General features: G+C 42.5%; 3 protein-coding genes across 3 annotated transcripts in view; 2 read left to right on the forward strand and 1 right to left on the reverse strand.

The window, feature by feature from the left end:
- Positions 1-26,177: 26,177 nt before the first annotated feature.
- Positions 26,178-31,390, forward strand: dmrt2b (doublesex and mab-3 related transcription factor 2b). Its single transcript, XM_030432480.1, has 3 exons — positions 26,178-27,188; positions 28,420-28,522; positions 30,057-31,390. The coding sequence occupies exons 1-3, from the start codon at positions 26,823-26,825 to the stop codon at positions 30,905-30,907; spliced, it is 1,320 nt and encodes a 439-aa protein (XP_030288340.1). The 5' UTR covers positions 26,178-26,822; the 3' UTR covers positions 30,908-31,390.
- Positions 31,391-68,896: 37,506 nt separating this feature from the next.
- On the forward strand, positions 68,897-70,880 carry cfap144 (cilia and flagella associated protein 144). Its single transcript, XM_030434433.1, has 4 exons — positions 68,897-69,125; positions 70,005-70,061; positions 70,258-70,361; positions 70,751-70,880. Exons 1-4 carry the CDS (start codon positions 68,996-68,998, stop codon positions 70,877-70,879), a joined length of 420 nt encoding a protein of 139 aa, XP_030290293.1. The 5' UTR covers positions 68,897-68,995; the 3' UTR covers position 70,880.
- Positions 70,881-70,884: 4 nt separating this feature from the next.
- The window catches only part of ebna1bp2 (EBNA1 binding protein 2), a 3,875-nt gene continuing 2,670 nt past the window's right edge, over positions 70,885-72,089 (reverse strand). The window contains exons 7-9 of the mRNA XM_030434432.1: positions 72,068-72,089; positions 71,783-71,954; positions 70,885-71,639 (exon numbers count right to left, since the gene is read on the reverse strand). The exon at positions 72,068-72,089 is cut by the window's right edge and continues 69 nt beyond it. Coding sequence (XP_030290292.1) covers positions 71,592-71,639; positions 71,783-71,954; positions 72,068-72,089 — 242 coding nt within the window. The 3' untranslated portion in view covers positions 70,885-71,591. The remainder of the gene's footprint in view (positions 71,640-71,782; positions 71,955-72,067) is intronic.

Below are 72,089 nucleotides of genomic sequence, written 5' to 3' on the forward strand. Positions count from 1 at the left end.
TGGTATTTGGTAATCGTGGCCGTTTAACCATAAAGACATCAACTCCCATGACCCTGTGCTACTTTTGTCTTTTGTTTTGTTGTTTTTTTCAGAAGTTACATATTGTGCATTTACACAGTTCACGTCTTTCTTTCTCACGATTACATTTTCTTCCCTACTGACTTGTTTTGTGTTTGATTTCTTTACATAACAAGGCCGAACACATCTCTCAGCACCACGACAGGATCATTTACATGGAGCGATAGTCTCCGGCTTTTCGTCCAAGTCAGTGTGACACCGAAATTATACAGCGCCTTAAATGATAGGGTGTAAGCTCAGATACAGGGAAGTGGGCCTTGAACCGCATATAAACCCAGATGTTTGCTCATGCCATGAGGGGATTTGACGCCAGAGGAGATCCAGCAGATTTGATTAAAGAGGGAGTTTAAACACACACACTTCACGCTTCTCATCCCCCAGAAGGGAAATGCAGACCAAAAATTCAAGCTTAGGCCACTGCAAAGGTGTTATGCATTATTGTTGTGCAACTGAGAGAAACATGAAGGATTTTCAGAGAGACAGAGAGTGAAATGACGACGTTTGGCAGAATAAAACAAATCCAAGAGTGAAAAAGGGTCTTTTCATTAAGATGCCTTTTAAATGATGCATGAAATGCGTTTATTCAGTGGTTTTTACATTCGCTTGTAAAGTGAACAGTTGATCATGCAGATAAACTGTATTCTCGGTATATGATGAGACAATTTACACGTCAAGCACACCATATCCTAATAATCATGCACTGGTCTCTTTCTGTAGTCTCATATGAGAGGTGCTTCGCTTCCACTGGATGTGATTTTCATCCAGATTAATACTAATTATGATAATTCAGATTGTCTACTTGAGGGAGTGTGCTGCAGTTCACCCTGTGGCAGCGGCTGTGTGGAATTTGCTCCTTCGTCATAAGGACAGACGAGGATGACCGCGGCTGGATGATCGTGTTGCTCATCTGATTGAGACGTTCTCTCTCAGCAGCTCACTTCCACCAAACAAGCACAGCTACAGCAATCAATGAACCCTCGCACCCCGTGAATTAATAGGCTTGCTTGCTTAAAGCGGCATTTGGACTCGTTAGATGGCATTGATGAAATCCAGTCTTCCGTAGGTAGGGACTAATCCGCGATGATATGTTCATTGCTGAGCAGCCAACACATGTGAGGGGTCTTAAAGCGACACATTGCTTTCTTCGCGTCTCCTCGCGCACTCTTTTCCTGCTCGTTTCCTCACACTCCTCTCTCCGTCCCCCTTTCCCTCCCGACCATTTTTTTTTACAAGCAGATAAGTCCGCTGTGCACTTGTCCATGCTGTGATGAATAATTTATCAACGTATATGATATCAAACCATAGGAATGCTACAAGGGAACATCACTTATGCAGTTTGTATTATGCAACACAAACTTCGACTGAGTCAAAGCGCTTAATTATTCTGATTTTAGCCTGTGGTTGACATGTTGAGGGATTTACATTATCTCTCATCTCTCAAATAAACATTAAAATCATTGTAGCCTTCATGCGTCTCTTTAGGTCCATTACTAAAGACTTTACTTAGCCAATAATTAACATCTTTTGTATAATAATTCATACTCTCAGTACGTTTACATCACAGCTTAGTCAGATTACATCTATAGTTCGACTATGCTACTCAATTGTCCGAGTATACATGCCTGTGAGAAAATCAAATTATTGGCCGAAGCATGTCATACCTGGTACAATAGGTGGCGCTGTACCCATATCAACTAGTGGTAACAGAGCCACCTCCGGCTGACCTCTTTATGTCACCAGCAACAACAAACTTGGCCTCGGCATTCGAGAAAGATGGCGTACGAAGAGCGAGACGAAGCTACAGCTTTGTACATTTCGGATACTAGTGCAGTGCCCGTAAGAAAAGTGTATTCCTATAAAAAAGTGGGAGGTTAAGCAGCTTTTTCATGGATGGCCAAATGAGGCTGTGTTTGAAGGCGTCAGGGATATTTAGGTTTGTTGTGACATCCGATATTCCAGGGTATAATTGGCTGTTTTTGACTATTTTTGATTTTGCCATTATATTTCACCTTAAAAACTATTTACTTGGTGTCAATATTTTCAGCACAACCTCACATGTGTGACTGTACAGTTATTTTTTCATTTTGACATACTGTATTAACACAATGGACCTAAAATCACAAAAAAAACATAAAATCTGAGTAGAAAAAGTTAGATTTTTTTACTGTGAAAACCACAAATATGTTTAACAAACCATTTTTTTTTTACTGATAATGCAAATATACATTGTTGTTTGCTAAATTTGTGCATACATTTAAAAAATGTACAAAGTTATATGTAACTATTTACATTTAAATGCAGGCAATGCTCAGGTCTGCCTGTGCTCCTTCCAGCTGAATGAAGAGCTGCACTGCCTGCTCCACATTCAGCTTCTCCTCATTCTGACTCATTAAACAAAAAACCGACTCCACTACTCACTAAACACACTACACCAAACACTACATAACACACTAACTACACACTCCAAACACGCTAAATGTCACAAATCTCTCAACTCTCAATATCGCTGTCTACACACCGACCGTCGTTGCATGTCAATCATCCGCCTAGGTCCCTCCCACAACTTCCTGTTCCTCAACAACCAAACTTGCTGCTTCGACACTTTCGTGACAAAAGCCTGTTTTTACCGTTTCTTCCTGCACCAGAAACAAAGAGAAACGTGACGGCAACGTTCGCGAAAAAGCGTGGCGGACATTATTTACCCAAGGTCCGGTTTTGGACGTGCCGATGCGTCCGGTCCATCGCATCGGGAGGTGGGCCGTGTAGCTAGCCGCTAGCGAACATCCACAGATTCCGATTCCACTTTGTTGTCCGCGCGTCTAAACTGAATAAAATAGAATAAAAACTGTATGAATAAAAACAATATCGAACGTTCCCAAAGGCGTCGTAAGGAAAAAGGTTTTAAGAAAATATAAAATCCAGCTGAGAATAAATATAAGCGCAAATGGTTGGGAGGATTGTAGATTATCGAGCAAACAAAAAGTCACAGAAACCCTTTCCCCGTCTGTAAGCCAACAGCACGTCAAAAGTTGAGCAAAAGTCTCCACAAGAGAAAAGTTTATTTTTTGTTTTCGCCTCGTAGTGTTTAATCAAGGCGTAAATTATGATTTATATGGTGGAGGAAATCTTCCCTAATCCAGACCTTTGAGAAGTAACCAGATGAATGCCAGTTAATATATGCAAACATTCAGGTCAGTTTGAAGATTACTGGTCAGCCTTCATGTCTCCTGTGGCTCTGAACGAGCACAGGATCACAGAAAAGCTTTGAAAGTTTTGAAAAACATTTACCAGGAAGGGGAATGTAAGAATTCTTAATTTAAAATGCATCCTGTGAATCGCCTAAATGTATGAAAGTGCACCACTCAATCAGCACTATTAAACACCATATATTTAATTTATGACTACATTACATTTTTGAGCTTTTACCCCCGAAGGAAAACTTAATTTGTTTGGCCTGTTTTCAGCTCTTTTGCGAAGGAGCTGAAAAAAAACCCGGATGGACAAATAGTGACACAGCCGTGGAAGACTGAGGAAGTGGAGAAAGACTGAAAAGGGAGAGAGGGGGGAGACAAACACACACAGAGGGGGACAGAGACAAACAGAGAGATGTGATTAAATGGCTGAGAGCCAGGAGGGTATATCCATTTCACTTGTCACCAGACAGTCACAGCTCTGGCCAATGAGAGACCAACACATGCTAATTGCCAGTTAGGGAGCCTGTCAGTCATCTGGAAATACAGCCGGAAACTAATTTGCATAATTTCTCATATCTCCTGCCAGCGGCCTCTTTAATACGGCTCGACGGCCAAAGCAGAGGTTGACTTTTTGTTGTCACATTTGACTCCGTGGGACAGCGATTACTCTCCCTTCCCAATTTCCCCGCTTGAAATATTCTCATCTTCTTGTGTCTCGTTTGCATTTGTGCCCGCATGAGTGAATATGCATGCGCGTGTGTGTGTGTGTGTGTGTGTGTGTGAATGTGCGTCCGTGTGTGTCAAAGTGTGCACACCCCACTGACTAGTGGCTGGTAATTGAGAGGAGGGGGCTAATAACAATGCTGTCAGACAGGCCTGAGTGGACTCCATTATTAGCTATACACTGGCTAAATGCCGGGCAAAACACACACACCCTCATACACACCCCAAGCGTGTTGTTGTTGTAGAAGGTTGCGAGGGAAAACAGGACGGTGGAGGAAGCAGAGGAGGAAGTGAAGCAACTTGACTCTGGGCATGAAATGTGTGTGTGTGTGTGTGTGTGTGTGTGTGTGTGTGTATGTCTGTGTGCTCGTTTGAACAAGCCTAGCTGTGTGTGCACTTGCATATGTTTTTGAATTATGAGTCTCCTGTCACCGGAGTGTGTGGCAGATGCCAGCAGATGCAAATGTGCCCTATGCTTTTTTTTTTTTATTTGACAACTGCAACAAAAGCGTCCGCCCCCACAGTCCCCCGTCTGCCTATCCAATAATGTCACCTCATTCTTCCTGCGTGACCTACAAACTGCACAATCACTGCTGCCCCGACCATAACAAATGTTTATGTAGACATCCGACAACGGCTAGCTGCGATGAGACGCACCCTCACGGCGTAAAGTAGAGTGAACCAATTTAAAAATAAATGTACGATGGGGTGAGGCAGAGCCATAACCGAGGCATAAACACATTCACAGCTGGTTGGATGAAGATGTTCTTCTTCTGCCGCTTGCCTCCAGTCAAATTAGCTGTGGAAACAGGGCGCAGAGGAGGGGCGAGAAATTTAAATGAGGTGTACGACCAGTGTCTCGGTTACAGTTCATATGTGGTGGTGGTGTGTGTGTGGTGGTCAGCCATTGAGGGGTGGCTTTGGCTCAGGTAGAGCGGGTCGTCCAGTAATCAAAAGGTCGCCTGTTCGTGTCCTGCGATAGGACACTGAACCCCAAATTGCTCCTGATGAGCAGTTGGCACCTTGCATGGCAGCCTTTGCCATCAGTGCATGAATGTGTGTGTGAATGGGTAAATGTCACTGTTGTAAAGCGCTTTCAGCGGTCAGCAGACTGGAAAAGTGGGATAGAAATGTCCAGAAGCATCTTGCATTGTAGAGTTTGCTTAATAAACAGATTTGCTGAACTCCCAGTATTTATTCCTCCAGAAGCTCCCGGCACTGCCACGGCTGGCTTTCTCTAGAGCTTGCTGTCTCCAGCAGCTTTCTGCCTGTCGACAGTGAAAGGGTTGCGAGTTAATCCAAAATACCAGTGTCTGTCCCTCTGCTCCAGTGTTTTAGTCCAATGAATTACACAGCAAACCTTATTAATCGTCCAATATTTGCATGAAAAATTCTCTGAGGGGCATTGATGCCACAAAGACGAGACAAAAGGTCAAGATCACTGTTAGCTGAACAAATGAGCTGAAGTGAGGCATAGCAGTCAGGTTGTGTTTAACTGTCACTGTTTATGCCTAATCATATTAGATAGTCTTAATATAATTTAAACAAGCGATTCTTATAAAACATCACAGACACCAAGAAAATAATTTCTGTACCAGGCTGCAAACTTGTTTGCTTCAGTTCTAAAACCCAACTAGCTTAAACAGGGGTTGAGGCTTTCCCAGGTCTCATATGCCAGTGCTTACACAAGCGCTGGGCAATTTACCAGATTTTGAGAGTTTTTGGATGACATTTTTTTCCAACTTCAAAACTCTTCTGGTTGCTTGAAACACTGCTTGTTGTTTAACAACATGACTTGGTGAAAAGAAAATGAGGGTTGTGATCCACCAGGTCAGCTAAATCTGACATTTCAGTGTGAAGCAACACTTAGACAAATTTGTGGCTAATCATATGTGTAGGGTACTTAATTTTTTTTGTTTTCAATTTTTAAACTGCATATTATACATGATAGTTAAACTGTACTTTAATATATATCTTTCCTGACACAGTCTCCAAAACTCAGCCTCTCCAAAAAAAAACTCCAAGTTTTTGATTTACTTTCACCTGACATGGTTCTCCATCTATTGGCCTCTTTGCATTTGCTAGCTTGACTGGATGTGTGTTTTTCCAGAATTCTGACTTGTCTCTATTACCATCGTGATCAACATCGTCATAAACTTAATAAATCATTTGCACTATGCTTTTGGCAGCAGTGGAAAACGGCATCAGCTGAAGAGATAGAGAGGGAGCCTGAACTCACAGGCCTTCACCACCGAAGATATATAGATATGTAAAATACGGAGATAGAAATACGACCACACCAGAGGCTCCTGTTTGCTCTGGAGCCATTACAAGGTAACAACTGATGTAATATACGAGTGACAGCACGCCGGTCATAAATGTCCCGGGGGATATCACATCTCAAAGTAAGAGAGTTGGGACGTTGTCTCATAGATCACAGTCAGAGGCAATCTCACGCTCAGCGCTGAAATAATAGCTTTCTCGGAAACGACTCATTTTTCTCTCCTTCCCCAGTAACTCAGCTTTTCTTTTTTTTTTGCGTCAGTCAAACTTGTTTGAGAGTTTTCACAGTACAGTGTGTGTTTGCTTGTGTGTGTTAGATAATGTCTGCAGGGGTGCTGTGTTGAACATGACCCACCACTGAAGTGGAAAATGAGTCACCGCGTCCAAACATGCCGCCCGCTACACAGAGTCATCGACGTCCCTGCAACTTGCATGATTGAGTCTTTTATGCATTGCCTTCCCGCGCCCTCTTATTTAGACAAACACAAACAGAGAGACAGAAATACAGTTTTCTCCTCCTCACTTTTTCCCCATCCCGCCTTCTTTTTCCTTCTATTTCCTTCCTAGCGCCCGTTCCATAAACTGTCCTCCCTCTATCCATTGTGATAATAATGGAATATCTTGTCAATATTTTAATACTTTCATCACTCTATGTTATGGCAAATATGCATACCTTGAAATATAGCAAGTAATTTAAAAGGCACATTTGATTTTGTACATTTATTTAATAAAAACAAAAACAGGATAATGTCCAATTATTACGATGCGGTCAATAATGTTGGTATTATTTCATCAGTACATGAAAGCATGTTCTTGACAGTTAAAGGGGTTTTCCAGCAGTTTGGTTTGACATTACCACTAAGTTTGGGAGCTCATGAGAGACAGATTTCTCTGCAGTAAAGATATTGTGACTTTATTTCGTCTCGACTTTGGAGCCAGCTCCTGTCACACTCGATCCTACGCCTCCAATATGCACCATAATAACATCTCTTTGTTTTTTGGGCATACCCTTTCTGCAGTCCTTGTCACAGCTGAATGAAGCGCCCCTCGAACTTCCCCCTTTCCGTTGGAAACATGTGCGGCCCACATCGCAAGGAACCAATCAAAGTAGGAAGGATCATTACGGCATCATTCCAACATTCTTGTTGTCAGCTGTACAGATGAGTTGCATGGACATGCAGACTAAAAGCAAATACATCGACGTCATGTAAGCTTTAACAAATAAAACCTCTACAAAATGAAACAGCACTCTTTGTAGAACAGGCTAATGACTGGACTTTATTTGGAGACCAGCAACAAATGAGCCAATGAAAAATCAAACATTACCCAAGACACATGCCTTAGGTGAGTCAAATTAAAATGCTCACCGTGAAAATTTGTGTCCCCGATGTTACGAAATCAGTATTCATCATTTCTTCTCCCTTCCTTTTATGTTGATTGGAGGCTGTTTCACTATGACTGATGAAACTCAAATTACACTTTTACAAACCTCCTCTGATCATTAGTTTTGCTATAAACTTACCTTTAGCTATAAAATAAGTGTTTTATATTATGGCATTCAAAAAAATGTTGAATGTTTTTAATGATTCCTTGTAAATACAACACTTAAAACAAGACAAGAGAATCACACGGAACATTTACATGGAGCATTTTCCCCAAACACAACACAGCGTTGCTCTTGGTCAGCAAGTCAGCATCGTGTAGGCAAGCTGTGGGAGGGAAAGGCTTATGTCTGATAGCCTTTGATATAAATTTAGCTAAATCCTGATTAGTGCATGTGACATTTGTGTATATGACATTACCCTTTCCCAAGCTGAGCCCCAACCTGTTCAAACCAGCAAGAAAAGCTCAGACCACAACACAAACCCAAGTCTGTCCCTAGAAATAACCAAAGCTGTTCTAATTTTGACAGAAAACATCACATTGCTCATATAAAACCATGCTGCTCATAGCAAAAATGGGATTAAGAAAATGGGATTAATACGATTTCGGGCACTTTTAACCCTTTCATGCATGAATTATGATAACCTCAGTCTGGATTTTTTTACTAAGTGTTTTTATCAATCTTTAGGCATGAAAAATAAGGTTTGAAATTTATTTATTTTCAATTCATGTTTTATAAAGATATAATTACATGTCCACTCAGGTGTACATCATGCGTTTTTGTAAAAATATGTATTTAACAAATAAATTAATAAACCTACATAATAAAGTGGGTTGAAATGTCAAATGTGATGTGAACTATAAAATAATATAATGGCTAGCTATATTACAAGGAATCCTACCCTAAACTTTGCAAGCACATCAAAATCAGAACTAAAATCTGTTTTATCCAGGTCAAAACAGACCACTGGCATAAAAATGGACCTGGTATATTCTCTGAAGTGATGATAGTATGACACTAATAACAAGTCTCTGAACTAAATATGGATCCTACAGTATCTTGAGTAGAGGTGGCATGCATCATAGATTTCTTGTTAAAGCATGCTAGTTGCTCCTTGCGTAGAGACTATTTTCAGTGATAATTGGCAAAGCACCCAGGGCACAAAGCCACAAGACACTGCATGCAGATGCACTTGGTTGTTCATCCACACACAGCATTATGGCATCTGCTAGCATTTTTTGCTTCGGTGAGCTGGGGCCAATGGTTTCCAGGGCCAAATCGGATCTCAGGAGGTGCCTTGGACACATGTCTGCGCTTCACTGGAGGTGGGGTGGCATTGATGGATTCTGCATTTATAAGTGCACAAGCTGTACATGCCTTGAAGTGCAGAAGATCCTTCTGTTCCAACCCAGACATTCTGTAGAGGTGCCTGGCATTCACAGTGGTCACGTCAAGGAAGTGAAAGAACACCTGGATGTACCATTGTATGTTTTTGCATCTGTGGGGATACATAGCAACGCACTGATCCATTAGATCTATTCCTCCCATATGCTGATTGTACAGCTTCACGGAAAATGGCCTTGGAATGTTGAGCATATTCTTTTCTCTCTTGCTCCATCCCTGGTCAACGTCAGATGGAGACTGTCCAATGCAGGAAGGGGCCATGTGGACCACTGGGCGATCTAGTAAATGTGTGACATGCATCCTCAGCTCCCTCAGCCTCATCGCCCTCAGCATCCTTCTTCAGACTCAGTGTCCTCAGCTCCACTGTCACTACTGCTAGCATTTGCTAGTCCTTCCTGTTACTGCTACTAGCATCCTCATCCTCACTTGACTGTAGTAATTCTTCCACTATCTTGTAGGCCTGTCTATTATGCTCTGCCCCTAAGCTCTACAAAGTAAGATACACAAAAACTTCTAAGTTACATTCTAAAAACATAAACATGTTGATTTACAGCCAAAAAAGTTACTGCAGATGAAGTATTTTCAAGAACAGCAGTGGTAATATACTAATCGTAGCCTATGGATTGTAGTTGAAATATAGCCTGTGATGCATGACGTACAATTTAGTGGACATGTGATTAATCATAATTTCTTCCCAAAATAAAATCAATACTTGGAAAATTTAGCAATTGCATGACTCCTTTGATGTTACTTGATGTCACCATATTTTTCTTACCTGCAAGGGTCTCTTTTTATAGAAGCTTTGATCAGAAACAAATGAGCAACTTGGTGTTGCTGACTGTCTGTCGGCCATCTTGGTTTCACTTTCACTTTTTTTTCACTTGCAATGGCTTTGCAATGGATGGCAGTGTCTTAGATGATGCAATAGTGTCCACTGAAGTGGTTGATGTGCAACTATGCCATCAAAACTTATGCAAATACAAGAAAACAGCTTTTAAAATAGCTGTACACTGTAGTGACCTCTATGCATGAAAGGGTTAAATGTTTATTTTTACTCTATAACTCTGTGGTTATTTTTCTCAGATTCAGAAAGCTTCCTTCAGAGAACTTATACAGATATAAATGTATACATTGTCATTAGTAAACTGATCATGATGTGTTACATTTACCTTTCATATGACATTCTATATAAACTGAAAAGCAACTGAGGGCTATATAGTGACTTTATGTTTTTTTTTTCGATGTTCCTTTATCAACATCAGGAGCTGCTATATCACCTTAGTCTTATCCTCATCCGATCCATTTTTCCTCCCTTGCTCCAATTCCTCCGACATCCCTGCTCTGTGCATCTGTTTTACTCCCTCTTTCCCTTCCTCTCACTGTGTATTCACAGTAATTACCCTCCACTCTATCCTTCGCCATTCCTCATATCATCCCGATCCTGTTGTTCCCTCCTCCCCAAGTCTTTCTAATGGTATTTATGAGTGCGCCTCAGTTCTTGTCTTATCCATATTTCAACAGCGCCAACTTGTCCAAGTTATTAGGAGGCCATTACAGCCTCCTCCTTGAGCAGTTCAACCATCAGCCTCAGCCTCAAACCCCTTCATCTCTCGATTCTTATCATTTTCTGTCTGTGGATTACTCTTGCTCTGCTTCTCTCTCAATTTTATAGCTCTCGCCTTATATTCACGGCTTCTTGCTCTTTTTTCCCCCCTTTGCACTTTAAAGATGAAAAGAGCTCTAGACTCGAATTATCAGTTGATCCAACCTCATTCCTGAGGCAATATTAGCGCATGAATACTTTATTACATATACATGCATCACCAACAGACTGTAAGCTTGTTTGTGTCTGCACAGTTTAACAGACACAAACATTGTGTTAAACATTTGAATGTTGTATTTCCACCCACTGAAACTAAAAACTAAAAATGCGTAATTTTTGGGCTGTGTAAATAATTGATGAATTGTTTATAGCACATTATAGAGACGTTGTAAGCAGATATGAGACCATATGTATTTAAGTATTAATGAATCTACTTGTCAACAACTATAACACCGCCTGTATAACATCTGTATCTGCTACATGAATAGTAAATTAATGTATTACTACTATATAATACAAGATTGTAGACAATGTTATGTTTTATATGAATACAAAACATTATGTGTTTGTTAATTATATTCATAAATATATAGAATTCATGGATGTAATTGTATCTATAAGTAAACAACAACAAGTAAGTGACCCTTGATTCAAGAAAACCATCATTTGACTATTTCTGAGGTCAAGAATGAATAGTATGTATTTGTCTTATGAACTCACTGATACTGTGACATCTTACATTAGTTTTTTTGTGAGGATATGTGTGTGCAGACCAAGACCTTCCGCACATACAACAACAATAAACCCTGTTTTACACCTAAAGTCGGGCGACAGGGCAGTGTACAAGCAGGAAACTCACTGACGGAGGAGATCAGGGTAGCTAAGAGGAGCAACACTGAGGAGCTAAGAAATAGCTACTCAGCCAACAACATTGTCAGTTTGGAAAGGCCTGCAGAAAATTACGGACTACAGGAGACCATCCCCCCACCCTGTGGAACACCGGCTGGAAAACGACCTTCTACACCAGGTTTGAAAGGAACTCTTTCACACCCCTCACCCAGGTCGAGGTCCAGGGACAGTGCTACAGGTAGCATCACCTCAACTCCCCAGGTACCTACGCAAGGATCCTGTCTGTGGACTTCGGTATGGCGTATAACACCATTATCCCCGAGATCCTCCACCAGAAGCTCACCCAGCTCACTGTGTCAGCCTCCACCTGTCAGTGGATCACCAGCTTCCAGACCCAGCACTGACGGCCCCAAGAGTGTATCCTTTCTACACTGCTCTTCTCCCTCTACACTCATGGAACCCTTCTGTGAAATTCTTGAAGTTTGGAGACAACACCACAGTCAGTGGTCTCATCCGGGACGTTGACGGGAGGCGGAGCAGCCGGCCCCTCTGGTGTGGTCAGAACCATCTGGAGCTGAACCCACTCGTAGACTGTAAAGATGACAGCAGACTTCAGGAGAAACAGCCCTTCCCCTAATTCTGCACTTCTTACAATTGCAAAATCTGGAAAATAATAGTCTACATTTTTAATTTCATTTCATTATTTATTTTCTTTTTAACTAAACTAAAAACTATTCCCTGTACACTACAGAGCAAACTTGACTGGAGTCAAACTCCTTGTTTGTGTACTCATACTTGAAGCTGATTATGATTCCAATGTGTTTTGAAAACATGCACCAGCCTGCAAATGATTTGTAAGTGTGTGTGAACAGTTACTAAATGTTTCATAACCCACTATAAGAATTTGTAAATAAATCATCGAATGTACTGCAAGTAGTTCTGAACTGGATAAGGAACTGTCTCAATGTGATACTGATGCCTCCGTGACCTACATAAAAAAAATAAACAATAATAATCAGACCATTAGCGAGACAGTTTCAATAGAGTTATTATATATAATACTGTCACCAGGTTGGACTCTGACTTATTTTTTCTGATTGGATAGGGTGGTGCTCATACCGACTTCATCCACAGGGGCCGCCAGAATCAGCAAAACATGACGGCTCCTCATGGCAGCTTTAAATCTGATTATAGCTTTTGTTGTTAGTGATTCATACACAAGTTGTGGTTGCTTAGAACAGTTGCATTGAGACAAACACATTTTGAAATGTGGTAGGTAGATTTAGGCCATTTTTTAGTGTTATAAACCATCTATTAAGTGTTGATATACTGCGTTTTGATGATAAATAGAAGTTAAAGGAGAAATGTGTGAGTGCGAACAATCAGCAGTGTTGACGTCTTGTCGTCTCCAAAGTTATAGTCTGGGTCAGAGCCATTGGAGATGGATTGTATTCCCTGCTGTAAAAGTAAACTCAATTTGGTCTTGGAGGTTGATCTCAGTTCAACTTTGCGGTGACTCATGGTCACTCTGTTGTCCCAGGACCCAGTCCAGACAAACCAAAGGGCAACTGCTCCACGAACGAATTAGCTAACAGTGGATAGCAACAGCTGAGGATACCTAGCAGAAAACAGCAGTTGTTGTTGTCGGCCATATTCTACAAATGATAACTTTAAAGTAAAGCCTTACCCACAGCAATCTGTAAAAAGCACTTTCCCTCTCCACAGGCAACGTCTTTATGACGAAGGAGTGTTGAACAGCCGACATCACCAGGATGCATCATAATGGATTACACTCCTTTACACACACACACACACACACACACACACAAACTGTCACACACTGTAACTAATAATAGCTGCCCATGTCTCTCCTGATGAGGGGTGGCCCACCGTTCCTGCTGTGCTCCTGATAATAATAAGCCACATCTATCATCAATAATGTCTTCCTCAACAGAGCTGTAGAACTTTATTTAAATGCTAATGTCCGTTTGACATATTATGGATGTACACAGGTGCAATATATTTTCTACTGTTTGATTTGGTTCACAGCAGGGATGTTTCAATCAGAAAGGATTCACTCTACAGCTGCAGCTCGGCTGTCTGAGTATTCATTTTAATCAAATGACTAAATTTATGGCGTGTGATGATGATTTACTGCTTGTAGGAGCATTTCATTCAACAGATTCCACCTTTGAGGAGGTCAGGCTCACATACAAAATTGAAGGAGTTCAGTGTCTCAGATGCCTGTGTTAAAGTCTATTTTCTACATTAATGCACCTGCACGCTTCTGTTGACACTTAATTCTCCTCAAAAGCCCGAAATTTGAGCCACTATGCTTGACAGATGACTCTGTATGATACATTTTAAAAAAAAATTAGTATATGATGAATTAGTGTTGAACTTGTCTGTCCTGGTTTGAACAGTTGATGCGGACGTGCAAGTGTAGTACAGGCATCCTAATGATCTCTCTAAGTGTGGGTGAAGCAACTGTTGAACAACTTCTGAATATAAATTTAGCATCAAATACTGATGATGAATAAAGAGTGTTTGATCTCTGCTCAAGGTTGAAGTATTCACTTCTAAGGCAGATTAAGAGTCTAGAAGGGTCAATAAAGCTCACCTCAACTACATCATATATTATGAAATTGTGATGAAATAATTATTTTCTCTTTATTTGCCTGAATTGGGATCATCTCACATAAGCCTGCGCTTAGCAGGAGATTTTCCACCAAAGGCCCCCACCTGCCAAGGTGTGGCAGGGCAGAGGTGAGGGGAATGAAAGCGGGTAGCAGGTTCAATACCATTCCTCCAATAGTACTTTTATCTGATGTGGTTATCATGTTGCTTCTGTATGATTGCATCTAATTTACAGTCTTATTTGAATTAACTTCCAAAGTTAATTTTACTGGATCAAATATCTCTAGTCTCCTAATACACTGTAAGACCATGAGAGGGTTTTCTTATTTGTCTAATTGTTGATTTTTACCACTCGGTAAGACTATTCTATCTTCCATCTTTTTTTCTCCCTGTTAAAAGTTTTTTTTTTTTTCTCAATATAGCAAGTTTTACCTCACTCACAACCGGGGTTTAAGGAAAGAGGGTGTCATTTACTGTAGATTGTAAAGCCCGCTGAGGCAATGTGATTATGATTTTGGGTTATTTAAGTAAAATTTATTTGAGCATTGAGAACGTTGTTTGTGTACGCAGAGTTTACTAAAAAGAAGGTTTTTGGACAACTCACGTTAGCAGTAGCACCTCTGTCGCGCCGCCGTCATGGCAGACAAAAAGTGTCGATCCCCGAGTGCAACCTAACAGGTAGGGGGTCCACCATTACTCTCCTGCCTGTTAGGTCACACTCGGGGATCAACATTTTTTGTCTGCTTTGACGGCGGCGCGCCGGAGATCCAGCTCCAATGCTGAGTAGTTCAAAACCTTCTTTTAAGTAAACTCTGCATACACAAACAATGTTCTCAATGCTTGTGTTCATGTGTAGAGACCCTGTTGATACTATGAGCAAAGTTTCATGTTGTGTCGAGCCTTCTTCGTGTTTTAAAAAAAGCGATTTTGATGCTAGCGTCAGAATGCCCCTGCACCCCATTGAAAATTAGCTTGCCAGAAAACGAAACCACGGTAAATCTTAAAAGTGCCTCTTTCGTCGTAATTATGCATTTACACAATGGTTTGACTCATATTTAATCACAAATAAAGCCTTGGTTGCTTTTTGGCGAGAGTTTCACTTTAAACTATGACCATGATCATTTCCAAACCTTAACCAAGTGGACAAAAGTCTCCAAACAGCTACTTTAACCTAAAGGACTATGTTTTTGTTTTTGGCACATGATGATACGGTGGCTGGTAGCTCCTCCAAAATATGCTACATTTTTGTTTTTTTGACCATCTTTTTTTTCCCCCGGCTTTATTGCTGAAACACATACTGCCCATTAGAGAAATATCTGATACGAAGACGCCGACCACATTTTTATGACCGTCTTGTTGCTGCTGCTTAGATACACACTGACGCAGATTCAAAAGACATGTTATTTAAGCCTTAATTTTAGTGCAGTTGCAAATTATGTATTTTGTCATTCTCCTACCATTCTTGAAAAATGTATGTAAATGATGAGATAATCAAAGTACATTCAAAGCTGTCGTTGAGCCATTTGGAGTACAGGCATGGTTTGGGGCTCTTTTGAAAGGTTACAGAAGCTCTGTAAGTGCTTCTGGCAATGATCTATAAAAGTTTGAACACACTGAAATATTTGTGGCATATATTAATATTTGTAGGTGAGAGGCCTTATGAGATAATGACCCTGTTGCTGGTATGTGCTGGGAGGGCAGCTGCGGCATTGAAGCTCCAGCTGCTAACTCACCTTCATATTGTATATTAGTTGCAGAAACACCACAAATTGTGACAAACAAAAACTAATACACATGACTACAGCAGCCCTTTTAGTGACAGTGAGCTAGCTATGTGCCTTTAAAAAAAAAAACAGTAACCAAACCTGAAGTCATTCTTCCTCCAGCCACACTGCAATATAAATACAATTCCCTCCATCTGAGTCATTAATGCAGAAAAGATGCAAATAAGATATTTTGTTAATTTGATGCATGAGCTGCTGAAGCGACACAGAGCGGAGAAATTACACAGACTAATATGTTGCCGACATGAAAAAAAGGCATTACATTAGGTTTATTTAGTCCCACTTAAACATCGGACGCAACATCCTTTGACTAAGGCAGGGACTGGAGATGTGATGTCAAGAGCATCCTTAGACTGAAACGCATAAAAGATACATTAAAGCCGCAGTGGCTCTCTTTATAGTGGGAGTGCAGGCGGTGTTGTTTTGGTTCAGTTGACACCTATCACATATTTATTACTTTCTTTTTTTTTGAAGTCGGCAGAATTCTCGCTGCTCCGGATGAGCCCCGTCTGTAGTCGTCTTCAAAGAAAGAGACCTGTGATGTCCAATCCTCTGTCTTACACCATATTTATTCAATTTCCCCTCTCCTGCTCACACGCAGGAGCCAGGATACACTTTGTTTTTCAACTGTCAAAAGAAAGATGGCGGAGGAAGAGGTGTAAATGAATGGCTCATAGCTTTCATTTCCTCAGTTTCTTCCCTCTTTCCCTTCATCTCTGGCTGACTCTCCCCATATGGAGGATGGTATGGCATCATTATCCGAGGGGAGGCAGCCATCCAGTCAGAGAAATCAACAATTAGGACCCAATAAAGTGGAAAAAGCATATTTCTGTATGCTAATGAGTTTCCCAGCAGCCACAGTAGAGGCTGATTAGTCTGCATTACCCACCCCCCCCACGAAAAAAAAAAAATTACTATTATTACTTATTCCATTTCTCCATTTATTCATTCCTTCACAGCACTTTATCAGGGCCACAATACGGAGCCGGGCGCCTTTGGTGGGCTTTGAAAAAAAAAAAAAACACATGAGGAAAGAAAGCTAATTTGATTCTTGAGTAGATTTAATGGAAGAAACAGTGAAGCGTGAGAACATCTATAATGTACCCCCAGCGACTGCTCTCCATACATCCTCCCAAGCTGTCACAGGCAGTCAGCAGAGAGCGGTGACGAGAAGATACTTTTCAAGCTGAAAAAAAAAAAAAAAAAAAAAGCGGCAAAGGCAGGCGCTAAAGTAGTGCAGAGAAACCCGACCTCTGGCAGCCTCCAATGCACGTGTCATGATCAAACACATGTATTCCGGAGCGCAGGCTCACAATTAGCATCGACTCATCCGCACAGCCTTTCTCTTCCCACTACCTGCTTTCCTGCTTGTCAAAAGCAATTTAAAGCCGATGTCAATTAATGTCCTTTAATTAGCATCTGAAGACACTTTCCAAAAGAGATACATCAAGGCCATCTGTTTTGTGAATAACTTTGATGTTTTCTGAGTGTGTTTTTCGGGTTATTTTAAAAGCCTGCCGAGCTGTGATTATCTTTATTCGATTTTGTGTATCTGTGTTGTCTGCGCGCCCCACCAGAATAAAATGACATTAGAAGCCGTTTAATACAGCTCCCCGGTGCCAGCCGACATCCAAGAATAATCTCACATTTTGTCATAATGATGTGATTTGCATTGCAAAGCATCTGTCAGAGGCCTCTGCTGAATCTGCCAGGGACCTCGTCACCTCCACCGTAAGCAAAATCCACTGAGTTCCTGACTAACAAATAACTTATAACGAGTACTGAGGAATTCAGGTCTGCCTCTCGCTATTTTAAGCAAAAGCGGAGTATATTTCTTTTCGAGTTCTTCGGTCCTTGTCATACATAGATTTAAGTAATATTTTGAATATTTATCTCACCGGCACCGCATCTCTTGCAGGAAAAAGTGCAAGGTAAGCGAGAGAAATGGAACGTTTGTGATTATTTCTAATTAGTCAAGCTGCATTTCCGCTTGCGCTCTGCAGAACTGTGTGTTGTGAAAATGCAGTTTCACGGAGAGCTTATTCATCTGGAGGCTCATTACGCTACAGTAATTACACAATAGAGAGCGCTTTGCTTTGTGTCTGAGGGGATATTGCTTACTATTCATAAAACCACACCTTCGGCGAGATAGCCCGGGACAAGCTGAAAGACAAAAGAGCCAATAAACCTGTGGAAACAGATCCAATCTGATACGGGAGGAAGAGGGAGCGACTAAATTGGGAGGCTCTTGTTCTTCTGTTATTGCAGTGCGGGTATCTCATCTCTGGGAGTAAGGAGTGCCTTTGAATCTCTTTGAAGACAATGGATCAGAGGTGGCGAGATTGGAAGGTAGAGGAGTGCGGCGGGGCTACCCTTCCTCACCTGTACGGATACAGATGCTGTCTGGGATGAGGAAAGGAGGGAATGATAATGAGAACGGGAGGGAGGTGAGCAAAGACGAAAAGAGGGGAAAAAAGTGAGAAGACTGGGGCGAGTGTGAGATGCTCCGCGTGTACGGCGCTGCTCTGTCTGCATTATTTAAAAGCTCTCATTAACCTGAGCCTGGAACAGACTAAATCAATAGTCAACGCAGAGACACAAAAGCATTTCAGGGTGCCCCGTGCAGACCTCCGGATCACGGCGAGATATCAGTGCAAAGGGGGGTTAAATTCATTCAGGAGAGATAAAAAAAACAGCTGCGCATAGGTCAGGGATTACCTGTCTTGCTTCGATTTGGCCTGAAACCAGACGTGTTGAATAGAGCATTGATCAGGGTCTGGGTGTTTGTGTGATGCGGCACGTCCCCCGATCATTGATGGTCCACAGGGAGCTTTGTTTGTGCTCGGAAAGTCACCTTAGAGAAGACCTCTGCTCTGAGGCTGAACGGGAAATGCAGTTTTAGTTCCGAATTGAAGGATTTAGTGGCATCTAGTGTTGAGGTTGCATATTGCAACCAGCTGAATACCCCTCACCTCACTTTCTCCCATGGTGGCGGATCAAAACACAACAAACCTAAGTTTAGGTGATTAATGATAAAAAAAAACATAATATTCCATTTATGCCAACGATTCCCCCTGAATCCTACACACTTTACATTTAAACCAAGAATGCAAGAAAGAAAGAAAGAAAGAAAGAAAGAAAGAAAGAAGAAAATAAAGGTTTAAAAATAAAATCGGGATGTAAGAAGAAAAGGACAGGGTGGTCTTACGGGCAGAAGGAGATGTTGAAGCCAACAGCACGGAGTGTTGGCTCAAATGGACCGTGAGGGGGCAACTTCTGGCTCCTGGAGGATTTTCTTCAGGTCATCAAGCATCACATCATGGAGACTCATGTAGCTATGGCCACAGAAACCACAAACCCACCCAGATACACAGATGCCGTCCAAACCCCGCTCTGTTCTTTCCTCACACATGACTCACTCTAAACCCAACGTCTAGTCTTCACCCGGTCTCCTCCCATCCTCTCTTTCTCTTCTTTGCCTAGAAAACCCCTAAACAAGCCGACACATCCCCATCACCATGGCTGCACTGAATGCCCTCATTAACACTAACACAAAAGAGCTCATCTTTAATGGAAAACCACGCAGAAGCCTGTCTTTACTCACATCAAATCTTCATCACATTGTTTAAAAATCTGAATATCTCTGCCATGATATACTTTCTGTGGTGCTATCTGCTTAAATCTGGCTGTACCCAACACTCCTCACCAGCTCTGATGTTGTGTTTCAGTTGAGATACCCAGACATCACAGATTTTTTACTATAAAACTGAAACTCCCAACGACTCTGCTAGTAAAGTCCCTGAAACAAATGCATTGCAGTGACTGATGCAACAGTGAAATGTGCACGAAGCAAGTGGAGGATTTAGGGAGTCATGCTACACAGGGTCCAGGTAAAGTCTGGACAAATGAGTCTTGAGTCTTTTGCAGAGGATTGTGAGTGATTCCGCTGTCCTGACACTGGTCGGAAGTTCGTTCCACCACTGAGGTGCTAAAACAGAGAAGAGTTGCGCTGAGCAGGCTTTGTTTGCTCTCAGCGATGGCGGTACCAGCCGGCCAGCTGTGTTTGTGGCAAGAAAACAAGTATTTTAATGCAAAACGTGATCTTTTCCTAATCCCAACCAACTAAGCCACAAGCACAACATTGTCACAATATACATTTGAAAATTGAATCTAACTGTGGCCTCAAGAAATGTAAAGTAACAACATATAGAAATGTAAATTTCACCATATCCACGGTTTTCAGAACTGTACATTGCCAACATGTGTTGCTGATTGGGCTGGAAGAGAAGACGAGGAAGAAGGCAAATAACAGCACCAAGAATATTTACTTCAACACATAATGAGTAATGATTATGTGTAAAAAGCATCATCAGTGCTCAAAAAGCTTATCACCATATCACCATGTCCGATGGTGATATGAGGTCTCACTGAGGTATCATGAACTGCAGGCATAATACGGCTGATCTCTTTGAGGGAAATGAAAAACCACAGATATTCCCTCAGTATTACTCAGGTTAGATATTTTTGCAGCTCTGAGGCCTGAAGCACAGAATACATCCTCCTCATTTGCTGCCAAAGTTTAATACTTTTTTTTCCAAAACCTAACTGGGATGAGTTAAAGTTAAAGTGATTTCAGGGTATCAGCAGAGACACCTCGCTCCGGTTCATGTCCTCAGACTGTTTGTGTTGTTGTATACGGCAACACTTTTAATGCTGTGCACAGCATATTAAGAAGATTCCCAAAAAAGAACCCGATTGTGTCTCATGTGACGGGGTTAGAAGTGCATTTATTTCAGCACACGTTCCGTCTTAACAGGCTTGACAAACTCAAATGCTCTCTGGGGTGCAGGTTAAACCTCCCTTGAAAAAAGCTGTCAGCTTAATGGCCCCTGCCATACGCTGATAACTGCCAAGGTGTCTCCTGCTCTTTGGAAGTAGGTGGATAAAGGTGCTAAAGCCTTTGTGTAAAGACGCTGTGAAACATAGCCCAGTGTCTTTTTATTTCTCTCTTTGAAGTGAATTGACATTCAGCTCAGGATTGTGTTTGAAAAACTCCCCCCTGCCTCCCAGCTACTCTGTTTTCCTTCTCTAAACTTCAGCATATTATATGAAGTTGGAGCGTGGGCTCTTGTCCTTGAGTGTAACTTACAGGTTGTTTGTGTTTTGTTCGAGTTCCCTCACAAGTCAGTCGAGGGCATCAGTCGTAGAGGGAGAGACAGATGGAGGAGGACACGCTGGCAGGTTGAATGGCGGGAGCCGAGAAGTCTGTCAAACTCCATCTCGGCTATGGAAATGGAAGTGGATGGGCTCGACTCTCAGTACAACCGCAGGATGTAGACGAAGAGAGTGCAGGGACGAGGTGGAGGTGTGACGGGAATGGCAGAGCACCATGTCACTGCTGATGACAGTCAATTTGTCTGTGAGTCGAGGGGCTTTGAGAGGTGCACTCCATAGCAAGCAGCTGTGCTGATGGTATTAATGAGGGGGGTACTTACCTGGTTTCCATGGACACACTGTACAACATGCATATCCGGCCGATTATGTACCCAGCAACAGAAAGCCCTTCACCATCTGCAGACTGTTCTCAACCGAAAATTGAGAGCATTTGTGGTTTGCTTTAAACACCTTAACCCTCTGAACCCAGAGCAGCTTCTGGGTGCTTTTTTTATTTTTTCATTTTTTCATTTTTTACTCCCTGCTGGCTCTTTTTTTATGACAATATACACGTCCTGCTCCTCTATGGAAACCGCATAATCATGGCCAGAGCAGAGAATTCAAAGATGTCTCGTGCAAGCAGCTTTAACTCCATAGAATATAAAAGGAAAACAATGCAAGTTGAATTTCTTTGATTCTTTATTTAAATAAAAAAGTAATCCATGTTCACACGTGTGTTACCAATATTCAAAAAAAAAAGGGAGGGCGACACATGTTATAGTTATCGAACTATTTGTTCGTTTTTTTTTCAACCTCTTCTCTTTGTTCAAGCAGCCTGCAGTTTACTCCAAGTTTCCCTGATGTTTTTTGTCAAGAGATTTTCGGTCCCATCCTCATCGATCAAAGATGTAGTTTTGGAGAAATTCTGAAGCACAGAAGTTTAATATGTGAAAAGATTTTAATAGTATGTAATCGGTTCCAGTTGTTCAGTATCATTTTGATAGGGGTTGAAAAGAATTCTTCACTGGTTTTTTGGGCCTTTCGTGGCTTTATTTGACAGGAAATGGGATGAGAGAAATAGGCAAAGGGCCAGAGGTCGGTTTTGAACCTTGAGCCACTGCAGCAAGGACACGGTCTCTGTACCAAGGACACATTTACTACCAACTGAGCTACCCTAAAAATTTTAAGAATATAAATGATCAAACATAACGATTTTGCAGTAATTGATTGCAATGTTCAGGCGACTCTTTTTTTATTGTATTAGATATAATAATGAGTGCAAAATAAGTCCAAACCCTGTAATGTGCAGCTTTTACACATTTTTGGTGTAAATTCAAGTGCAGTGTATTCATCTCCTACTTGGTGAATTGCGCAATATCCATTATCATATTATTGATCAGATGCTGCCATATGTCCATATGTCTTTTTCTTTTCTCCAGAAGAGCCTGGACGTGGTGGGAAGGGTCTTTGGTCCTTACCAGTTCCCCTGAGGGCTGAACTCCTCGGGGAAAGCTCTGTTTGATGTGGCCGTTCTTTCTTCCTTTGAGTGCATCCTTTGATACATATGAGGTCACCATGGCTGCCGCTCTTCACCTGACAGGGAGAGATTTCACCACCGCTTTGTGTGTATACTGCAAAATGACAACACGCATTGTTCTCCTGTATCTGGCTGGGAAAACATATATTCCGTTCACATTAATTCAGATGTTTGATGATAGTCTAAATGCTATTATAACACTGCAAATATTAAATCTACTAACATTACAAATATTAGATGTACTACTTTGCTACCCATCCTTTATGCCTTTTACTCCTGTCAGCAGTACCCATCTCTGGCAGACCTCCAGATTGCAATTGTGCTGCAAAATGATAGCAAGAGGACCAAGTATCAAATCATCCCAATACAGCTACACTGGTTGTTTGTTTGAGAAATGTTTGTATCACTTTGGTGATTGTGTTTTGGGGCTCAGCTGGATCTGGTTTGTACTTACATCTTTGATCGGGTTGTTTAACCCTTTATGAGCTGACAACATCCTTAGATATCCTAGCAGGGCACTTCTGGCCTTGGTGTAGTCGAGGATCAAGACCTAAAGCAACTCGGCCTTTGCCATCTGAGCCTCAGAATGTGAGATGCTGTGCGAAAAGAATAATATACACATATGAAATAGATAATAATTAATCCCCCACTTGGCCTGCGGCCAGTCTTCTGTTCTTCCTCCCTCATCCAAGCTCAGGTCCTCTACCAGAGGCCTGGGAGCTTGAGGGTTCTGCCCAGTACCTTAGCTGTTCTCAGGACTGCAGTCTTCTGGATGTTGTTCCTAGGATCTGCAGGAGCCATGCTCCCAGTTTGGGGGTCACAGTCCCAAGTGCTCCTATTACCACGGGGACCACTGTTGCCTTGACTCTCCACATCATCAGCAGCTCTTCTTTCAGCCCATGGTATTTTTCATGCTTCTTGTGTTCCTTCTTTCAGATGTTGTTGTCTCTTGGGATTGCTACATCCTAAAACACTGCCTTCACCTGATGTTGACTATGACTTTGTCCGGTTGGTTAGCCATCACCAGTTTGTTGCTCTGTATCTGGGAGTCCCAGGGGACTGGCTTGGCTTGTCCTGGTAATTATCCACCATCTTCTGAGGTGTCTCCCATTTTGAGCTAGGGGCGTACAGCCCATACTCATCACAGCTGTTACCTGTACACTGTGCTCGGTGGTTGTTCTTACCATTCACTCAATTGCCTATGAAGGTACTTGACTGTTGTTGTTTTCGGGACCCCAAGGTGCTTGCAGCTTTCTACATCTGCTATGTTGCCCTCTGGTAGGCCCGATGACACGCCTGTAGGCTGCTTATCGCTGAATGGGTCATCTTTTCTAAAGGAATACATTTGTTCCCCTCATTAATCCACTGGGTAATATTAGGGGAAGCTATTCCATCACTGTTGTAAATTGTTATTAACAATATTGTAGGCCATGGCCCTGACCTACACCTATAACTGTTTTTTTCATTTTCATCAGGCAGGTATCATTTAATTTTACGGATAAGCTCGCAGTAACTAGGCCTCAAAATAACTGAATCTGAATCACTAAAATATTCAAAGCAACAGGGATTTGTGGGGAACAATTTTAGAAATGTTTTTTTCCAAATTATTCAGCGCATTTTGCATTCAGATCAAAATGTGCTGAATCATTTCTGGATGTAAAAAAAATGCACTGAATGGCACACAGTAGAGCACACAGCTCAGTCAGTGTTGACCATTCCTCTTTGATTCAATCAAGCCTATGCCTATATATAAACAAACACACTGAAATCCACTAGATCCTGATTTTGAAATTTGGTATGCATCCAAATCTACTCGCTTATAGATATCAGTCACCTAAACATGTCAGAGCTTTCATCAGGATCCACACATAGTTATCTGAGAAATCCTAATATATATATGTATATAGCCACAATAGAAAAAGAAAATAAAAAAATTCCATGATCCATCCCTTCATCCAGATCTGCACCAAATGTTAATCTGTTAAATATATCTATTCTCCAGACACCATACAAGCTCTGTGGGATTTGTTCAGTAGATATTGTGTAGTCCTGCTGACAAACCAGCCAACAAATGGACAAAGGTGAAAAAAGAACATCCTACATCGTCGGATGTAAACATGTCGCATTAACTTTCAGGCATTTTAAAATAATTTCTCTCCTGTGTATACACAATACACTGTGCAGAAATGTAAACACATTTGAGCTGTTTTAATATAGTTGTATACATGATGCTTTAACGATTGTTAGCCTGAAGCATGGAGCAGATACTGATCATTAGCTATCATGAGCTGAACTAGTTGGAGCTGCAGTGGAGAAGCACCTGAGTTAGCCCTGTCAGAATCTCCAGTGATGACCTGGAGTGTCCTCTGGAGGAGAACGAGACGAGGGGCTCTTTTAGGTTGCTCAGTGTTGCATCACATTGCAGACATATTAATATGAAATAAACTGGCAATGAGACAAGTGCGCTTGAGCCCTCCTGACAGAACTACCCTGGGTGTGATGACAGAATTGAACCAGTAGGGAGCGCACTGTTCATACCCATCTCAGCGCGGGCCGTGGTGCAGCCTGTTTCCTGGTGATGGGGTCAAGGAAACAGCTTTTTTTTTTTTTTTTCATACACGACACTACAGTGCACTGCATTAGCATTAAGTGTACGCCACTGAGGAAGCTGAGTGCAGCAGTCCTCCACTGAACCTCACTGAACGCATAATCCACTCTACACATGACAATCCAAGGGCAAGTCCAGCCTGCATTAAAAATACACATAATTAGCTTCAGAAACAGTTAGTACCAGATTTGAGTCACATAATAAATCACATGACAGCATTATTCTTTTTTTTTTTTTTTTAAAGGTGAGAATCAGAATAAGTCACTCTTGGTAAACCGGTGCCAAAAACACTTACCTAAACAAGCCCGACTAAGTGGGAGTATTTATGTATTTCAATGGTTCTGATTATTCTGTTTCAGGCCCCTGGAATGGTGACACCGGAAATAAGAAGAGAGCCATTAAATCACTGAATTATTTAACAGCAGTATGAATAAACGAGTGTGAAGATTACTCCGAGGTAATGTGAAAATGTGATTCCCCCCCGCCCCCCGTCTCTGACTCCCCCATTTCACCCCGAGCGTGCTCTCCGCGCCTGCGTAATTAGTCCAGATTGTATCAATCAGGTAAAACACACATATGCACCCTCGCGGCATATGACCTAATATGTTTTATAGGTAGCCTGATTAGCTCGTCTGGTCCCTCTGTATATGTCATCACATCACTGTTAGAATGAACCTCCCATTGCTATGGTTTGTAAATTGTTGAAATTCCAATAATTCAGTAAAATGCATCTGGCCTTTTTGTGTGTGCTTTTTTAAAATTTATTTTTATTTTCACTTTTTAAAAATTTTTTTTTATAACTGATCTCCCGCCTGGAGTCATTTGGAGATGTGGGTCTGGCCAGATACAGATCTTCGTTGAAAGATGAGAACGGCTCCCAAGGTGGGCAGGACAGGGCAGGTCCAGGTACGGCACTTTATAGGGAGAGGGGAGTCGCTTTAGCTGCAAACGGGTTTCCCCCTTCGAAATCTTTGCTGCACGGTTTCCCGCGCCAGGAGTTCGGCATCGTGGCCCGGTCTGCCATCCGCGTGTTCTTGGAAACAGCGTCAGAGAGCAGCTGAGAGAGGCTTAACATTTCAAACGTCTGGCGGTAGGCTGCAAAGTTTCCACCCTGACAACACCGTCATGTAGCAGCGGCTGCGGCAGGCTGAAGCAGGCTGGAGGAGTCAGCTCGTTGTTCAGTTGCGGCGCACGGCCTTTCCGAACCCGGAGTCACACTCTTAACGCGTCGTTTTAGTTTCTGTCTGATGGACGTTGATGTATTTCAATCAGGAGAGTCTGTTGCAGTCAGTGCGTGTTGTGTTACAGGTGCAGCGGTGTTGGAATCAAGTCCTGTTTTTCTGTGTTTCACATGCGTAAAACACAACCAACTTTGTTCCTGATCAGCTCTCCTCATTTTTTTTTTTTTTAATTTAACTATTAGCAGACAATAAAATACATGGTAGAGTAACTCTACTTTGATAAATAACCACCGCAATCACGTTTATTTTGTTGTATTTTGAGTCAAAATAATCTTTAGTCTTATGCGTAAAAGTCACAGTGCATCACGGATTAAAAGTGGGATTCCGGTGGTTTTAGTCATAGATGTCCTCCCAGCTGGAAGGAGGCCTGCAGCTGGAGACCACAGCAAAACTTGATGTACTAAAACCGGAGAAAGTCGTTGACGTGACGGGTCCTGACGGATGCGCCGGGCAGCGCGGCTGCCGCGGGGACGGAGGAGAGAATAAAGCGGCCCTGCCTCCAGAGCGCCATCAGCAGCAGAAACCTCGCAAGATGACCCGGAGCCCCAAATGTGCCCGCTGTCGGAACCACGGCGTCGTCTCGTGTTTGAAAGGCCACAAACGCTTCTGCCGCTGGAGGGACTGTCGCTGTGCCTGCTGCCTGCTGGTGGTGGAGCGGCAGCGCGTCATGGCAGCGCAGGTCGCGCTGAGGCGGCAGCAAGCTGCGGAGGTGAGGAGGGAGGAAGGGCAGGTCAGTGATAGAGCACAGATGGAGGATGAAGGGATTAATAAAGCACGGCCTTCAGTAGATGATTATAAGGAAATAAATCAGCTTTAACGGACGAACATCAGGGTAATCATATGTGGTGTGTGAGTGTAGAGGGGGAAAAAAACTATCGAGACAATATGTGTTACTACTAATATATGACGGGAAAGTGTAAATAGGATTAAAACGCTATTTATTATATGATACCATGATCTTCTTGATCTGTCTATGCATTTTAATTTTGTGACAGAAGATTTTGACATTTTACCGAAGTTGAAATGTTCGGCCACTGTACACTAATTATTCAGATATTATGGGCCAGACCTGCACCAGCTGGAAAGTGCCGTGTATGTGATTTTGTTGTGAATTAGTGCAAATTAATTAAAATAGACTTGACTTAACAATGAAGTTGCAGACCTCAAATTGCACAATTAATACTATAATTTCTGAAGTAATGTGTGTTGCAGAGGTCTGACCTCCTCATGGCCTGTGGCATTAGCTGAAGTCTCACCTGAAGCTTTTTTTTTTTTCCTGTATAAATTAGATTAGATTTGGAACATTTTAATAAGACATGAATGCAATACTTTACCAGTCCAGTTTGCTGTGGGGCTCCTAGGTGTTGTTCTAAGATTGAGCTGAGCTGTTGGGTAAGTTTATCGATCTTAAGTCTCCTCAAGATCAAAATATATTTTCCCTTCTTTCTTATATTTGTGTGTGGACCTGCAATTTGGTCACACAAAGCCGCCATGAGACACACAAATAAAAAGACTCGCAAATATTATCAGTTTGTCGAACTTTAAACACCCCTCAGAGAAAGACTGGCTCTCATTTAAGCTTATTTTTCAGATTTATGTCAGTAATAAGGTTTACTGAAACAGAAATCTACAGTCTGATTGTATAATACAAATAAATGTTTACAAATAATTTTTTTTTTTAAATGTGATAATGTACAAACTGAAATAGCAAGTATAGAATAGTACAGCACATTTAAGCGCTTCTACAAAATGACTCATATTCCTCTGATGTTACCACAATAAGAAGCTAAACGTGTCTCTTTTTTCCATCTCAGGAACACAAAGAGCTCTGCCTCCCTCTTACATAATGTATTATTTCCCTTTAATTACCCTCGGGGCAAGGTCTCGCTATAATATGACTATGTCCAAATGTCTAATTCCTGTTCCCATGTTTCTCCCAGGGCAAGAGGGGGGTCAGGTGTGCAGCCCCGTTGCGCAGGTCGGCGTATCAGCGTTACAGCAGAGCAGCCGAGCCGAGCATCCTGGCTAAGAGCATCCTGCAGGGTATATTTTAATTAACACCCTCTCTCTCATTAACACACTGATTCTGCGATAGACAGTGCAGATTTCTCTCCAGTAAACGAGATGAAATCCCAGGAGTCAGCGTTAACATGTTGCTGTTTATGCAGTGAGCTCATCTGAATTCATGCAAGGTTGCTGTGCTATGATTAATCGATTAGTCGTCATCTGTTATGTTGATTGCCAGCCATTTTGATCATCAATTGATCAGTTTGATTCATTTCTGCAAGACAAATTAGTCAAAATTCTCAGCTTCTCTGGCTCCTATATGAAAGTAAACCCAATATAATTGGGTTGTAGAAAAAAACAAGACATTTTAGGACATTATTTTGGGCTTTGGAAAACACTGATTAACATTTTTCAACCTTTTTCTGACTTTTTTAACCCTTCTTCTAGCCTCAGCTCACCCAGAAATGAGTATTTAGTCATTATCTACTCACCCTGATGCTGACGGAAAGTCGTGTGAAGGTTCACAATCCACAAAACATTTCTGGAGCTTCACAGCCACCCACAGCTTTGCGGCATTCTCGTCAACAGCTGAAGCACTGTAGATGGGCACTTGTTTTAAAACCGGAAGAAATAACTAAAAGAAAACATAAAACAGCTCCATACAGCTCGTCTGGTGTAATCCCAGTCTCTGGATCCCAAATGCATTTGACAGCTGACTTCAGACTGAGTGTGTTCTGACGCCTTTAGCTTGGCAGCTACAGCGAAGATTTTTGCTTTAAAAACTGTGTAAATAGCGTCTTTTCACATCTCGGATCGTGGGACTTCCAGTAACTTGGATCACGCCGGACAAACTGTACGAGGCCATTTTATTTTTTATCCAGTTTTTTAAAACTTTCAAACGTTTTAAAACAAGTCCCCATCTACTTCAGTTGTTAAGGAGAACGCTGCAACGCTGTTTTTGCCGTGAAGCTCCAGGAATGCATTGTGGACGACGAAACCTCACCGGACTTTCCATCAGCATGAGAAGTGATGACGACTGAATTTTCACTTTGGAGTCAATTTAATCTTCACGGTTCATCATAGCCTCATCCAAAAAACCAAGTCTCAACCCAAAATAAATAGTTGACCTTTTGTACTGCAAAATGTCAATTAACAGATTTTCCCAAGTGCATGCTCTCTGTGCACATATGCTCACATTGTACCTGCGAATGATCAGGGAATGCTACACCAGTGCCTCTTCTCAGATGTCATTACACAGCGTTACACACACGTAATTCATCCAAACAAACACAGTCGTTGTGGCTTCACTATTTCATAACAGGCCATTACTGTATTACATAGTGTGCTTTAATACCTGCTGGCTTGCAGTCAAATCCTGCAGGAGGCTTTGTCTTCTTTATAGCCCTTTCAGCCTGTCTGAGCTCTCAGTAAAGAAAAAATGACACCGTTAACCAACTGCGTAATTAAAATAATAAAGCGACGTACTCAAACATAAACACAACAATTAATTGGTCGGAACAGCTTTATTATCCGTAAATGAATGAAATACGTGGCTTTGCTCCCGGTGCAGGGCTCAAACCGGAGGTGCAGCTGGAGGACGACACCCCCTGCTGGTCAAAGCAGACGCAGCGCGACCAGACGCACGTCACGTGTCCCTCCATCAGCGCCCGGATGAGGAAGAGGCGAGCCTTCGCAGACAAGGAGCTGGAGAACGTGATGCTGGAGCGGGAGCTGAGACAGAGGGAGCTGCCGAGCGACCTCTCCTTCTCCTCCTCTGCCCTCGTCCCCGTGCTTCACCCGCCGCCACTGCCCATCTCCCCTAACCTCCACTGCTGTCCTCTCAACAAGGACCCCGCAGCTGCAGCGATGTCCAGTTATGTGCCTGTGTATAAATATAAGCCTCTGTATGAGTGTGACTTCCAGTTCTATCAGTTCTTCCACCTAAAGAGCAGGTCGTCTGCAGAAGGCGACTATAATGACTTCTTGTGTCAAAGCTCAGAGCATGTCAGGGAAGATGAGGAGGCGCAGAACAGCTGGAGAGGCTGTGAGAGAAGAGAACGACCAGAGCTGATACCTGCACCATCACAACAACATCTCAAACATCATGGCAGCGCCTCGTCAGGTCTCCACCTTGTCAAATCCCCGTCAGAACCAACAGAAATACTGGACTCAAAGGTCGACTCAACAGTCACAGGCTCTATTTCAGGAAGTGATCAGGGTATCCTGGGCGGGCCAGACGTCAGTGCACCCAGCAGGACTCTTGATCCCAGACCTCTGACAGCTAAGGGCTGGAGTGCAGACACTCCTGCCGACCAGGCAGGCGCTCATGCCGGCTCTGTCAAGAGCCCTCACTGCAGCTCAGTCAGGACTCCTGCTGTGAGGCCATTACCTTTCTCTGTAGAGGCTCTGCTGAGGGCCTGACAGGCAAATGGAGAGCGCCGTAGTGCACTTTGTTTATGGGCGGGCTAAGAATTCATGCTGATTGAATAAATGTTTAAAAAGTCTGGGTGTATTACAGGTTTTCAAACACTTTTCTTGACGACAGCTGGTTGCTAAGTGGCACTGGGTGAAATATTTATGAAAAGAATAATTACAATCTTTGTATTTTGTCTTATTTTTCGTGAAAATGTATTCAGCTCCCGTATATCTCGACCATAATTAAAACTATAACAATCAGACATTTAAATGTTTATTACTATATTCTCATTTTTATACCTACTGTATATTGAACATATCTTCTAGAAAAGCGCAAAGAATGTAATTGTTTTTTATAGACCTCTTTACGAAATTCGGTGAAAATATACTCAGCCATTCCATTGTGACCCTCTCACATAAATCTTATTTTTTTGTCTTTTCCTGAAGAAATATACAGAACATCCATAAAACAAAGTTGGTGAAACATTAGCGTTTGAACTTGTGCCCACTTCTCACTTCGTGCTTTGTTGATGTGTCTGGCTGATCTCAGGCACCAGGTGCTGCTCGGAAATCTCTCTTTAATCACATGAGGACTAACGAGAAGGGGAGCAACCTGGGGTGAAGCAGGCGGTGACAGTTAAAGGGGCACCACATTGCCAAAAAAGTTACTGTAATGAGACACAAAGGGTTGACGGCACAAAAGACGCACGTCTCTGACATTTCTGCATCTGTCCTCTCCTTCGCTCCGAGACGTTTGTATCAATTATTTATTGTTCTTTCAAAGCTCTATCGCTCACATTTTGTCAGACTGCGGTCCGTCATTTTGATTGTGTTGCCTTAAACTCACTGATCATATGGCATACTGTTTAATATTTCATGAAGTATCATTTTATCACACCAACAGAATGAGGAAAGATGGGAAATATCCACCAAAGGGTGAATGGGAGGGTGCCACGGTTGCCTAGGCGACATTGTTCTTCATTGTATGCCGAGCCTGACGCCGGCCGAGTTTGTTTGAACACGCATGTGATCTATATCCACTTTTCTCTCCTTCTCTGTTTTTTTTTTTCTTCTTTCCGCGGAGTAATCTCGCAGAGATGGAGGTCAGATACTTTTGACAACTGTGGACCTTGTGGCGTCAACACAGAGGTGATCGCGTGTCTTTGTTTGCTGCTATCTCGCACCATATCAGAATGCCTTTCTCCCTGTCTTTTCACGGACAGACAGAGAGGGGGCGATTGGCACAAAGGAAGGTGAGGATGTGGGCCTGAAAGGGCTGAATATGTGCCATTGTTTCATTATTTGACACACCATTTTGCGCAGATTTTTACAATATTAAAACCCTCTTCCTTGCAGAGAGTGCAAATTGCCATTTTTACTGTGATGATAAAAAGATAAGCATCAGTCACAAAGGGGTGATAATGACTTCTGTGAGGAATAACACAGAGGATATAAATCAATTTCCCTCCGGCAAAGCTAGGGGAAAAGCTCATTTATCCAGTTCCCCCATGTTTCATTCTGGAGTGTCCTTAGTGTGTGGCGGCTAACAGTTAGCAGCCCTGCTCTAAAATGCCATTCACGTCCCACCGTTCTTGTTAGGACCGTGCGCGGGACAGATAGATTAGCTTTATTGTTCCGTGCTCTTTGCAAAAGGTTTGATTCGATCTGCAGTCCCCAGTTTATTAACATTTTCCTGTGTGGGCCAGAGGAGGACTGAAGAGAGAAAGAGGACGTGTGAGGGGGTTATTGGATTCAGGCCAGTTTGCTGACAAAGCATTTTCAACAGGTTAAAACATGTTTTTGGATTTGTAACAGCCACAACCCTTCTTCTCCCTCGCCCGCCGCCTGTTGTCGCCCACCTGTGACGCTCCCCGCTGTTCATTCTCTCGTTGTGCCTCATTTCCATTTCAGCAGGATTGATTTCACTCTGTTCAGGGTAGAAAAGCTTTGCTTTGGCGTTCCCCTGTAACTCTGATCTTCATATTTTCATCATGCAGACTCTATCGGCAGTGACTGGAAACACGGGGGAGAGAATAAAGCGAGAGCTGGTGGGTGGGGGAGGCATGGGAAAACAGCTAGCGCACAGGTTACAGCTCCTTCAAAACTCTTAACATTCACCTCAACCCTGTTATTTCAAAATAACACCTCCTCCCACTGATAACCGAGCACTGCAGTCTTTACCTACACCACTACAGGCCCGTTACTGGCCTAGCATGAAGCCATCACGCTGCAGCTGCACAGAACACAACTATCAAGAAGATCTTTGTTTTCCCATTGCCTTCATTTCCTTTACCACCTTGCGGTGTTTACACTAGCTGTGTGCAAAGGCAGACGTGCAGCGAAGGTAAATTCTTCCGTCTGTCCGCCCTTAAGACCTGATTAAAGCAGCCAGACCTCTCCGCTATGATCAAAATATGAGTCTCAGCTCTCTCTTTGGACACATCATCAGCAACATTTAGTATCAGGGCTCAGTGGAAAGCCTTTGATCGTCCTGCCAGCCCTCCTCATTACAGAATGAGAGCGGACTAAAAGCGTATGTCTTGTGTGGCAAGGTCATTCCCCTTGACACTTCTAACAGAGCTGCTATGTGTACTTAATAGCGTTGTTATGGGATGTTTGGACAGTGCGGAGAACCCTCCAGGCTGATGGGGAACCTGAATCTGACACACAGCACTTGACGGCAGTTCTGCTCAAATGATCTTTTATTGATTATGTGTTGGTCCACTTGAAACGGCTGCATTTGAACTGACTGTATATCACAACCAGTTGGTTCAGATAGTAGAAGTTTGTGTACTGAACAATTCTAATTTGCTTCACAGAGTTGGTGACTCATATTCACAATCCAAGATCCTCTTGATTGGACATCTGTATTGATTTAGCGCCATTATTTTCTATCATTAATAGCATGAAATCCTAATAACTGATTATTTTATCAATTTCTATAATGATTAATCAGTTTGAATATATTTTTCTAAAGAAGAAAGTGGAAAGTAGATTTTTTCGGTGTCATTCCCACCTCTTCAGATACTGAAGCTTTGGGGTGGCAACTGTCCCGACCTACCATCCCAAAGCTTCAGTATTTGATTGGCAATGACACTAGGAAATCTGTTTTTCTTCCAAATACTAGGACCTTCAAATGTGAAAATGTCCGGTTTCTTTACCCCTCAGTGAAAGTAAACTGAATATCTGTGGTTTGTAGACAAAACAAGACACCTGAGGACGTCGTCTTGGGCTTTGGTAAACACCAATAGAGATTTTCTGACATCTATAATACCAGATAACTAATCGACTAATAGAAAATAATCAATGGATTAATCAACACGAAATTGTTATAAGTTCATTCAGCATGAAATAAAAACAATAGTTTAAAAAAGCAACTTTTTTACAAATACTGAGACAGCTTGAGCACTGTTCTGGCTGATAGTGCCTACCTGACAGTAATAAAGACATTCTCCACCTGGGGGGAGTGTAAGATGAAAACAAACAAAAAAAATGCTGTCAAAAAATATTTTTTTACTTGCTTCATTGTGTTGAAATAAAGTATTTATACAGATAAATACTCGAATCTCCTGTCTGGTTTTATTTGTTTGGATATTTTATTTGTAAGACAGCCGTCTGCGGTGTGTGGATGTTATCATTACACCCCGGGCAGTATTCCTTCTATTTATTTCAAAGAAGTATCTGCAGCATTGAGTCTGAGGGGTCAGGGTAGAGCGTTTGATCTGTCTGCCAACTTGCTGCGCACTTTGGATTCCCTCCTGTCCCACCCTGCCCTGCAACAGGCCCCGTATGCTCGCTGCTGTTTGGTAGCCAAGCCTGACTCAGAGATACTGGTGTAGGGTTACACTACAGCCGTGTGCCATTGCCTCGGTTAGCACACAATCATTTTGATGCCTTTCGATGACCTCTCAAAATGAAAGAAAGATTAAGTATAGAAAAGTAAACACTGTCCCTCAGGCACAGCGAGAGCCAAACAGTGAAAAACTGTGCTCTCATCTCTTCAGCTACCTAAAAATGAGCCCGTTGTTGTGCTTGCACTGCCTGTCAGAGTTTGAAATATCAACCTTTAATCATCCGGACCCCCTCCAGCCAATGATGTAATTTATTTAGACACTCGGGAAACAGCGCCAAGAATCATTTTTCAACTTTTGTCCAAATTTGACAGTGATATCTGAGAGATGTTTGCGCTATAAATTTTGACCTTCAGCGATCAAATCAGTGCGAGTGTTTTTCAAGTCTGGGGTACAGAGTGAGCGGTGTGTGCGGCTCCGGCGAGGGTCAGGCGAGCCCCGAAAGTATTTTTTTTTATCAGGCGATGGATGGACGGACTCAAGCAAACAAGACACGATCAATAGGTCAGACCGACCTGTCTGCACAGAGGGATTCGTGCGGTGCGGACGGGTCTGCGCTCCTCAGCCGAGGGTGATGATCTTACGAGAAGAAAATGACAAAACAAAAGCACACAAAACACAATCGAAACAGTATCTGCCCCGCGCGAAGATGAAAGGTACCCACTTAGGAGCTAATATTTCATTGCAATTCCGCTTAAGCTCTCTCTCTCTCTCTTGCCACGAGCTAGATGACAGCATTAACAGCACATCTAAGTGCTACATGAAGGCAGCTGTAGAGCTTTTTGAAGACGTTCCACCTCCCATCCGAGAGTCGACTTCAGTCCTACTGCACAGAACAGCCCTCTTTATAACTGATATTTGGTTTTAAAACTAAGGGCATTCTGGTTTCGTGCGCATTTTAAATTTCAGCCTAAATGTGCGCTTTCATTTAATCTAATATCATCTGTTAGGTCCATCGTTTCACACTATGATCATCATTTTGAGGTTAACACACAGCTGTAACGTCATCAACACGATAGCGTATTTTCCCAAAATGTCTCGCTATTGAAACACGCGGTCATCAAACAAGTCCTCCAAGTTAAATGAGAGAATATGGGTGCGCAGGTGGTCGGGTGGTTGGAGCGCATGCCGTGGACGCAGCCGACCCCGGTTCGATTCCGGCTGGAGGTCCTTTGCTGCATGTCACATCCCCCTCTCTCTCCCATGTTTCCTATCTGTCTACTGCTTAATAAAGGTGTCTATGCCAAAAAAATCTTTAAAAAAAAAAATGAGAGAATATGCTGTCTGTTCACGTCCACATAGAAGCCTTTCTTCTTAGGTTGGAGAGATCCATTGTTTATGACACTTAAACACAGATTGGACTGTTTGAGGTAAATTAAAACACCGGACCCTGTGTTGTCGTGTACCACACCGGTTGACACTTTGCTCTATAAAATCAGCCCTCAGTTTGTTTTCGCCGTAAGAGCTTCATCTAATTGTGAGAAGCAAATCTGTCCCAGTTGTTCATTAAATTCAGGGCGATGGCCATCAGAGCTAATATAATCAACACGGCTTTAGCAGAGAACAAGCGCCTGGTCTGCCCTCTGACAGAGACATTCCTAATTGACTGTAGTTGGGTTCCAGTCTGACCACCGCCACCCTTCATTTAACAGAAGAACAAACACACCAGCGCCCGCTTTAAAAGACAGCCCTGTGTGTAACCAAGCCTGCCCTGGTTGGACTAGAAATTTCACAGCTTTAAAAACATCTTTGAAACAGGCAGGGTAGAGTTCTCTCCCGCACCTCCCCACTTACCCCCGTCCCGGACTATTTGGGTTTTTCCATGCACTGCTGTGTGCATGTACAGTATTTGTGTGCTCGTATGTGTGTGCCGAGCTCGCCTGTCGCTATTCCAGCAGCCTTGGGGACGACCGACGGTGCCCGCGGCTGCAGCTGTGTGGCGATCCAGTTACCGTCACATGGTGCCGCTTGGCCGCTGAAGAACTACCTCTGCAATATTAGAAACCGAAGCAGACCACAAGACTGCACGTTCTCTCTCTCGCTAGATGTCTCTCCCTCCAGAAAACATTATAGCATTGAAGAGATGTTGATACGACGGCTCACAGACACCTTGAAGTCCTGTGTAACCGCAACACTAGCATTGAACTTAAGATGACACTGTTTTAACTGTTTTACTTTTTCTTTCTGATATCAAATAAAAACCAAACCTTTATCGCGGTGGTTCCTAACCTTGTTCCTTCAGGGGCACTCATTTCACTCCCTGAGTGAGTGACATGTTTCCTGGATAATTCGTTTTATATTCAATCCGTAACGATAACAGTGCAGATCAGTTGTGCGCTAACTGCAGGAAGTTCATACTTACAATCGTACACACTTTATAGGCTTCTTTAGGGACACATTCATTTTTTTTTTCTTCTACCCAGTGCTCGGCCAGAGATCTTTTAGCTCCTTCATCATTTTAGCGAATTTTGTTTAGGTCTTCACACTGCCCTTAGTTTTGCAAACAGAAGTAAATCTAATGAGATAACGGCTAACTGTTACGAAAAACCACCAAGGCCTCATAACCCCGATGAAGGACACTGGACCCTTTGCCATATTGTGACATAAGCAGCCCATCCTCACCCCCAACACATCGACTGTAGCATTCCGGTCAGTGGCACTGGGCTTCTAAGTTTGACACTGTATTTACCCCGCTAGCATCACATGCGAAGCACAACAAAAAGTCCAAGGCAAAGGGTGGTTTCAGTGGTTGGATTACTTGACGAGCGCCCTTAAGCACAGGTAAAGGTAACTAATGTCAGTCCTTAAAGGGGTGATAAAGATCTGTGCAGCTGTAGCAAAAAATACCATCGTGTCTGTGGAGGAATGTGTACCGATCTGTCCACTGCACAAAGGAAGGGATAAGAGACAGAAAAGAGGTTGCAAAGTGCCTTAAATATGGCGATGTATGGGAACATGTTGAGCTTGAGCTTAAAGTAACCCAAAAACAGATAGGGTCAGCTTACTCTTGCTGTTTCGTGCCATAGCGCCCCCTAGGCTGCGGCGTCCAGACTGCTGTGTTACAGTTCACAGGCAACACATTCCAGAACGCAACAGTGCTCGAAATCAATCTAGCGTCGATTAAAGGGTCTGCATTCGCATACTTGCGGACCGTAGACTTTTCCACCACAGACCAGGGTTTGTGTCCCTAGTAGAACCAAAAATCAAGACTGACTGGATTTTTAATAATGTCATGGGTGTGAATTAATAATGACTATCATGTTGGACATACGGTAACAAGAGTGTGCCCAAAAGGTTGTGTTCATGTTGGTGTTGACCTTGCCACCTCCTGCAGGTTGCCATCTGTTAAAACACTTGTTGGACCTCTCTGCTTTACAATAACAAGCTTTCTCTTTACTCTTCTCTTCCCTTATCAGTACCCATCCTTCTCTTACCCGCACTGCTGAGAATGAAGCACTTTCTGCAGACATGGAGGCAGACAGAACGAGGAGAAGAGGGGAACAGTGCAGCAATCTCTTTCATCAGATACGATTATTTAGAATATAAATTCATTGTAATGCAGGTCGTAAATGTCAGCACTTTCCTTGGAGACGTTATAAAGTTTCTCGCTGTGATCAGCTCTGCACAGCTTTGGTATAACCTTCACAGCTTTGCTCCCCGGGCCTCAGAGCTCTCACCTTTATGAGACCGAACCGGCACATGCTGGGGCGAGTTCGGGAACTTTATAGACCGAGGGTGGCAGCAATAACATCAATGCGAAAACAAGCTGTTCTGCACCACCATTAAAGCAGTATTTACCCAGCTTGGTTCAGATTTTATTCTATAGAAAATTCTCCAAACCCAAACTCAAACAATCCCCTCGACCACATTCTGACTCCCGGTAATCCGACCCACTCTGATGTTATTCGTGTCCCGATCCGTTCACACCCCCCTGTATGTCTAACATATTGGCACCCTCTTACAGGTGATTGATTATCTCTGAGGTCCAAAACGAGGGGATAGTGGAGTTTAATGACACTTCAAACCATGTTTTGATGTCAGGTTCACAGACCTTTAAGAATAACAGCTGGCACAGGCGGAGAGCTGGGAGGGGAATCGCCAGCGTTTTGAGGAAACGTGTGGGCAAGCTGAGATGGCGTGATAGCGGGAGCCCTGTAGCTCGCTATAACCCGTAACTGTGACACGACCTGCCAAGATCAGCAACATGTTTTAAAGCATTTTTACTTTCCCGTTTAGTCAACACAGATTATGCTCACAGAAAAACCCCCTCGACCGCGCCAGTGCCAAAACTAAGACAGGGGAGAGAGGGATGGCATACAATTTATTCTAATAGCTTTTACAACATAAACAGTGTCAGAAAAAGATGTTATTATACATCTTGGGTTTCAACCGTGCACGTGTTAAAGCCATTTATGGGGAACAAAGTGTCTATTTCAAGTCGGTGTTTTGACTGGTGGTGGAACAGAAGGGGGATGAGGCAAAGTCTGTCACTGTGACTGTCTTCCTGCTCAACTCCCTCTACTGTGTTTTGTACTATTTTGAAATGAGACTCTTCCCGGAATTATGACATGTGTCCTGCTTTTGACGGACGACGCTGACAGGTCCCGATCCTGTCTCCTCTGCTCCCTCTGAGCCAAATTTGGCTCGGATTCTTCGAGAGATGTCTCAGGGGAAAAGTGTTTGCATAAATCATCTTCCACTCATATTCAGCATGATTCAGTGATACAAGCGAAGAGTTGAGTAGATGCGAGAATATGGCTTCAACACTGAAAGATTTTCCGGCGCTGTGTCTTAGTTCAAAATTGGAATTGCCAACTTAACTAACCTCAAATGTAGGGTGGATTTTGAAACCAAAGCAGGGTTCTGGTGGTCCTACCCCCCAAACAGGTGCTGTAAAGTGCCAGAAACATAACTAAGAGAGAAAAAGTGTTGAAAAATGACAAGAGAACTGTGACACCGGGAGGAAAGCGCGAGAGGGCAATGAAAAACAGGAGCCTCCGGGGAAAAATAAGGAGGGCTGGCTGGTATGCTAGAGTCACTGTTGTCACTGCTTATGTCGAAAATGAATGTACATCTCATGCTGCAGATGATTAGCCTTAATCACTGTGCATGAACTTATTACTCCTGAATTCTGCATCATAGCGCTAAAGGTGGGCATACTGTGAACCCGCTGTGCATAATATAATATATAGGACTGGGCTGACAGAGGAGCAGGGGAAGATTGTCCCCTTATACTGCTGACTGCATGACTGCACTCCACTAGCATCTAAGGCTATCCAATTTGAATCTCTCTGCGCTCCAGTAGACCGCCCACTTTCAACTTGCATGATGCTATGAATCATGAATCTAAGTTTAATGACGCTTCGTGAACAGCTCCTCTAAATAGGGCTCAGTGTAAGAAGAAGCTGTTCAAAGAAGTGAACAGGTGAAGTGCTGGATGCGAAATAAACTCAGCACGCCCATAAATCTCCAAATCTCCGGCTGATGTTCGGTTGAGAATTGACAGTCTGTGAGATGGTGTGTACATTTTAATCAATCCCATTTCATTTAAATTTTTTAATGAAATCTTCAGTGTGAAATACTTGAGTGGGACTGTTTCAGACTTTACTTTTCAATGCTTTCAACTCCATGTTTAATCATTTTACCTAATTTGATTTAATTTGTTCTTCTTTTTTATCTTTTTAAAGGGCTATGCTCCAAGGAATTTTCAGGGGTTTTTTTGTACTTTTGTCTTCATAGTGATACTGATACTGACACACTAAAGGTCAGATTCAATTTTGTGCAAAAAATAAAAAAACTGGAAAAACTGTATTCATATTTAAAAGCATGTGAAACTTTTGAAATCTTAAACTACATGATTTATCAAATATGATGTAAGGAAAGGTTTTTAAGGCTCTGCATTTTTGTTTTATTAAAACATTTTGTATGTAAGTAAAGATTGATTTTTATAGTACATTTCAAAACTAAAATTAATTATTTTAGTTTAATTATGTTCTTGGCTTTTTTGCCATAAGATGGAGGGTGAAAGGCCACGGGTCGAGCTGCTGCATGCTCATGGGCACATGCTGTACCAGAGGAGCTTTGGGCAGCCCCAATACAAGTGATTTTAGCACAAACAAGTCTGATGAAATGAAACAATTTGAAAAAAAAAAACACTTAATTTTAATAAAAAACATATTAAAAATCTGAACAGCAAATGTAAAATTTGCTAAACATTAATCTGGGACATGGATTGTTGTGTTGTTCATCACAAAATCTGCTTTGATGCTGAATCACTGCCTCTCCCTGCCTGTGATGTCTGAGAAAAGATCTGTCATTTCTCGACCCAGTTGAGTGAAATTGCTCCCTGTTTCAGAAAAACAGGATTTTTCAGGGCGGCGGGTTTCGGGAGCAAAGGAGCGCAACATCTGTGGAGGAGACATCGTGGATTTACGCAACCACAGTTCATGTGAAGTGTGTTGCAGCATGTTTGTACCGAACACGGATGTGTGAGCATGACATGGCTCACATACACACACACACACACACACACACACACACACCTACACACACGCACAAAGTGAGAGCCTCTCTCTGAGACAATAATAGAAATGGAGCAGTGTGGAAAGAGAAGCTCTTTTTAACCAGGCAGCTCCATGTCAATATTACTCTTTCCCCTTCAATGATCACAGACAAGTCTATGTCTCTGTTTCCCTCTACACACACACACACACACACACACACACACAGCCACTTCACTAACCCAACACACATTCAATTGCACACTATGTCTTTTTTTTCATAAAGAACCTAAATATTCCAGGTGCCACACACACATACACCTGAGTGCTACCTCCTCCAGTCATTCTGCCCTCATGCCACTGATGGATTTTTTTCCCCCAAATATTTGCTCTGTAACACAAGCCAGTCTGTCTTGTGTTTTCACTTCAAACAAAGCTATTAATCACCTTAATCGCCCTCAATTAACCCCCCTACACCAGATGCTCGCTCCGCACGTCATACCAGTAACCGCTCGCTCAGTCGCTCATGCAGTCACCTCTGCCAAACAGGTGATGAATTGCTACCACAAGGCAATCTCCGCCACAGGCTAATTCACATAATATCACAGCTTCCGATGACAGAACATTAGCTTGGGGGAAACGGTGGAAACTGCTACAGGGAGGCCAACAGAGATTGACGATACAAAGAGTGCAAAAAGACCTGTTCCTCAGACTGAGGTGTGCTCACTGTGTTGTGAGGAGAGACAAGGACTCCCTGGAGCACACAAGCACACAACACTAAATGAGTGCACTAACAACGGAAGAGAAGAACACTTTCACTTGTTGCTTTACTAATTTTCTGTGCCCCACAAAGTGTTTTATTTTTCCAGCGAAGTAGTGTGACAACATAAAAAAGAAATATAACAAAGAAGACAATAAAACTTGTGTTTATGCACAATACAAAATGCAAGACCTACATTGCTTTGATCACAGCTGGAATAAATGGGAACCTGTTGCACCAAATTTTCAGTAGCCAGTAGTAACCCGAATCCCTGAGCAGAAGGGAAGGATGTCACGTTTCTTAAATAGACAGTAGAAAGGATTTTGCCTAAATTAATTTTGCTTTGCGAGATAGATTTTTCATCCGACATGCATATAGACTTCACACATTTCAGCGAGTATTAAAGTGTATTTAATACAGCACCTTTCACAGAGCGAGGTCCCCCAGTGCTTAACAAATACAGTTATTAAAACATCAGACCATAAAAAAAGCAACAAGCCCAAAAATGAAACACAAGAAAATCATTGTATTATTTTACAGATTTTCCCTGGATGTTTTAAATTTGCACACACAATACACAATATCCTTTAAGTTACAAACATAGGCAACTAAATAACATGAAAAGCCTGTAACTGGATGACCATACATTTCTTTTAACAGGTTTTTTTTTTTTCACATAAAAATACATTTGCAAAGAAAAAGTTGAATTCAAGGTTAATACTGTAATTATGTTTAAAAAATAGATAAAATTAGTGACAATCATTATAAAATAAGTATTAATTATATCCTTACATTGATAAGTGTCTTGTCGTAACATAGATTTGTTTGTTAACTGACTCATTTTTTGTGTACTTATGTTTTAACTACATAAACTTTAAATAAATGTGGTTTTACCAACTTTCCAGCATTCTATTTCACGAACTAGTCAGCAACTTTTATTGTGAAGACCCCAGCTGATTGTGATGTGTAAGACAGTGCTGTCGGTATTGGAGTAAACCATTCACTTTTCCCATTATGCATTGTGCTGAGCATATTGTTAATTAGCTGTTTTTCTAAAATGCTAATTTTACCTTTTGTAAGTGACCCTTTAATGTTCGAAATACCTTTGTTAGTGTCTGTACTGTATGTTAGCATTTGTGTTTGTTAGTGCAAGTTCAGAATATCATGGCCTTTAATGGTGAGACATCCCTTGGTGAGTTGAGGGATGAAATTTGATGCTTAACATTTTTTCTCAACTGGCAGTAAACAACCGTGAGCGCTCACATCAGCAGTAATAGCTTGTAAAGACCAACAGAGGGACTTTGCACCACCTTGTAGCTTAGCACACCCCGATTTGCTGCCACCATTTTGTCTGGAATATGACGTCGACAGATGGCCAATTGTTACAGATGGCACAGATCCTTCGTGTACCAGTTGAAAAGTAGGACAAAAACGTCATATATCAACATTTATAGGCTGAAGGCCTCTGATGAGCTCCTGTCAGTCTTGCCACGCAAGATCAAAACGCATCCCCTGGCAACGGCAGCTCTCAGATGTCAGTCAGCTGTGCCATGGGAAACGCCCACTCAGAGGCCTGCACCTTCGACACTGGAAAACCATCCCGACACTTTCGAAAATGCAAAATATGTATAAAGTGTCATCGTGATTCATCTTTTTTTCTTCCGCAAAAAGCAGTGACAGCTCAAAATTCTGTTTGACTTCAGGAAAAATCTTACGGATCTTAAAATAATACAACAGTCTATTCTGCCCTTAAAGGAGCTCAGGATAACCAGCTTTATTTAGAGATTAGAAATGTTACTTGTGGGGTCAGCTTTTATCCTTGCATTTGCCAATTGCTCATTGGGTTACTCGCACTGGGGCCACTGCCAAATGTTTGATATCCAAGATGGCGGTATGCTCCTTTGAACACAGCTTGTGGCACTCTTCCGTCAGAGCCTTGCATGAGCTGGATCACAGCAGATGATGCCAACCATGCTTGTTGACAGCAAGGAGGACAACTGCAGATTTAATCAGATACACTTGTAGCAGTCACTGGGTCGTATCAGCAGCGCGCGGTGTTGTCTTTCTGCGTCAAACACGAAGGGGAATTAAAAACGGGTGGATGGGTTGTCGGGTCTTCTCGTGCTGCCGCAGTAATGGCTGGAGAACAAAATCAGCCAAGGACAAAGAATGTTATAAATGGTCGACGGAGACGGCGACAAGATCTCAAATAGATAATGAGCATCAACTTAAGAACATCGCACTGAATTGAACATGATTATATTACACTGATGTAGTCATTACGTGGTGAACATGAGCTTCCCCCTGACCTCTGACCAAATATGTATGTGGCACTTCAGGCAGCTGCACAGAACAACTAGACCTGAGTAAAACTATTAAGTGACTCCATCCAGGAGACATCAACAAAAGTAACACTTTCATGAGCTGAGCTGTAAATGTCCCAGGACTGTTGTTCTCACCTGTAGTGATCTTGCTTGTCCAGCCGATTGCAAACTGGCTGAGTACTACTCGCCCTGCTAAAAAAAAAAAAACCCCAGCTGGGCACACGCATGCCAAAACGTACAAATGTTCTACTAAAGTGAACTGTTGCTTTAAGTGCAATTCCAAATGGATTCAGTCTATGTCCAATTGAAACTGATGTAAATTTAAGGTGGCCTAAATTGGCCTGAAATTGCAGTGTGTGGTCACCACTATTTTCTAACAATCCATCAAACTAATGTGCCGGCCAGAAAAAGACCCAGTGGCGAACAGAAAAGCTTCAGTCATCGCCGATTAGGAGCATATTCACGAACAGTGCCTACACTGTTACAGGCAAAGGGAAAGAAACCAAAAAGACAGAGAGACAGCAGACTGAGGGACAGATCATTGGAAGGATTTAGTTTTGAGTCTCTCCTCACTACGCAAGCGGTTATTACGGCGGGGCGGTGGAGGCTCGGAGGCCCCCTGACTGTCATGTATCAATCATCATGCGAAGAGGGAAAGCCTTTCCTTCCCTCTGTGAGTTTCCACTCCGAGTAGTTAAGTTTCCGAGCACTAAATCACTGCCCTATAGCGAGTCTCCGCACCCGGGCGAGAGTGAGCGGCGAGTGAATGAACGGAGGGAATTAGGTTGCCGTTAACTCACTGAGCCGAATCACTGACAGACAAATGAGAAAACACAGCGGTGACGGTGCTGACAAATGGGGCTACTTTCCTCTCAGAAAACGAGGGAGTATTATAGTTTGTGGATGGATGAGCCACAAAAATAGGAATGACGTTAACAAGTACTGCTTAACTTTCAGAGGGTTCGTGCACCAGCAAGGGCACCAGCCGTGTGGATCGAGAGCACATTGCAGTAAAATGTAGGTTTGAAAGGACATTTGAGTTGAGCAAATGTTATAGCACTTTAGACCTCTTTTCTTTTCTTCACGTCAGATCATTTTTCTTTTGACCAACTGGGTGTGTTTAAGCTCTAAGGGCCTCCCTGAACTTGCAGAGGACCTATTTAATCTTTTGCATCATCATATTTGTTTATTCTTTGAGTCATTGCATGTGGGTCGATATTGTGCATCTAAAGTCGCTACCAGCACCAGTCTGACGCGTCAAAGAACCTCGAAAAAGCTGGAAAAACAGAAGAACTATTGTTTTAAAAAAAAAAGTTGCTAGACTCCACAAAAGAAGCGTGACTGAGTGTTTAAGCGAAAGCAAATGTGAGAGAAAAGATGGAGACGGAGGAGGCAGACGTCGTGAAGATAGAGAGGAAAAGACGTTGCAGACAGACAGATAGAAGTAAAGAGAATGGAGACAGCACGGCTGCTGATTGTCAGACTGCGTGTCAGACCTGACGCCTCCACCTCTCCTTCGACTCCATCCCCTCTGTCATCACACAATCTGCCCATCACTCCTCAGACTCAGTCACATCACTGCTCTGTGCTTGATGCCGAGAAACAAAGTTTTGTAAAAGAAGAAATAACTTCCACAGATGTCTCTGTGAGCTGGATTTGTTGAGGTTAGCTAACAGAATTTTATTTTTTTTCTGTCTTAGGAAAGCATATCGTCTTGCGTTCTGCAGCGTTAGAGCACGTGAAGCAAGAGGACCATAAAGATATGTTTGTGAGAGAAAGAGTTTGATTTCCATCGGATGCGAAAGAAGTAAAAGAGTCATACACAAGATTAGATAATCTTACATCTCTGTACAATTTAAGTCTCTCTGATTCAAAGACATGCATGTTTAGTGTTGCCTGGTGCCTGTTTGTTTTGTTTACATACGAGGCTGATACTATCCAGCCTCTGTCCTCCAATCTGTGCTATATCTGTCTCCAGGCCCACAGTCACATGGCGATTTGCTCGGAGTTGGTGAGGAAGATGAGAGACAGACACATTTCTGTATGAAAGTATCATAAAGCAGGAAATTTATGGTCAAAATTGTTGAGGTTGGCGAAATGATGAGGACCTACTGCAGACCCTGAGGCAGACAGGAAGACGTAACAGAAAGTGAGCTTCAGTGATAAGCTGAAGTCTGAAAATCCAGAATGCAAACAACAAAAGACAGATGCAAAGGAAAGGGAGGTCCAGGTGAAAACGCTAATGATAAAACTGAAGATGAAACAGAAGCCACAGAGAACAAAGTAGGAACACAGAGAATACATGAGGACCGAGGAACAGGCACAGGAACACAGGAGACACAGACGAACCAACACAGAGTAGAGGAAAACACAGGCTTAGATGAAAAAGGGATGATGAACACAGAAAGATGTCTCTTTCAGGCGTCTGTTCATCGATAATTATTGATGTCCAAGTGACATCTTTACAGCATTCAAAGTTAAACTTTTTATGATGTAATTTTTTTTTTTACATCTATCCAACTTCAGTTAAAGTCATCTTAAGAACTCTTTGTGGTTCAAATTTTAAAGTTTTTATGACCGCCAACTTCTCCTCCAGGGTGGATTCAAACTTGAGCCTCAACCTCAGTAGCCTGCATGAGGCTTGCACTTCACCTGGTGAACTGTGTATAAGCTTAACACCATGTTTTAATCATCCAACTTTCATCAGGTAGGCCAACGTTTCATGGTCAGATGCCAAAAACATGGTAGCTTTTGCTGCATGGAGTAAACTTTGGCAAAAGTGACATTGAAAAGACGTCTGAAAACAACTTTCATTCTGGCTCCCCAGCACAAGTCTATTTTTCCTAGGGGACGTGGAAGAAAAGGAATGTTTTTGACTCTAATGAAGAAAGACATTTTTCAGAGGGAAGCACTGCAGCCACAAGCTACGGCTCAGCAGTGAAGCATGAATGTGGGTTTGTTTGTCGCATGCGGCGTGTTGGGAAGTTAATGTGCCACGAGCACAAGATATTCAGAAACACAGAAATTCATGCACACAGACAAATTTACCTCAGTCACTTCGACACACACACATACACACTGTGTATGTCCAGCTGTGTCAACAGGTGCACATTCATTTAGTCGTACTGCAGGGGCGCAGGTACACAGTGACTGGATGTGTTGCATGTTTGTGTGTAAATGTGTGTTTTGGGGGCGATAGGTATAATGACTGTAATTAATGATCCTGCTCCATTGGCAGTGTGTCATGTTGTGTCACCACCTACTGCAATTTCATCCAAACACAACCCGTATAACTAATCACAGTTCAGCAGGAAGCCGTGCTCATCAGCAGACAGAGCCGTGGTTGTGGGTGTGTGTGAGCGGGAGAGAATGGGAACAAACGCCTGTCTGCTTGTGAGAGTTAATCCGTATAAATTAGCATCTTTATATTTGAGTTTTATGTTTGTATTTGTGGGATGTGTGTCTCTAAGTGTGTGTGTGTGTGTGTGTGTGTGTGTGTGTGTGTGTGTGTGTGTGTGTGTGTGTGTGTGTGTGAGAGAGAGAGAGAGAGAGAGAGAGAGAGAGAGAGAGAGAGAGAGAGAGAGAGAGAGAGAGAGAGAGAGAGAGAGAGGTAGATCTGGGACTGAGCTTTCAACATCTGTCATTTTGGAGAGCATCACAGCAGCCAGGAGGGAACGGATTATAATCCTTGTGGGACAAATTAGGACACAGAAAATGAAGAAAAAAAAACACAGAGGAAAGACACAACAGCTCCCTGATGGAGGCTTTTTTTTGCTGAAATGTGCCAGTGAGCCGTGCTAATAAATTGTTTTTCTTTTTCCTAATTTCTGGTGCCTGGGAGTCCTTTTGGGATTCAATACGTTAGCTGCACCTCGGGGAGATGTTTGCTCTGGACACATTACCGCTGCCTGAAATCGATGCGGCCACAAAATAGTACAACACAGTCTAAATAATAAAATGTAATACAACACACACCACCTGTGACACAAATGTTAAATTATTGGTTTTGGCTTTTTTGGGTAAATTATTGCCCAGTGATTTATGTTCCTGTGGGAGATTCCTGTTCACAACTTCACTTTTTCATTCCAGTGCAAACAGACGTTTTACTCTCGTGTTTTGTGGGAAACTCTGCCACGTTTTTTTTTTACAACACTATATATTGCCATGTATTTGAAACACTGAAATTGTCTTGATTGATATCATACATTCAGGACCCTTTATTTGTGATTTTGTTGTCATGGTGCGCATTGTAACCACATTTCAGTTATGGCCAAGTTTGGGATTGGCCTCTCAACCCGGGAGTTTTTTGTGTTGCTGTTCTGTTTTTACTTAGTGTCTTTTGGTAATCTTGATTTAGTGTCTTGGTTGTTTTTATTTCTTCATGTTTATATATCTCATGGATTTGGTTGTTCAAGGTTCACTGTGTTTGATTTGGGTCAGTGGGAAACTGACGCCTCATGAACAAACTCTGGAACCGATTCATTGACTGTTCAGGTTATTTCTCACCAGAAATCTCTTCAGAAACACTGTTCAGTGAATTATTTGCTTAGTATTAGTAAGAGTTTCCAAACCAGCCAGTTTTTCTGGTTTGGAATCCCGAAGCTGCCAGCCAGTGACTGGCATTTATCCTGTCTGGTGTGGCCAGTAGCTTAGTGTTTGCATTGTTGTTAAAGGTCCCATATTATGAAAAACACGTTTTCTCTGGCCTCTACATATATACATGCAAATTGCTCTATTGTTGGTTGTATAAATCAACATCAGGGCCTATATTCTGTCCCAGCTACAGTACAACAGAAGAGACAGTGGTTGCATTTCATTTTTAACGACAACGTGCCGGCTGCGGTTCGTCTTAGCTTGTATGTGTGTGCTAACCACTTCACATCAGACTGCTTCAGTAACGAGGGTCAGTGGAAAAGCTGGCTGTGCCTCGACACTGACCCTCATAAAGGATCAGTCCCACCCATACGGGACCCAGCAACTCCACCTGAGCCACAGGTAAGTCTCGCCACGTTTTGATAGCATTTACAGTTGCCTACAACTATGATGAAGTCAGCTTGAAATTGGCTAACTAGTTAGCTTTGCTTCGGTCCGCTATGCAATGGCGTTTGAAGCGAGTTTAATGTTAATAATATTACGAGGGAGCTTGGTTGTCGGAGTAAAAAGTCTGGAAACGTGCAGACTGGAGACAGAGACGATGCGAACAGTGTCCAAGAGTTTGGAGACTGTGTTAGAGACAAACACAGCTTTCGCTAGCTGTTAGCCATTAGCTACATGGTAGTAAATGTAATAACACGTACAACTAAGTAACATATTCAGACACAATAACCATTCTGAAACGTCCTGCTGCAGCCACATAGTCTCGATTTCTCAGAAGCCTCTCCTTCTGGGTCCGATTCTGGGTCAAACTGGTATGGTTGAACGACAGCATCTCGGCGAGCCATAGCGATACATCCAACATAAACATTAGCGCATGCTAACACTAGCGTAAGCGGCATCCTCTCCCTGAGAGGGCCATGTAGCAGGCAAGGCAGGCGTTGACAGACAGAGCTCAATAGCATTTAAAGGTGCAGGCACAGAAACAGCCTGCTCTCAGTAGAGCTCACTCGAGTGACTTTTAGACAGCTGACTCTCAGGACCATGGATGGGTTTGGGTCAATACAATTCAAATACAGTTTTGTTGGACCTCTGACAGCTGTGTGAAATTGATGAAAAACAGTGTCATATGGGACCTTGAAATGGTGAAGCCTGTTGGTGAGTTGGCAAAGCTAGGCAATCATTGAGTGCCCTCGCATCCAAAAGCACTCATGTGGACACTTACCATCAGGTAATTTCTGAGCAGTTCTTTGTAGGGTCCTGCTGGGGTGGCCATTTCTATCAGGGTTCGGTTGCTGTTGTCGTAGGTGGATGCACTTGGTCTGCAACAGTGTTTAGGGATGGTGGTGCAAGTCAAAGTGGCATCCACATTAAAGCCAGTAGAATTTCCCAGTAGAATACTGAATTGTAACAGGATGAACATTTTTATTCACTTCATCCGTCAGTGGTTTTAATGTTGTGGCTGATCAGTTTAGATCTATTGAGCGGCAAAAAGTCCTGATAGATTCAAGGGACTCATATTCATCATCTCTGCAAGTCGCACACACATAATCAAAGGGGGATTTGATGAATGTGTCTGTGAGATTCACACAGAGATGTAGTCTCTGAGGATGCAAACCCAGCAAGCTGTCACATAACTGGCTTCAAGCTCTTACTTGGCAGATAAGAATTTTAAATACAGGGTTCTCCCCAGAAATTCTTAGTATAGCGGCGCACCATCTGTCGGGGGGGGGGGGGGGGGGTGCGCGACCGCTCGTCAACGTCAGTCCGGGGGGGGGGGGGAGACACGGACGTACGGACAGCCGGTCATCAACTCCGGCAGACGGACGCTCATCGCCGTCAGCCGGGAGCGCCTAGCCGTCAACCAGGGGACGGCGGACGGACGGACGGACGGACGGACGGACGCTCAACACTGTCACGCGCGGAGTATAGCGGCGCTGACCGAGCGGTATAGCGGCGGAGCGCCGCTGTTCCACCTTCTGGGGAGAACCCTGAAATAAAATGTTTCACTACTGTGAAAGAAATAAGTACATTTTTAAAATTTCAAACTTCAAAGCTCGTCTTAGAGCTTAACTGCTCAATTAGGATTCAAATTTAGCTCAAACTACCAACTTGGGGATGATATCAGCTGATTTTATGCATTGTGACCGCAAACAAGCCTCCGAGTTTCAGTAACACGCTGCAGAAATAGTGCAGGCTGAGTTTCAAAGAGTATCAGCCAATAAAATGTCCGTGCTAGTGGTTAAAGAAAGTTCACAAAATCTAATTTAGCTTGCCTAAGATGAATCAGACAAAGATGAATTGAGTTTAATTCTAAAATTAGATACACAATCCACCTACTCTGACAAAGTGGAACATTATTTGAGGAACAGAATGAGCTTTGATGCAACCGGACTTCAATTTCCTAACCTGTTTCTGGAGAATCATCTTAATGTTATGCTGACAGATTTATTCCTGGATATATGCTGCAGCTTGCCAATTTGTTTCACTGAATATGTTTTGGAGGAAACATAATGCCTGTCTGGATTATGTTCTATACCATTTTTCACTCCAAGTAATGTGGCATTCCCAAACCACGGGGAAGTCATCAGTAGGGTGAGGAGGTAGTTCACGTGAAAGCGCAGGACAATAAAAACCATGGCTTTAATAGCCTTAACCTGCACTTAGGAAGGAAAAGGTTGTGGTTTTGATCAAATGATCAGGGTAATTAGTTTGAGTATGTGTGACAGAAATGACAGACAAAAATGGGAAACATAATAATCAACATTGCCGAAGAATTTAGATTCTCCAATTTGGCCTTCAGAGCAGCTGAACACCTGAACACCCCTCGCTGTTCCAGCTGTAACGCATTATCCATACAGTATACAGATGCCAGCCACAAGCCATATTTTGCAAGCTACTATGTCTCAATGGCCATCTCTCAGCGGTTCACACAAATTCTGCGCATTCTCTCTCGGTGTGTCTTTGCTGTGCTCAGAAGCCGGTCGCGGCAGAACACATGCCTGGACAAAGGAGGCCTCTCCAGATGAGTGTGTGAAGTGTAGGTTGTTGGTGGCGGCTGTAACCAGATATCTGTGTTTGGCTGGTGTGGAGTGACGAGCTGCAGAATGAACTGGCAGGACTTCTTCTCTGTCCAGTGATCCAAGAAAAGAAACGATAGAGGAGGGAAAAAAAAGGAAAAGGAGACCTGTCTGCCTGTGTAACTGCAGGGCAGCAGCAAACACTTTTAATTATCGCTTGTTGCTCTATTTTCTGTCTTTTTTTTTTCAACGTTTAAATTATTTGTTTTATCAATTATACCCGAATCATCTTGATGTCAAAGAGGCTGAATTTAAAGATTTAAAATTACACTTCACACCGGACTAAAAAGTACATATTTTTATCTTTCATTTTGTGCCATTTATTCGGCCATGGAGATGACTTCGCTAAAAAATTATGGAAATAGATGGTGCTCAAAGCGCAAAAAAAACAAACATGTTTGAATAACTCAACAGCGAGGTGTCTTTTCAGAATGCTCCGAGGCTTTCAGATACTGAAACATGCAAGTTTTCCCCCTTTCTTTCTGTCTTCCTTTATTAACTTTCGGTCTGTTGACCAAAATCCTAATAAGGATTTTTTCATCAATAATAATTCCAGGACTTTGTACTCTCGGCCCTCCTCTCTGCATTCTATGCTTCACAGTGCAAGTGCATACGGGAAAGTAATACATCACTGGCACAATGCGCTGTTGTGGGAACAAATGCAATCAGTTAAAGATGAAGCCTATTACAAGACGTAATGTGGCTGGAATGAGGCCCTCTGCACATAAACAACTTTCACTGTTGTTCTGTGCCTCCGTGCATACAACTCAGACACACACTCACACACACACACACACACGCACGCACACACACACACACACACACACACGCTGGCACGTTTTAAACAGGAGAGCTGTAAAAGGATGGACTGTCGAGACACTGCCAGGTGAAAAGTGTGATGATGGGTTGTTGGCAGCAGCTGCTGGCAGAGGACCAGCACTCCATGTAAAGCCATGTAAGCCCTCCAGGTGTGTGTGTATACAGTAAGTGCGTGTGTGTGTGTGTGCGTGTGCGTGTGTGTGCGTGAGAAGCTATATATTGTGCATTTTCTCCATCGCTCCTGGAAAGTGCCAGTAAGCAGTTTAACCACCGTGGGAGAGCACAGGGGAACGCTTAACCAACAGAATGGCGCTCCACCTCTGCTTTCACTTCACACACTTCAACACAGACGCTCAAACACATCCCGGCCTACACGCTGCTGCCACACATTATGCAAGACAACTGCACAGCAAATGTCAGCAGAACTATTTTTCTGGTGAAGTTTATATTTGAAGCGGCTGGTTCGGGGTTGTAGATGAGACAGTTCGTCCTCTCTTCAGATGTGAGCTAGCGTTTTGAAATCCAGCCGCCACATGTGAAAGGGCCCCTGCATCAATGTGGAAGGGGCGTGTGAAGACGACAGAAGCAGAGCAACGGCCGACCTACGTGTTGAGCTCAAGACCAGCAGAGCACTCCATCAATCGATCCCCAAGCTGCCGTGCCACAGAGGTGCAAAACACAAAACAGTGGTGCAGAGCATAGGTTAAAGAAAAGCGAAGGCAAAGCAGTAACCCAGGAAAGGAAAAAGCGGACTCTGAGTCAGTGATGGAAATGTGTCGGAAATACAAGGGAAGGCAGATCCACAGGGACAAGTGTTCCCACTCACATTTCTGAAATCTTTTCAAAGTTTTTTATTAGGTCTGGTGTCAGTGTTGGTCATGGATTTCCACTACTCCTTATTTTCAGAAGAGACATCTCGCTTTCTCATGGGCTCGTCACCTGAGCGAGGGGCGCAGCAGCTCCCCCAGAGACAATACAGGCAAAATGCTCATTGCCATAAGTGCAGCAAGAGTTTTGCTAGCATGAGCAATCTTTGAAAAAACATCAATGGTGTATCAAATGCATACAGGCGGAGAAGTGCAGACTGGCATGCTTGTAGTTCATCGCTCGTTTTCCCCATTCACCTCGGGTGTATTACAGACGATTAACTATATAAGGTTGATGATTAAAAGTAACTACTGGCCCTCCAATTGTTGAGCTTTAAATAAATTCACTTCCAAATTCACAGTTCCAGTTTCGGTGCACCCAGAGCATCTTCTGTATGGAGGATATTTTTGGCCACAATTAAAATCAAAAGTCTAAATGAAAAAATAAGAGATGAATTTAAAAGATTATTATTCTTACTACACTACAAGGAATGGTCAGGCTGCAATTAAACGTTTTAAAAAGTTAACGTTCAAAATGCAAAATGATGGTTGGAAAATGGAAATTGAGTATATGAAAAAAAAGGTACATCTAACATGCAAAAGATTCAATGGAAATGCTCAAACTGAAAACAGACATTGTGAAACAGAAATTGAAAATGGTTGTGGAAATAAAACAAGGGAAATATCAAATGGGAAACAAAAATTGGGAATTGAAAATCTCAAATGGAAAATACTTTAAAGCTTAAGCAGAACATTTAAGGTTTACATTGCATTGCAAGTCCATCATTAATTTAATGAAGGGAAACTATAGCAGATTTCCGGAAAAACACAGTACACAGTACTATTTTTTGTCTGGCCTATTAGTAGGCCACTAATAGCATGCTATTGTATAAAATGGACACACAGGAGAGTATGTGGCAAACACTCATTTCATTTACTTACATCTGATGCTTCAAAAACAAACTCCAACATCTCTCTCTCCACAGGTGAGAAGTCATGTGTTCATGTCTCACCAGTATTGATATAACATTATCTTGACAGTACATAAACATTTGACAAATGCGTCCATTAAAGTCCTCTTTGAGAACTTGGGCTGACAGCAGAGAAACAACTGGAATCCTCCTTTCGATCGCGCCTTGTTTCTTTATGATGGACAAGCTCGATTCCGATTGGCTGCTGCACCAGTGACCTGCATTGTGAAGGGCTCCAAACACTGCAGTTTTAATGAGCTGTCTGTCTGGGAGTCCGTTTGGATTTAATAAGCTCATTAATCTCTATCTGCTCTCCTCCGGGCACAACCAAATCCAAAAAAACGAATGTGGTTCCCATCTTTCACCTCACCCGCCAGACACTCCTATTGATAAATAGTCTAATTGAAGTCCAGAGAAGAAACTGTTTACTTCTCTTTCTTGCCTCTCAATCAGCCTCAAGGTTTTCAGGTTGAAATGTTTTTGAGATAGAACACGTCTGAATGGTGGGATATGAAAGAAATGGTGATGGGGATGGAGAGTGATGCTGAGAGTTGAAAAGGAGCAGAAACTGGAGAAAATGAGAGGAATTACATCAGAGTCAGCGGCAGCTTTACTGGTGGATGTAATGGCTAAAAACTAGAGGTGATGAAACTCCGCTTAAAGTCTTTCAGTGGACGTCTGATCAGCCATCTTCTCCCTATGAAGCGGATGATGATTAGTTGAACAGGCTCTGACAGAACCTGTCATTCATCTCAACAGCGGACATGAAAAACGTCTCCTGCCCTGACATATCCCGTATTAGCGCAATTTTCCAATCGCTGAAGAGCCAGTGAGGCAAGCGCGTGAAAGCGTTTCCATTTTGCCTTCACATGTATTTCCTCGCTTTGAACTCTCATTTTACATTTCTTTTTTCATTTCAGAATCAGCTTTCAAGAAAGTTTTAGCGACCCCTGCCACTTCTCAAGGAGCTGCTGGTTGTCGAATGTTTGCATCAATAGCAGAAAGAACAAGGCTTTCTTTTGGAACGGGCCTTTTTTTTCCGTTGGTTGGTTGAACTACTGAACAGATTTCCACGAAACTTGGATGGGGGACGGGTCTCATCCCCAGAATAGACCTCCTTAACTTTTGGTGGGGGTCAAGGAAACACAAAGCATTCAGAAACAGGGGAATGTAAACAATACATCTGTGTCAATTCTACACGGATCCTTTTAAAGTCAAGTCAAATACAAAATCACTGTTCTGGTCATTTTTCCAATTAACATTCTTTCAGCTTTGCCTTTATTGGTCGGCTTTCATTTGAGACTCGATCATTATTTGAATGTCATCTTTTATATGAGAATTCAAAAAACAGTAATGAAGCACATTAATCAAAGCTTTACACTCAACAAAGTGAGACCGGGCTAATGTGCGTGTTCAGATTAAACACAAATGTTGCACTTGAGCAAGCTATGTCAAACTTCAGAATCCGTGCTCTCGCGTGTCGAGCCTCTCCTGAACAAATGCGGCAACCCGAGCCCTCTTTTGTCGCTCGGGGTAAAGTGGCAGTCGTTGACAGATTTGACATTTAGCTGGACCGTCAACAGGAGAAAGAGGGGGGAGGCTGGAGCAGCGATGTTAGCCCTGATTTCTTAACCTTCAAAATTACAACGTTCCGAGTGCAGATGTGTAGTAGTCATTCAAGGAAGGGAAATATTTTAGATGAAACACACCCAGCCGTTCAGAGAGCAGAGCTCGGCCAAGGTTTCCAGGAAGGTTGCAGTGAAAGGATATTCTTTGTGTTGAGGACTATTACTAAGATGTGATTGATGCAGAGCCTTAGTGTTGCACTGTGTATCATTAACATCTCATATTTCCGATACCGTTTAAACATCCGTTAAACTCCGTACTGTCGGGTCGTGTTACTTTAACTGATGTGTGAGTCACTTTTTCTTGCAAAACATAGCATGTAGAAACATAATCTTTTCGGTGACCTTAGCCATCATCACACCTTATTATATCTTTGCTGATACACACCTAGCGAAGGCCGACTACACCTTGAGCCTTAAACTCTGAAGTCAAGTTATGTACGGCTCGTTTTAGGTTACCTAATTGATGGCTTGACATATTTATCATCCCTGCATGTCACGGCTGGTCCGGAGTCTTTCACTAAGTCCCTATTGGGAGTGATGAAGTGGTCCTCTTCACTTTCAGTGTCTCAAATCACTGCCGGGTGAAAATCTCTTATCTCCAAACAGTGAGCTCTCCAGGACTTGTAGAAAATAGTGTTGTGTTCTGATTGCTGACAAGAGCAATCGTGGTTGATTATGAATGAATCTAAATGTGTCTAATGGGACGATAAGCCATAACACAGACAGCCTTCTGAAAACTCAGGGAACCATGTCGAATTTTAACATAATTGAAAAATAAAGGGTTGCTTTGGAATAACAAGATTTCCACACTGCGGCAGCGGCGCTCTCTCTTGAGGTCTTGTTCCGCTGTCGTGAGCGCCTTTCACTTGGGGGGGGGGATAAATGACTGCCAAGCCGTGACAAAGCCAGATCTTTTTCCCAAACAAAGTGGCCACTTTGGCCAGGAATTTGACATGAGTGATAACCCCATTGCTCTCTGCCAACAGTCCTCCTATTCATGAGATCTGAGCCATGGACACTTGGGCTCGTGTTATCAGCCCCACAGCTACAGCAGGTTAATGAGGCACACCAGTGAGGCAGTAAACATCTCAAAGGGAAGAGAGCGCTTCTAATCTGAGAGTTAGAGAACGAGACAACAGGTTAACATAGAAGATCTCTACGATTTTAGGCCTACTGATTCTGATTTGGATTTGTATTGATTGACATTTTTGTGGATTCCTACATTAAGCTCTTGGAATATGACCTAAGCAACAAACCCGAATATTTAGACAGAAACTAAACCATCCGACCCTTTCACAAATAGATATGTTTAAAACCAGTATTTGCTGGCTAGCAGCAATTTGCAAGTTTCATGAGCTAGCTAGTTTGTCGCACAATTAAAACATAAATGTACGTAGCTAGTAAATTTGCATTAAGGGGATTTCAAATCTGTGCAGCAAAACCTTCAACACCGTCCTTGAACCATCTATTTGAATATGCTAAGGACTTACTGCCGCTAAAAACTTCAGGTCGAGGGATCCCTCTCCCAGGATGAACAGACATGGACAATCAGGATGAAAGTAAATATCAATAGATTGTTCCGTGATGAGTCCATTCAATATCAATGAACTATGTCAGCCTGAACAGGAAGACCCTTTAGCATTTAGCCACCATCACTTAAAAAACCTGCAATCTGCTTTGAAATATACGTCAATTCTTCTTTAAATGAGTTTCAGGGAGCAAACGATACACTACATTTAATAAATGTGGGTGTGGCTTCAATTATTTTCTACCTGCCTCTATATGTAATAATGTGCATTTTGGAGCTGGCATTGATGCCGTTTTGTTGCAGCAAATTTAGCTAGGTTAGCTTATGTGTGAACATAGCCAATTAAGCTAACATAGACAATATTATGTGCACAATGTTTTGTAATGTGGCATGTTGTAATTTCTTGTAACACACAGGCTAATTCGAAATCTTCACAGTTTATATGAAATTGCATTTAATCACGTCAGGTCCTCAACAATATTCCAGAGGCCATAGAAAAGCTAACATTAGCCGGAACTAATCTCTACAGAAAAAGATTGAGTGCTGAAAGCCATTTTAATTTAGTGACATAAGTCTCCACTTAAATTATTATAACTATTTGAGTTTGAACTTGCAGATTGCTCCAGTTCTAATTCAGATGACACCCAAACAATACTGACAGAAGACTTTCGCCTCACACATCAACTGTGGTCAAGGTGTTAATAGTACATGCTTTTATATTCCTTTATATCTTTTTATTCCTGTCCTTGAAGGCAGACGGAGTAAGACTAATCAGTTGTAGTTAGTAAACACAACATTTATGGCTCATCAAAAACCAGAATCGCACACCCCAAAACTGTGTTTGCCAGATCAGAGCCCAGTGTAACACCTTCAGCCCTCACATCATGCACGCTGTTGTCAGCTGAGGGCTGTACACCCACCGGCCAAAGGTTGGTGCCCAGAAATGTCCCACAACTGGTCAAAACACAAAAATAAGAAATACAGGCATATGGCAGGGTCTCCACAGACACAGACACCGTCACACACTGGTGAGGGGTGAGAGGGATTATTTCTGTATGAGTCTAAACATGGCTTTTTAAAGAAGATCCTTAGCACTCTGCTTTTAATACCTGAATTCTGTACAAATATAGCTTGTCAGTTAATTTGTGGCTCAGGTCCAACACTTAGAGACGCTTTCAGGTCCGTTAATGGTGAATTTACTACCAACTATCTAGCCCACTATCAGTTCGCCATGATCAGGGATTTTGTCCTCATCGCTGGTCTTTTTTCCTGTATCCCTGTCATTGGCAACACTCGCCTTTGACATTGCCTGAAAAGGATCAGTCAACCACAACATTATCTTAGCCTTGATGCTGTGAATACCAGTAGTCTATTTGGATTGAAAGACACTTAAGTGTTTGGCTGAAAACCAGTCATTACAGAGATGATTGTATGAGCAAATGCATGAACAGGGACTCATGGCTCATCTCACTTTCTCAGGCTTACGGATGTTCTCTAAATTATTGTCTCACAAGATAGCGTGGAAAGAGGAGGAGAGGGCTGCCATTAAAGTCTCCATGTGATATATTCTGTTATTTCACAGAGGCAATGAAAATCAGCGATTTAAAACATAATGTGAAATCCTCTTGAAAAAAAAAAGGGATTGCTTCATGTTGCAATACGGCCTCAGCGAGCTGTCAGGCCTCTGTGGAGCACAGACAACCCGCGAGAACATTATGAAACCTTGAAATTGTTTTTCATTTTCCAAATGCGAACGTTTGCTCCTGATATGAATTCATTTGGATAGCATTTCTCCAAAACAAATTAAAGGGCTGGGTATGCCTGCAAACTCCGGCACTTACTGAACTTACTGAAATGAGACTTTAATTGCTGGAGATATTAAGCTGTCTCATCTCCTGTCTTCGAAATGTCTCTGAGGTATAACCTCAAACACAAAATGAGGTAGAAGAAATTGGCAAAACCTACAAAAAGTGATTTGCATTTTTCTTTGAATCATACGCTAATTTCTCTTTAAAGGGGACCTGTTGTTTTTTAAATGTAATGAAGTAAACATATGTATGACTCATGCTTGCCCTGTTCATACTGAGGTGACTTACAGCTTCAGCCATGACTCTGATCTGGACTCTAAAGGATGTGCTAGTGCTATGCGAGGCTAGAAGTAATCGCTAGCTGCTGCGAACTGTAATGTTCGCTTCTGTTAGCTAATAAGCTCAGCTAGCCATGCAGTTAGCACTAACTGTTTCACACTGTTCCACTGATCCACAGGTGGCATGAATGCACCAAGAAGTGTGAAAAAAAAGACCTGAGCAGAGAAGAAGACTGCAAGGAAGAATGAATTATCACCTGCCTTTCTAACTTGCTGATGATGTCACTGATCACGGATAACAGGTGTATATTTAGAGTTTGTGTTTCAAAAATGAGTGAGACATCCTACATCCTACTTTCAAAGTATTTCAATGGCAAAATATGTCAGTGGTTTGGTGTGTATCTTGCACATGCCTCTTCTGATGCTAGAGGGGAAACAGGAAGTGACAGCGACAGAGCGAGTGTGTCAACCGTGCTGAGGGTCAAAGATGTCTGTATGAACTTGGCGAATGTGTGTCTGAGGACATGTTTGCACGGGGCGCTCCCAACAAGTACACCAACCCCAGCGACCCACACCATGCACCCGCCCGCATCCACGGGAGGACACATCTGGAGCTGTAATTTAACCAGAAGTGTTTGCTAATGCATGAGTCTACTGCCAATGTGTAAGTATGTGCAACCGTGCATATGTTATGTACTCCGGGCGCTGTTGTCTACACCAGAAGGCCAAACACGCACATTACAGAGGCGGGCGATAAGTGAGGCAGTGGGGCGGAGAGCGAAAACACAATTTCCTCAGCAGATCAACGGGGTGTGAGTCAGGGGGGCGCAAACAATCTCTCACGCGCCCAAAAAAACGTCCATGTTTCATCCCACACGTCCACGCACAATCCCTCTCACGCATACAAGTAAGTGCACACAAACCCAGGGGTGCCCTGTCTCGCCACCACTTACCCATCTAATGATGGGCTAATCACTTGCTTGTGCTAGCAGGCAAGGCAGAGAAAAGCCATCAACCTGACACGCTCACTCCAGGCCATCGCTGCTAATGAAGACAAGCTACTGCAGTCAGGAGGCAAATATGAGGAAAAATTAGATTATGAGTCACTTAAATGCCTCACAAGACAAGTGTCGGTGCACACGCCAGAGTTTTTCAAGGCACAGGCCTGCCGGGGAATGTTGCTATTTGTGTGCCTTTTGTCCTGAGCATGGGACGGCAGGTTGTGAGGGTCGCAATCTGAGGTCCGGCAGAAGAGGAATGTGATATTCATCATGATGTCTTCATTAGCTCATGGACACATAGAACAAAGAATCCTGCCTTCGTTATCGTGGTGTGAGCCTTTTATATCTGCAGAGGGAGCGGGGTCCTCTTCCACAGAGTGAACGAGGGGTGTGCAGTCGTTTACAACGTGGAATCACGCCGCTAAATGACACAAAGTCCCACACGCTTTATAAATCCTTGGCTGTGTAGCATGCAGTTACCAAAATAAATGACTTAACAACGTATGAGTGTCCGTGCTGGAGGAAGTTTTCAGATCCTTTACTTAAGTAAGAGTAACAATACAAACATTGCGAAGATACTCCACCACAAGAAAACGTATTCATACAAAGCTTAAATGTACGCAAATGTACTTAAAGTATTGAATGCAGAAAGGGTCCCTGTCAGTGTTTGGCTATATCCAGTGTTCTTGGATTGATATTGCTGCAATAATGTGTGTGTTGCAACTACTTTTTATACTTTTGACTAGTTCAGTCTATGGATATGCATCATATTCTTTAAGAGAAAAATATGTTTCTCGTCTACGTTCTCAAATTTGTGACAATGCATTGTCCAGCTTATCCAGGAGTTTTCGAAAAGTTAGTTCAGCTAAGAGCGTGAAGGATCACTCGAAACATGTAATTCAAAGTTGGGGTTACATGGACTGATGGATACAAGAATTGTAATATCAAAGTAATTAGTATCTAAAGACAAATGTAGTGGGGTGAAAAAGAAAATAATAGCCTTGATGAGTGGAGTATTAAGTCGTATGAAAGTGAAATACTGTTGTGTACTCCTGTACAATACTTGAGCAAATGTATTGAGTTTACATTCCCCCACTGGTGTCTGTGGTGTGTCTTCTTACTGTTTCTCACGCTGTTTCCTTGGTGCAATGCGTAATTTCAGGCTTGCGAGGGCTGATGAGAATAAAAGCTAATGTATGAGAATGTAAAAATGTATGTGATTGCAAACAATCTATTTCTCATCCTCAAAATGTTTAATTGCATGCTCAGGATCGAGGCACAAACATAAACACCACCTGGGGTGAAAAAGTGAAAGAAAAGAGGAGAACTGTTTCATCCTCCTCCTACTTCCACCTTGTATTTGTTGCAAAAAAAAAAAAAAAAAAAAAAAAAAACGTGTTTAGCTATTTCCATTGGGATTCGCAGCAGCGCTTCGAATAACACTAAGAAAACTTTGGTGAGGAAGTGAATGCAAAGCAACGCGGCCACGCAACATTTCAACAATCAGGTGTTCAGCTCCACCAAACTGAGGGGCCGCTGTCCCTTTTCATTTCAAGTCTGACACTGTGCTACACCCACCTTTAGCGCAGTCTCTCTCCTAATCTGTCCCGCAGTAATCTCTGCTGAGCTCTGTCCTACCTGAGAAAGTCTCCTTCAGTGAGACAAAACAGGAGATTACAGACAACAGCGGTGGTGACACAGAGCTACCATCTGATGGCAAGACAGCTTTCCCACGGCCACGATGTCTCCAGCGAGCCCCAGACACCTACAGGACTATCAAAACAAACCGGAGGGCACAAGTGTGTGTGTTTGTACAGGTACCAGTACATGTGGTCTGCTATCACCTGTCGTCTCCAGTGCAAGGTGAATAGATAGAACAGTCACGGAGCAGAACGGTGTGTGTGTGTGTGGCTCTGCGTAAAAGGTGCCCTGCTTTTCTAAACACGAGTCGTTTGTTGAATAAAAATCCATAATCAGATAGGTAAACACTCCACGTCCCTCTCCACTGGGGTCAAAAAAATAAAAAAAACAGACTGATAAAAGCTGGGATAAATTATTATCGCCGTGCGTGAGGAGACAAAGGGCTGGGACGCTGGGATTGTATCTGCTGTTAGATTAGCGCTCTGGTTGACTGGCAGCCACAGACACGGAGGTCCACAGCCAAACCACAAAACCACTTTCTCACGGCCTTCGCAGGAGATCACACAGCACAGCTCAGTGCATCCCCAAAGAACTTCTTCAAATCTTAATCGTCAGATGAGAAAAACTCGAGCCGCAGATCTAAACTTTATTGGTGTGCACAGGCCAGTTTTTATGATGTGAAGTTTCACGTGATACCGCGGTGGAACGGAGAAGACAAGAGCGTCCACGGATGAGGTCATTTCATCCAGTGGTAGATGAAAGTCGAGAAAATGGAATTCAAACCTGGAATAAATGCATACCGTGACCACAGATCTTGATCAAATCTTCTCCCGAACCGATTTCGAGTCCATCTTAAACTCGTTCCGCAAAGAAATGACTGTGCACTTTTACGTTTTTATGATAGAGCAGACAGTGGAGAGATGATAGGAAATGAGGAGACAGTGAGACGGGGAATGACATATTACCCTCGCCGGCTCAAATCTGCCTGGATTTCAGACAGGTACTTTGTGCCTCAGGGCGCCCCAGACACAATTAATCACACTGGTCGTTAATTAAGTTCAATGAACACGTTCGATCCCTCCTCCGTGACTGGACTGTTCTCAAATGTTGTCACTCTCCTGCAGAAGGAGACGGCCTAGTGTGGACGAAAGCTAAAAACAAGCTAGTTGGCGAGCCCAGATTAAAGACATTTTTTTTACTGCACTTTCTGATTTCAAAAAATGAACTTAAATGTTGAATACTCAAATGTGTTACATTTCTCTATATTTCATGTTTCGCACACTTGAATAAAACATCATGAAAATATTAACCAGAGGCCAGAGTGCACGGAGAAGATAAGGTTTACCGCTGGATTTATAAATTCATACCAAACGCAGCGTATGTTGAGCTTATCTCATTTTAAATGTCTCCGTACTCCTCTGTGTTTTGCTTATCGCGGGCGATACTGGTGCATTTTCCCGATGAAGGCGGCCTCTTTAAAATTCCATTCCAGGCCGCTTTTGTGCAACAGAAAATCAATTTACATTTTTATTAAGTGGTGCTTGATTGAAAATGGTACAGCTTCCTTTGAAACCTCAGTCACAGACACTCGCGCAAAAGGTCAGCAGCTACCAGGACAGGGAGGGGAAAAAAAAGGGGGGAAAAAACTACAGAGGGATTTCATTAGCATTAAAACACCTCAGCAAACATTTCCCTCCTCTTAGGAAAATATCATCTGCTTTTATTAGCCATTAAACGTATGTGAGAGCGGATGAGACGGAGTGTGACGGGGGAAAGTGTGCACCTCTCGTCTGCTTCGTGTTAGAGCAATGGTGGAGAAAATGGCTGAATAATACATGACATGATGTTTTAATTAGCAGGCAACGGGGGCGCTCGGTAATTAAAACATAGCCCGGTTAGGAAAGGTCAGAGGCTGGCGCTGGGGCATGGAGTCAGCCGGGGAGAAAGCAGGTGACCTGTTTGGGGAACGCGGGAGTCTGTGCAAAAAGTACCCACACTCACACTGCACCTAAATCTCATTCTGTGTGTATTTTTGATCTGATCCTCTGTTTGGAATGTGAATCTGGATGACAAGATTTACCTCAACACGGTTTCCTCTGCTCTTTCTATGGGGATTTTTATCTCGACGGCGTAATTTCGCTCACACCTGCTCGTTACCTGATATCAAACAGCGAGTGCCTCCCCGCTGAGATTCAGTTAGTGAAAGGATTCGTTTTCCTACTGAGAGATATTAGAGACAAAGACGGCACACCATTGGCGATAGCTAATGGGAAAAATCGGATCATCGACTAAGTCTATATCTATGATATTAGTGAGTTTGTAAAGGTTACATCACGCAGTCAACACTTGGAAGTGGAAAAGTTGCCACACAAGTTGTGTATGCAGATGGTCGAGGTTAAAGCCTCACATCACCCCCATTTTCACCATTTAGTGCACTAAATTTACTGTCCAGCCCTTACATAGCTTTATAAAATCTGATCTGAAATGTATGCCCCATGTCCTCCAGTTTACTGTGGAGGTCACCTTGGAAGCTGAAGGATATTTTATCATAATATCATAATAACTGATTTTTTTTGTGTCCAACAAGCTTTTTGTGCTTTTGCTAGGATACATTAAGTTCACATCATAAAGTCAAGTGTTTTATTTGTATTTGCCTGTTTCATATTAACCCTTAGACTGATAATCTGACCGTTTCTGTCGGTCAAAAAATGACCCGGTGAGGTTGTTTTCTTGCAGCATCTTCATATGTTTGCAAATGAAATATAATATAAATGTTTATTCTCAACATTGCTGACAAAAATGGCGGTAAAACGCATCAGCAAAACCACCAGCTAGGTTTGCAAAGTCATCACAACAGCGCAAGTAGTTACGTGACAAAAAGGCTACGTTTCTTTTGTTCGCCTGTCAATATAACTGTTGAGGAAACGCCAGCTGAGAGACAGAGAGGCAGGAAGGGAGAGGGCCAACCTGACTTAATGTGGCGTGAAGAGGACTGAAACGCATTACCTCGTCCGTGAAAACGTCTGTCCAGTCTAGACGGATAAAGAATATAAGGTAAAATAAAAAGAAAGTAAAGCGAAAAACAAAATAATAATGGGGTAAAAAACTCAACCTGAATATCAGCGCTAAAAGTCTGTTTTGCCAGTAATGCCATGAAACATTTTCTGTTGATGAAGCGTTGCTGATGAAGTGGCACAACAAGGGAAACGGCGCGCTGTTTAATCACGTCCTCAAATCTTCGCAGGATAAAGCTCGCGGCACACTCCACCACACACTAGTCAGTCGTTAATAATTCTCCTCAGCCACATTAAAACCAAACAAAAATGCTTCCTCCCGACTCCCGCTCAGGGGATGATGGAGATTAGATCCCCGCCGTTAACCCGCATTACTTGAAATTCAAATGGCTCTTTGTTAACAATGCATGTTAGGGAAGGGAAGAAGGGGAAAGCAGTTTGCCGCAGTCTTGTCGTATTAGATCAACTCGTACACCATCTGCCGTGCCCTCCCTGGCACGTGGGTGACACTGGAGTTTGGACAAACTCACAAACTGGCCTTTTACTCTTCCTCCGCCCGAGGAGCTCAGAAGCCGCCGCGATGGTAACTCGTCCTGACACTGTGACAGGAGCCGGGGAACAAAGCTTGACACGGCGAGCCCTCCCATCCTCTCGTAATACATATTGCTCACTCTTCCTTCGCGCACATACACAAACACCACAGGGGACTTGTCACCCACCCACACTGAAAGCACCCGATTCTCCCCCCAACAGGCCCTCCGATGTTGGAGTTATCACCTGTTTCCATTATATCTTTCACGCAGGGGCTAATAAAGCTCGAATCGGGTTATGAGACAGGAACCGAGAGCCGAACATCTCAACCTTTATTGAGCTGTCTGTTACCGTGAGAAGAAGCAAAAAAAAAAAGACAATGTCCATAAAACAAAACGTCAGACAAGAGCAGATGAGTCAGGATGAGGAGGAGGAAGGCTGGAGGAAGAGGTGGAGGGGGAAAAAGAAATGAAATGCAAGTGGTGGGAAGGATTGCCACTGCAAGCCTCGTAAGAATATCAGCACAGCCACAGCAGCAGCCACCCAACCGTGAGTTCTGTTTGCAAGATTTTTGATAGCACTGTTATTTATGTGTGTGTGAGTACAGGGGAGGTCAGGTGTGCTCTGAGACAGCGTGAAGAAACGCCACTCCACTTTTTAACACACACACACACACACACACACTGCACCGTCACAAGGTCACTGGTCAGCTGAGGGGGGGTTGGTGTTACTTCCTCTAAAGTTTCTTAGTTTCTTCAAATGTGCTCTGTCTGCGAGACTTACACGCAGCAGACAGTCCCGGTGAGCGAACACTGAAAAAAAAAAAAAAAAAGCATGCCTCCATCGCCCTAAGACAACATGTGTAAGCAAAAAAAAAACATAAATCACACTGTACTCAGTTTGGCTACATTTTTCTCACGGTCTGGACGGATCCGTTCGTTTGGCGCTCTCCCGCCACACTTTGATGGGTTTGTGTGCTCCAGGCAAAGATTTTTTCAACATGGCGCAAAAACAGCAGTGATTTGCAGCTCGTATCAGGACGAACAAATGGATTCTGGAAAGTCAGAGGGAAGACTGCAACGCTCTGACAGATGAGAGATATGCCCACGATTTGTTAATTCACGTCTCACAGTTCCCCCAAAGTAGGAAAAATGAGTTTGAATGATGTAGATTTTCCGGATCTGACGCTGACTTTATTGCTCATGTCCGTCTGTCAGCCAGGATATGTTTACTGTGAAGCAGAGGTAAAGAAAAAGATGGACTATTTGATGTGACATAATTGTAAATTCCCATGTTTTTTCAGTTCTCTGTGGGCAAAATGCAACTTTGCTGACAAGTGATTACAAATATCAAATGAAAGGAAAGCTTGACTTGAATACAATAGTTGCGGGAGCTTAATGAATATTTTAGTTGAGTTATTGTCTCGCACCAATTTGAAATATTTTATTATTCTTTCTGGCTCTTCTGAGTGATATTTATTCACTTCTGAGAATATTTTTGAGAGAACTTTTGTCAATAATAATGCAACAAAGGGCTTCAGGCTGAATAGAATCCTACAGAAAAACACAGAGAGCACCAGAACTCTAATGAAACGAGAACAGAAATGTAAAAACTACTGAAGTTACATGTCTTGAATGCACATGAGAGAAAACGCTAAAGTTAAGCTGACTAAAAGTTTGTCTCTGCTGCTGTGGAGATTGTAACTGTAGGATTTAAAGGAGAAATCTACAGCCAGTGGTGAAATGTAACTAAATACATTTACTCGATTACTACTACAAATTGGAGGTACTTTGGTTCCATTTTTAGCTTTTTTTTTCTCAGTGGCAAATATTGTACTCTTTTGTCTGACACCTTTAGTTGCTACTCAATTCTTCACTTTTTCATACCCGTCCAGTGAAAAACATCTATTTCCAAATTCAGATTCACATTTCGGAAAAATGCAGAATTTTGTTTTGTTTTGTTTGACATACTTAAGTATCAAAAGAACAAGCAAAAGTCATGAATTTATGTATGCATATATACTGAATACGATGGCTCAATCAATTTATTGATCTGATATTCAGCATTTTTCTGACTATCTGAATCAGAGTTTTTAAAAGTTAACTGAAAATAAGCTACATTAATTTAAAAACGCAGTACTTTGGCTCTGATGGAGAATGTAATCTGCAAAGTAACTAGTAACTCAAGTGATCAACTGAATGCAGTGGAGTTCAAAACGCAACATTTGCCTCCAAAAACAAGGTCGAGTGGGAGTTTAAGGAATCAGTTAATGGAAATACTGAAGTAAACTACAAGTAGATCAAATGAAGTACTTGAGTGTATGCACTTACATGTTATGCTACGTTCCACCACAGGTGAAAGCAATGCTACAAACAAACGATGATCTTATCAAAGATGATATATGAAACTACCAGACAGTAAACTGAGCTCACCCTCACACATGTACAGCAGTAAAATACAACATGCACATAATAGTATAAATACATATAAATAGTACAACACTGACAGGGAACATTTTACTTCTGAAACTAAGTTTTTTTTTTTTTTTTGTAATACGTACATACGTTTACTTAAGGATTTGAATGCAGAACATTAACCTGCAGTGGAGTATTTTCACAGCAGCAGCAGCAGCTCTGGATCAAGGACGCAGTATGAAAGATAACGACCATGAATGATGAATGAATGAAAACATGAAGGCTTCTTCTACTGCTCCACCAGCACCATGTCTGAGCGCGCAGCTCCACCGTGTGGTCGAGTCGCGTTACTGCAGCAGGAGGCCGTGTTTACTGTTGCTAGGTAACGAAATCAGATAGCAGCTCCTGCAGTGAGAGCAGCTTTGTTTTACCGGCTAACGGTGCCACTTTGAGGTGGGGTTTTTTTTGTTTTTTTTTTCTTTATAACATGGCAGGAAACGAGAAGAAAATGGAACCATCCGTGGTTCATCAAAACGCAATCCACGTCGAGACGATCCGGAAAGAGCAGCGACAGCAGAAGCTCCACACGGAGTTCAGCATCAACCCGCACCGCAAACGTGAGCTAACGCTGTCCTCTTCCTCTCTGCGCTGCACAGCTGGGAACACTGACAGACACTGGTCGACTGGTTTCATAATTTACATTCTGTTCCTGGCGCGGAAAAATTCAAAAAACAAGCTGAACACAGAAAAAAAGGCGTTTATTTGCTTAAGTTGCACTGTGACAGATTCACCAGGACAGATGTTATTTTTAGATGACTCCTCAAAAACAAACTTGGAGGCTATAAAGCTGCTTTACATTGTGCATTCTGATGCTTTTATCTGTTTTCTTTTAGTTTTTAGTCTTGTCTGTTTGTTTTATTCATTCTGGTGCTTTTTAAATCTATACACCAGTAACTTCTTTTAAAGCCCATTTTTACTTACTTTTATGTGAAGTCATCTTTTTTAAACAGGATTTTTTTTTTATCTTTCCATCTTTTCATTCCTTTTACTGCCTCTTATCTGTTTTGATTCCTCTCATGTAATGTCTTTCCTCTTTTTGCATCACCTTTTCTCTCTCTCTCCCACTGTAATACTCGCCTGGCTGACGTTCTGTCTCGTTTCCACGTGCCTTTCATTGCTTGTGCTCTGTTTTATGCATGAGCAGCATTTTGTAATACTGCTTTCGAAAAGGTCTCTAGAAAGTTGTTGTCACTTTGAGCCTGTTGTAAGTAGCGATTTCATTTTCTAATATACACACAGCTAAATAAAGACACTACTTGTGATCCAAATGTGAAAAAAGGGGAGTACAGTTGTTTTGAAAAAGCAGAAAATTACAAATAGCATAACAGAAAACGTGTGGTTGTACCTGTTATACAACCTGTTGTTACATTACACTGTGTGTAGATGTTGCATTGCCTTCATTTCTCACAATGTGTGTGTTTTCTTCTTCTTCTCAGTACACATCCTGCCAGACAAGCCCATGTCCAGGAAACCACCTGAAGTGCTCGCAGACTGTAAGTTTACAACGGTTCCAGTGAAACTCGGCTTAAAACTGTTTTTGCTCTTCTCCTCTGGATAAATAACAGTTGAACGCAGTATCACATTACTCCAGACACCAAGCAGAATCCAAACAGGAGGACGCAGTTAGAGACGGTAAATGATTTACAGCGTCTGTGTTACTGATTGAGCAAATACTTTTCTCTTTTCCAGCCGACTTCATCAAGGCCTTTCACAAAGCCCGCCAGGAGCCCACCAAGAAATATGAAATGCCACAGACTGAGAGTCAGGAGATAGGCTGGCTGTCAACGTCACTGGTGAGGAAAACATCACTTTGGCAATCTGACACACAAGAATTAAAAAACAAGTGGCTTGACATCGAGTTTAGGCTTAAACATAGAGCCTGCACTGAAGCTACAGCGTCTTAATATAATCAGATAGACCCTTGTCCCTGAATTACTTTTAGGCTAACTATTAACCTGACCTTACCTAATCTAAAAATAAAGACTAAAAAAGTTTTGGATTTTGGTTCAAATTTAGTTGTTTTATTTCTATTGTTTTGCGTATTGTTTTATTTCAAGAATTAAACCCTAAGGATCCACAGGAGCATGAACGTGTTTCCTGGTCCTACTTAATTATTAAATAAACCTGATGTCCCTTTAACATCTTACTCAAGTCTTGACTCTACCCTTTGTTTTCCCTCTAGATGCCATCAAATCGCAGCGACAGGAGGTTAAACTTCCACCGATTCGGCACGGACGTGACCATACACCAAGAAATTGCCCTGCGTTTATCCAACTGCCCCAAGACTGAAAGTAAATCTGAGCAAAAGTGAGCGCCTGTGTTGAGATTTTTTTATTTGTTTATCATACAAACATACAGGCGTCTTCAACAAAAGCATATTTTCATCTTAGCAATCTAAGAAAAAACACTTTGCAGGGGAAAACTTTTGCACGGGTCTATACAAAGCACCTTTTCCCCGTCACATATTAATCATATCAGTGAATGGGAAAGGGCAAAACTAACAGCTGTTCAATATTATAAAATGGCATGTCCCATGGGAGAGAATCAATGTGTCAAAGAGCAGAGTTAGAAAAAATAAAACATCAAACAGGTGCACACGGCGTAAATAAGACAGCAGAGGTTGTTGTAGGTGTGATCACAGACAGTAGCTTTAAAACCACCTCAGAATAATATGTCCTCAGACCGGAAAAACAGATCCTGAACAAATTATAAAGAGGAAAAGACATTAAACATTTTCTTGACATCCAAATTCTCCCTCTCTTTTTTTTCCCCCCTGGATAACAACATTGTAGTTCGGGTATGTAGTCCATTCTTGGGTTAACCTTTCCTACAAAGCGAGGCCTTTTCTTTACCAGTCATGTCCTTTAAATGGCGTCCTCAGCAGCATGGCAGGATGTCTTTCTTCGTCTCTTTGTGACTTGAAGCCATACTGTACAAAAAACTGTGGAAGAAGAGTTCTCCTAAAAACATCCTGCGCTGAAGCAAGATTCAAGTCCAGCCTGTTGACCAGTCTCAGCTGGTTCTTATGAGCGGGACTTCATCTTCTTGCGTACAGACTTTCCTGGGCGTTTCTGAAAAACAAGTGGAACAAAGTAGAGAAAAATGAGCTTCTCTACAGTTTTTCTAGTAGCTTTATAAATTTCCTTTGACACATTTTCTACACTTATGAATTCAGTAAATCAGTCAGTCAGCGTTTTGTGTATGTGTGACTCACATTTTGTTTTCCTCCTTTGCCTTTCTTCCCTCCTTTCCCGCCCTTTGCGTGAGCCACTTTGGCGCGGAAACTGGATACATCGTTGAAGCTCTCCTTGGTGTTCCACTTCTTCCCGCTCTTCTTGCCTCCAAAGCCGAATTTCTGGTCCTTGTACTTTCTCTTGGCATTGGGGCTGCCAAAATAACAGTAAACATTTTAGTGTTTAGAGTAAAAAAAAAAAAAAACTCAACTTGCCAGCTTGATATTTATGACTGCAGTGTGCAGAGCTGAAATGCAACCACTCACCCCTTCTTGTTGGACACTTTCT

The sequence above is a fragment of the Sparus aurata genome, chromosome 11 (assembly GCF_900880675.1).
Source record: "Sparus aurata chromosome 11, fSpaAur1.1, whole genome shotgun sequence".
NCBI classification, from domain to species: Eukaryota; Metazoa; Chordata; class Actinopteri; order Spariformes; family Sparidae; genus Sparus; species Sparus aurata.

Excerpts from the sequence above, each read along its gene's own strand:
- dmrt2b (XM_030432480.1), top strand. The coding sequence starts at position 26,823 with ATGTCCTCCCAGCTGGAAGGAGGCCTGCAGCTGGAGACCACAGCAAAA. Across the intron at positions 27,189-28,419 it reads GGCGGCAGCAAGCTGCGGAG|GGCAAGAGGGGGGTCAGGTG; the intron begins GTGAGGAGGGAG and ends TGTTTCTCCCAG. Across the intron at positions 28,523-30,056 it reads GGCTAAGAGCATCCTGCAGG|GGCTCAAACCGGAGGTGCAG; the intron begins GTATATTTTAAT and ends CTCCCGGTGCAG.
- cfap144 (XM_030434433.1), top strand. The coding sequence starts at position 68,996 with ATGGCAGGAAACGAGAAGAAAATGGAACCATCCGTGGTTCATCAAAAC. Across the intron at positions 70,062-70,257 it reads ACCTGAAGTGCTCGCAGACT|CCGACTTCATCAAGGCCTTT; the intron begins GTAAGTTTACAA and ends TCTCTTTTCCAG. Across the intron at positions 70,362-70,750 it reads GCTGGCTGTCAACGTCACTG|ATGCCATCAAATCGCAGCGA; the intron begins GTGAGGAAAACA and ends TTTTCCCTCTAG.